The 72,089-nt window shown below is 40.5% G+C and overlaps 4 protein-coding genes and 2 pseudogenes across 4 annotated transcripts; 3 read left to right on the top strand and 3 right to left on the bottom strand.

Annotated features, from left to right (window-relative positions):
• Positions 1 to 11,017: 11,017 nt before the first annotated feature.
• LOC126626656 (phosphatidylserine decarboxylase proenzyme 1, mitochondrial) lies at positions 11,018 to 15,784 on the bottom strand. Its single transcript, XM_050296033.1, has 12 exons — positions 15,512 to 15,784; positions 15,159 to 15,247; positions 14,569 to 14,622; positions 14,363 to 14,428; positions 14,100 to 14,160; positions 13,832 to 13,941; positions 13,468 to 13,721; positions 13,266 to 13,372; positions 12,902 to 12,969; positions 12,308 to 12,385; positions 11,797 to 11,919; positions 11,018 to 11,451 (listed from the first exon to the last, which is right to left on the bottom strand). The coding sequence occupies exons 1-12, from the start codon at positions 15,666 to 15,668 to the stop codon at positions 11,290 to 11,292; spliced, it is 1,329 nt and encodes a 442-aa protein (XP_050151990.1). The 5' UTR covers positions 15,669 to 15,784; the 3' UTR covers positions 11,018 to 11,289.
• An 8,731-nt stretch (positions 15,785 to 24,515) lies between these two features.
• On the top strand, positions 24,516 to 25,434 carry LOC126625427 (uncharacterized; annotated as a pseudogene).
• Positions 25,435 to 42,528: 17,094 nt separating this feature from the next.
• On the top strand, positions 42,529 to 43,585 carry LOC126626660 (3-isopropylmalate dehydratase small subunit 1-like). The gene has a single exon (XM_050296035.1). The coding sequence runs from the start codon at positions 42,664 to 42,666 to the stop codon at positions 43,420 to 43,422; it is 759 nt and encodes a 252-aa protein (XP_050151992.1). The 5' UTR covers positions 42,529 to 42,663; the 3' UTR covers positions 43,423 to 43,585.
• Positions 43,586 to 44,262: 677 nt separating this feature from the next.
• On the bottom strand, positions 44,263 to 46,451 carry LOC126626661 (60S ribosomal protein L15-1). Its single transcript, XM_050296036.1, has 4 exons — positions 46,289 to 46,451; positions 45,645 to 45,811; positions 44,838 to 45,035; positions 44,263 to 44,721 (listed from the first exon to the last, which is right to left on the bottom strand). The coding sequence occupies exons 1-4, from the start codon at positions 46,290 to 46,292 to the stop codon at positions 44,476 to 44,478; spliced, it is 615 nt and encodes a 204-aa protein (XP_050151993.1). The 5' UTR covers positions 46,293 to 46,451; the 3' UTR covers positions 44,263 to 44,475.
• A 2,048-nt stretch (positions 46,452 to 48,499) lies between these two features.
• On the bottom strand, positions 48,500 to 55,265 carry LOC126626654 (E3 ubiquitin ligase PARAQUAT TOLERANCE 3-like). The gene is made up of 15 exons (XM_050296030.1): positions 54,295 to 55,265; positions 53,729 to 53,825; positions 53,421 to 53,502; positions 53,150 to 53,316; positions 52,986 to 53,059; positions 52,794 to 52,865; positions 52,535 to 52,691; positions 52,296 to 52,444; positions 51,920 to 52,087; positions 51,538 to 51,837; positions 51,312 to 51,353; positions 50,938 to 51,184; positions 50,537 to 50,689; positions 50,361 to 50,439; positions 48,500 to 49,536 (listed from the first exon to the last, which is right to left on the bottom strand). The coding sequence occupies exons 1-15, from the start codon at positions 54,458 to 54,460 to the stop codon at positions 48,763 to 48,765; spliced, it is 2,727 nt and encodes a 908-aa protein (XP_050151987.1). The 5' UTR covers positions 54,461 to 55,265; the 3' UTR covers positions 48,500 to 48,762.
• A 636-nt stretch (positions 55,266 to 55,901) lies between these two features.
• On the top strand, positions 55,902 to 56,833 carry LOC126625426 (cyclin-dependent kinase F-4-like; annotated as a pseudogene).
• The last annotated feature ends 15,256 nt before the right edge of the window (positions 56,834 to 72,089 follow it).

Genomic DNA, 72,089 nt, shown 5'->3' with positions numbered 1-72,089 from the left:
ATCTGAAAATTTGGGGATGATCCTGAGGTTCTGTAGGTCACTGTGGTATATTCATATACCCATTTTGACCTATGTATGACAAGTTATTAGCTAGTTTTGCCTGTGTGCTTTAAAATAATATTTTTATAGTTAATTCGCATATAGGTGAGACTTATCCTGAGGATGAGCGTATCCAAGGGTGACTCAGGGGCTATGACCCTTTGACTTATCAGTGAGTGGGCTTTTGATTTTCAATATATATTATATACTTGATATTTTCCCAGAAATATGTGTTTAAATAATATTATGCCATAAATGCCATGCATATAAGTTTATAATTCATACATGATTTGGTATGTAGTACTTTATATATATATATATATATATATATATGTGTGTGTGTGTGTGTGTGTGTGTGTGTGTGTGTGTGTGTGTGGTGTTGTGGATGCTCAGGTAAGCTCAGGTAAGTTGTGTTTGGTTATGTGAATAATCAATGATGCGATATGTGATTGAATAATGTTGAGCTCATAAAACTGCACTTAGGGTGATTGTGATTTAGCCATAGATATGGCACAGGCCTATTTATTATGTCACCTCCCGCACCATATGCTCATATTGGATTCAATTTAGGTGCACAGTCTTGTCGTACAAACCTTATTTATGGTTCTGACTCGTAGGTGACTAGCGATTTATCGCCCAGCTATTATGTGAGAATAGTATTGAGCATGATTGTATTACACCCATTATTGTCGTATAGACCTTTTTGTTTGGTTCTGACACATAGTAGTGACTTCGGCTAGAGTAACTTTTGAGCTATGGATTCAGCTGTACAGACTACCATCCGGCTCACATGTTATATTTCTATGAAATTATTGTTACCTGAATTGCTTACTTTATTATATCTTGGCATGGCATATATACGAATATGATGATGTGAAGCATGAATTGAATTGATATGACTTCATATATATTTATGTATATGCTTATATCTTAATTCTGGGAAAAATTATACATGTTTTACAGTGAGGGGTTAGATATGTTGATAAATGAAATGGTTTTGTAAAACATTTGTTTTTGCCCACTCACATTTTCCGTTGGTGGCTTGAAGGCGTTGGCAGTTCTGACCTACCTAAATAATAGTAGGACATTCCTGGTACTGTATAACTAGTACTTGTCCTACTGGATTGCACCTAGACTTATTATGCTCTGATTAGGAGTGTTTACTTTTGTAACTAACTCCTATCACTTCATGTTTAGTAGTGCACTCTAATAATTCGGTTTTTAATTATTCGTATATTTTCTATCTCTATTGCTTCCATACTGTGCACATGGCTACGTCACTCTCACGTGATGGCCAGCATGCCTTGATCTCGGTCGGGGTGTGTCATTTTTAATACTATATCTATTATTTTGGTTTTGAAGAATTTACCCATGTTTTGGTATATTAACTTTTTTGGTTAATTTTGATGAATGTACCCATGTTTGTATATATATACATGTGTGTGTGTGTGTAATATATTGGAGATTATAATTTATCTTTTAATATTTTCATTCTTATAAATCATGAGTTTTATTTAAAATCTCATTAATATAAACCACTACAAAATTCAATTTTTAATTTAAAAATTATAATAACCTATATAGGAATATATTATTACAATAATTTCATGGACTTCAATACAAAATTGAAAATAAACAAGATTAGAGTAAAAAAAAACAATAATAAATAGGGACCGCATCCAAAGTTTTCCTTTATTATTATTACTTTTTTTTTTTTACAACCATGATAATATACATTTTTTTAAGAAGGGTATGATATTTCATTCATTGATAAAAGGGCTGTCATGTCAACGATATGATAATACATTTTCTTTTCATCCTCATGTACCAAGGGATACGCATGTGTGCGGATGAATTGAGTTGCATCTTTCCACGGGGAATTCTTTTGCACCTGTACACTTGTTACCAATCACATTTATTACATGGTGATCAGTAAAAGAATCGTATGCAAATGGAAACATTAATTTCTCCTTCAAATATAAGACTTAATCATAACAATGGTATTTGAATTTTAGCACCCAACGAATAGAATATACATATGGACTTATCCTTATATTCTTTAAATATTCGATTCTTTTAAAGGGCATACATCCAACAGTAGCAATATTCAAGGTGTCCTCAAAACTAATATCTTTCTGTATATACGCATAAGCCCGTCCTTTGGATTCTTTAAATCTTCCAAGTAACTATGATAAGTAGTTAGAGCAGTCTTCTAGATTGAATATGGGCATCAGTGAAAGGCCAAGACTAGAAACAATTTCTGATTGCTTTTCAGTTCAATATGTATTACGTGATAGTTTTGTTACTCTCCTCTAAATTTATGATTAACAATTTATGATTACTTTTTCATGAAAGCTATTTCGACAAAGAGGGACCGCAACCACGAACTGAAGTTTCTCCTTGATGGAGCTAGAGAGTGGCTATAACTAGAAACAATAAGGAGAAAAAAGAAGGGAAGATTACATGTGTAAGAAGTTAGCTCGCATCTAATACTACGAACATTCATACTTAATTTCAAAGTCCTTGTGTACACTTCCCCTCCAAGCTTCACTTCCCAGTTTCCGAAGCAAACAAATGAATTGATCATGTGGATGCAAATTTCCGCCGTCTCTTTCTTTGACGAAAATGCACTTGCAAAATAAAAGTACCTAAGAGTAAGGCCAAAAGTCTCATGTGCCCACGATGAATGCTGGGGGGTGCTTTGGCCGAAGAATCTCTAATGGAATTCCGAAAAGAATGTATTTAGGAGTTTGTGGGTTGCAAATGGCTTAGCATTTTAGTGAGATGAGAGGGGTACTTATAGGAGGGTAGCCAACTCTTTTGGTGGAGAGTGGCCGGCCATATATGGTGGACTTGGGTGAATTATTGCAGGATATCATGTGAACTAATATCTTGCAATTATCATGGTATTTATTCCCAAATTAAAGAAATTTTGGAGGTTACCTTATTCAATAAAATCAATGAGGGAGTGATGAGGGGAATTTGAATAAATTCCATGAAGATCACCTTTGACTCTTCTTTAATTAAGCCATTATTATCCGCTGCATGCCTGTGGGAATTTCGGTGTGCCTCGAGGGTAATCTCGTCTTTTTAACCCCAAAAGTCCACGTGTCGCATCCATGATTTTTTGGATTATATTTTGCTCCACAAATATCCCCACACATGCTGGGCTACTCGCAGGAAAGGGCAATAGGTGTAGAGATCTCCATCTGCTTAGGGAAACATAAGATCATTTCCTTATTTGATGCAGACTCTCACTTTGACTTGGAATTAGATTCTTCTAGGAAAGGGAAATAAATTTCCACCAAAGCCTATTTAAGCCTACCTTAAGTAGGGGATTAAATCAACTTTGGGTAGCAATTATTTATCCCTACAAGAACGAGAGAGAAAGCTAGAGGAGATTTATTCCCCTCCCTTAGCATTCTTCTTTGCTTGCCAGTGTTAAGAATCATCTTCCGCTACTTTCTTTGTCTTCTCCGCACCGCACCAAGGTAAGAAAAAAATAATTTTCTTTCTTCTTTATTTTTCTGGAGCCTCGGGGCTTGATAAAATGGCTCGACAGGGGCTGAGGACGAGATTGGGTAGCCATATGGCTGCTATGTAGGTAGGGCAGCTCTGGGGAGCTAATGCATGGTGGTGCAGCGTAATTGGCTAGCTGGGGCCAAGAATTGGCCCACTTGGGCAGAAAATAATGGTGTGGGGCCGTGCTAGTATGTTAGCTTGCTTAATAGACCTTCATTTGAGAAGAAGTCATTCGGCTACTAAAAAGGCATCAAAGCCTCATTCTTCTGCTGCTATTACTTCTGTGCTGCTTGCTAAGAATGAGGAAAGTGCTTGAGTTTGATTTCTCAACTGCCATAGATTGAGCAATTGATGATGGTACTGCCAAGATTGAAGCTGTTGAAGATGAAGTGTCGGGTGAGCAAATTGTTGAGTACGAAGTGGCTGTTGAAGGCAGGATAGCTACTGGAAAGCCCAAGGTCATCCAAGCTGTTAATTGAGTAGTCTACTCTTTTTAGCTTATGTCGGATTTTGGCAACCTTTGTACGAGTTTATCAATTTCTAGAAATTTAATAAACTGCTTTTTCGCTTTACTTCATCTTTGTTTTTCTTGAAATTTTGCTTGCTTAAAGCATCTTGCAAAACTTTTAGCCATAGAACCGTTGGTTGGGCACAGTGCTTCGAAAAAGGCTGATGATCCCATAAAGTCACTATGGTCATGAGTTTTGGATTCTTAGGCGCCGAGCTGTTGAGTTCACCGTCGGCTACTGCCCCTGACCATTTATTGCTTAGCTGGTCTTCAAGTATTCGATCCTTTGAGTTATGTAGTCTGCATCACAACATGATAAAGATCTGTGGAATATGAAAATCGTTAACTAATCACATCAAAATGAGTAGCTGTGTGGAAATTCATGGGTAGTTTTCCCCTTCCGTTAAAAGGTAGACCAGGTAGATGTCGGAGAATTAGTTTATCCTCTCGTACCAGATGGGGATTCTTGATAGCATCAACAAAGGGAAGACAACCCTCTACACCTTCAATGGGGCACCGATGTGATCTATGGGAATATTAAGGCTAATGGTCCAAGCAAAACCCTATAACTACCTACTGACGTCCCATGTAATGGATTGTCCGACTCCCCACAACGCCATCCTCGATTAGAACTGGTTACATAAGATGAAGGTTGTTCCATCCAGTTACCACAAGTTACTTAGCTATCATGGCTCATGGGAGAGTAAAAGAAATAAAATAAGATCAATCGGTAACGTGTTGATGCACTGTCGAAAGCATGAACATGATCAAGAAAGGAAAACAGAGCTCTAATACCCGCATAGACGAATTAGCATAGTAATCACAATTAGGGGGTTAGCAGACAAGTTATACAGAATTTAACCTGAATCTCAGCCCCAAGATGACAGTACGCTGGAGTCAAAAATGGACAAGGATACACGTGTACATCATCCTCCACCCCGATAGACTGAATCAGAAAGCCAGGATCGGCGCGAAGCTAACCGATCGAGATAAACTACTATTCACCAACTTCTTGCGGGTTAACAAAGACGTATTTGCATGCCCGAAACTGATCTCACTGTGATCTGCCACCATCTCCACCTACACCTAACTGCACACCAGTTATCAAGCGTCAATGGAACTATGAAACAGAACAAAGTAAGATCATAGAGGCCGAGATAGATATGCTCATAAATGCCCATTTCATAATCGAAGTCCACTACCCAGACTAGCTAGAAAATGTAGTTCTGGTGCAAAAGAAGAACGAAAAGTGGAGATATGTGTGGATTTCATAGACTTGAACAAAGGCTACCCTAATGATCCATATCAACTCACATAAATCAACCTCTTGGTAGATTCAACCAGGGGACACGAGCTCCTAAGTTTCATGAACACTCATTCTTGTATAGCCAAATAAAGATGTATGAACCAGATAAGGAAGCAACATCCTTTGTTATTGATCAAGGTACGTACTGTTGTAGAGTTATGCCCTTCAAACTTAAGAAAGATGGGGCAACATACCAACAATCGTCAATCAAATATTTAAATAGAATATCAGAGACACGATGGAATTCTATGTGGACGACATGCTTGTCAAAAGCAAAGAGAAGAAGGACCACATTACACACCTTCAGGAGTCATTTGACCTGCTTCAGAACTACAGCATGAAACTAAATCTAGAAAAATGTACCTTCGGAGTAGCATAAAGCAAATCCTTGGGATACATGGTTACTAAGTGGAAATGAGGCCAACTTTCACCCTCCTAATCCGAGGTTGGCGGAAAAATTAACCATGCACCCAGCGCGCCAATAAAAGTAGAAATAAAAATGAAAAACAAACTTCTATTATAAAATAACTCCAAAATATTTACAAGGTGTACAAAATAAAATAAATCCCTTAATTCCCTTGCCTAACACAACTTCAGCTTGTCTAGCACCTGTCTTGCCAAATAACTCATAAAGGTGAAGGGTGAGCAACAACCATTGGCGCTCAGTGAGTAGAACATAGTGCCATATCACATCATCCCTTCAAGTGCTCATTATATCCTTTATCAAATGTAACTCACCACGTGACCCCTAATGGCCACACTGCTCTAATGTAACCCGTGTGTAGTTTACATTTATCTCTCGAAATAATGCAGCACTGAATTTCTCATGCTCCATGAACATTTCCACATATTCCACGTATCACATATATATTAACTTTGAAAGCATTTCACCAAATCCAACATGCTTGACTTAAAAATAGAGAGATATTTGAAATAGAATAAAATTCCACGATAACTCATGGTTTTATATTTATCAGAAAATAATAACATTTTAGACACATTATAAACACCACTCATCTCGATCGATAATTAGAACCTCGGCAAAACAAGCATACTAACATTCTCCACATAGAACTCGAACCCTAGCTCTTTCTCATTTTCGTCTCTCTTTTTTTGTTTTATTTCTTTTTCTTCCCCAACTTTTCTCTACGTATGCATGCATTGCTGCTATCTCCATTTGTAAAGAATGAAGTGCAGTTGCTACTATTTATAGTAGAATGTGGCGGCTATCCCTATGCTCTGATTGGACCAAATGGACATCACATCTAATAAGTTTGCCTCTTGGATAATCTAAGCCATTATTTGGACAGCTCCTCCTATAAAACTATGAGTCACAAACACATGTTGATTGCATGCAAACTTAATGCCACCTCCAACTTAGCGCATGCAAACTCAAGCTATCACTTACAGAAATCTCCACGTAAGTAGCTTAATGGGAATTAGTTCTCCCACTCACAATTGTGGGATTGTACAAATTTACAAAACAAAGTAACAACCCTACACATATACATATCAAAAATACGAAATCCTTCAATTTATCCTCCTTAAACAAATTTCGTCCTCAAAATTTATTAAACCTTACTCCAAATTTACGAGGACAAACCTAGACTACAAGCTCAAGGGTGTCTAAATTCCTAATCTCTAATACCCTTCAGCACTGTTCTAAAAATTCCCGCCTAGCTCATCTAACATAAAAGTAAAAATCTTTATTTTTACTTTTCTTATAAAATAACCATACGCCCGAAAAATTAACCCTGCGCCCGGCGCACAAATAAAAGTAAAAATAAAAACGAAAAGCAAACTTCCCTTATAAAATAACTTCAAAATCTTTACAGGGTGTACAAAATAAAATAAATCCTTAAATCCCTCGTCTAACATAACTTCAACTTGTCTAGCACCTATCTTGTTAAATAACTCATCTGAAAAATATAAAGGTAAGGGATGAGCAACAACAACCGTTGCTCTGTGAGTTGAATATGTAATACGCAGTCAAACGTGTTGTTTTACCTACACTATAAAATATGATAATAATATAAAATCATCATACACATAGTGTAATATCATATCGTCCCTTCACATGCTCATTATATCCTTCATCAAATGTAACTCACTATGTGACCCTTAATGGTCATTTTGCCCTAATGTTCGCATGTGTAGTTTATACTTATCCCTTGAAATAATGCAACACAGAAGTTCTCATACTCCATCAACATTTCCAAATACTTCACATCACCATATATATTAACCCTAAAAGCATTTCACCAAATCCAACATGCTTGACTTTTAATATTATTAAGGAAGCTTTTTTTATTATTAAGAACATTTTTTTAATTCAAAATCCTCTTGAATTTTGACTCCTTTATTTTTGTCCTTACAATATCAAAAATGCCTTAAAGAATAAGAAAAGTTGTTTAGGTGTTTTAGGATTAAAAAAAAAAGGTTAATAACATTTTACCGCCTTAACTTAGGCCATGTAATAAACTTTTACCTCATCTTTTTAAAAATTGCAATATTATACATCAACTTACGAATTTTTTGCAATGTCATACACCAACCTAAGAATTGTTTGCAATGCTCAACCTTTGTCTCCTTGTCCGTCAATTTATCCGTTAACCGCTAACGTAGCAGGTGCAAGGCTACTCCATATCCAATTGGATTGAGAATCAAAGGACCTCGAGGTTCGTCAAATTACCAGTCTCTGCCTCCCCCGTTGTCCCCTCCCTCTTGTTCCCCAGCGCCAACCTCACGGGCCCTTTCCCCACTGTCTGAAACCCGGAAGGTTCAGTAAATGCCAGCACTTCCTCCGAGGTTCCGAAGCTCAGCAATGGCTTCGACAGGAATCTCAATTTGAATTCTAACAATTCTTTCAGTTCCAATGAGTCCCGACATGAGAATCACGATACTTTCAGTTTGAATTTCAATTCTCGAGGGACAAACGGTGAGGCTACGGTGCAATACACTGCCGTCATGGTTTGAGAACAATGGAAGGGGACTTGAGATTTTAGGTTTGGGAGCGAGGCTGTTTTTTCTTCTCTCTTTGTTTAAAGGCCTTTTGCCACTCTCCTTGAGAGCAACTCCACCCATGGAGCCTTCTCCCTGGCAATCCACTATTGAATCCACCATTTTGAACAGTAACTGCCTTAAATGAATAGTAACTGCCATTAATGAACAGTAATTGCCATTTGCACCTCCACCCTTGGAGCCCTCCCCCCAAGCAATAGGCAATAAAATATTAGTTTTTTTGTTTGTTTAAATAATACAAAATAAAATTATTTGTAATTTCGGATAAGATTTTTTAAATCTTTCTCGTTGCGCCACGTGTCATTTTATAAAAACAAACAATTATTTAGCGATGGATTTCGATAAGATTTTTATCCAATGTCATCGTGCCACGTGTCGTTATTTTTTGAAAATCTATGACGATAGATTTTGATCAGATTTTAACTCGTTCAAAATTGCGCCACGTGTCATTATCCGAAAAGATAATTATTGGAAATCGATTTCGATAAGAATTTTATCCAATGTCATCGTGCCACGTGTCGTTATCTTTTGAGAATCTTTGACGATAGATTTTGATCAGATTTTAACTCGTTCAAAATTGTGCCACGTGTCATTATCCGAAAATATAAAATTATTGGAGATCGATTTCGATAAGATTTTTATCCAATACGATCGTGCCATGTGTCATTATCTTTTCAGAATCTTTGAGGATAGATTTTGATTAGATTTTTAACGAATGACGGCATGCCACGTGGCCTCATCTACAATCCGATCTTTTTCTGAATCGTCCATATAATCCACCATCCATTCTAACAAATCTCACACCAATTTTCTCAACATCTCTATCTCATTATTCATAATTTCTGCTTCTTCTTCACCATCCATCCTTACAATGTCTTCTTCTTCATCAAGGATGATGTGGGAAATCGATCAGCAAGAGGAGGAATTGTTTAACCAATCTGAAGGAATGTTCAACCTTCAGATAGCCGAAAATGAGATGGAAGAGGATGAGGAGCGTAGAAGGAGAGATGATGAAACAAGAATGGCCAGAGTGGTATTTATAGAAAAGTAAAAACAAATTTTTACAATTTTTTTTTAGATTTTTTACAATTTTTTCGGATTTTTTACAATTTTTTTTAAATTTTTATTCAAATAATTAATCTCTGCCGTTGGATTTAAAATTTTTGAATTCCAACACTCCAGATTGTACCACGTGTCACAACGGTAACTTTTCTTAATTTTAAAACTATTTTTTCTTTTTTTTTTAAATTTATAAAGCAGATTAATATCAACCGTTGATCTCAGATCGAACGGTTGATATAAAATCAGCTTTTTTTTTTTTTACCGTTGTAAATCGGACGGTTCTTATTAAAGAACCGTTGGGATCTAACGGCCCATGGGAAGCCACGTGGCTTCCCAACGGTAACTGACGCGCGGGCCATCCCCCTGAAATCATGTCGGGCGACGCGCCCCCACTCGCGAGTGAGGGGCACGCGCCTAACACAAAAAAAATAAAAAAAAAGGTCGGACCCAAGCCCTTGCGTCAACGTGACGTCACACGAGCTCGGGGGCCAGGCCTGTCAACTTTCCACGGGCCTCCGACTCGGGCTCCCACCCTCACTCGGGCCCGTCCCCGCTGGAGCTGCACCCACCGGCCCGAGGGCCCTTTCTCCTCGCCTGTGGCTCGAGCAACCAGCATGGCTGGAGTTGCTCTGAAAAGTTTCTCTCTTCTTGTACTTTTAGGTCTTCTCATCTTGCTTTGTGCTTTGTTGGGTCTCTGATTTTGTTCACATCTGATGCAAATTTAGAGAAAATCCAACGAGTCCAGAAGACAAAAAAAATAAAAACCCAAGCTTTTGGATACAAAAGTGAAGTCGAGTAACTGTTACAATGTCACCACTTAACGACTAGCTTAATAGATTTTCTAACAGAGTTCAAACGTTGCAACACTTGTAAATTGATGTATAACATTGCAAGGTTCAAAAGATAAGGAATAAGTTTGTTATACGATCCAAAGTTGAGTTGGTGAAACGTAACTTGCCCAAAAAAAATAATTGTGAGGGACTTTTATTAGTTTTCCCTTTTGTTTTTTATCTTTAATTTTCACTTTTTGTGTTGAGATATGAAGAACATAAGAAAAACAAATAAAAAATAAAGATTGATAATAAAATCTTAAAAGCTAAAAAACCAAAAACAAAAACGTTATCAGGACGACCCCAAATGTAGCAAGATAACCTTTATCATGAAGAGCAGAATATAAAATACTGGAAAGCAAAGCAAAGCACAAAATAATATACTCAACTTTGCTTCCACCATGTTAAAAGCCGCAACAAATGAAACAACTCTACCAATCCTGGCTTAGTTTTGGCCCTACTGGGGTGGGTGGGTGATTGTGCAACAACCTTATAACCTTGCAGGTTGTACATCATACGGTGCCCCTAAAAGTGTCACGTTCTTACCTTTTCTTTCGACTAATCAACAATTGTCGTCCATGAACATATAAGCTCAGGACCTCCAACAAAATCGAGGCTGAGTGCCACTCAGACTAAATGATAATTGTGTGTAATGTGCTTAGTTATCCTAAGTATTAGAGGGAAGTTAAAAAAAATAAAAAATTCTTACTAAATACAATTTCCTGAGCATTTGACACGAACAAAATGACTCCCTTTAATTATCTAGCTTGGTAGATGCAGAGGCTTCTATAAGCATCCAAGTTTTGGACAACATATACACACAATTGGAACAATTCAAAAGGGTACCTGAAAACTAAACCGGTAAAAGGCAGCATCACATAGAGGAATGATATAATACTTGAATTTCGGGAAGTGAGTGCAATAGCTAACGGATTCTTTTGTTCCTTTTTTTCATTATAAACAGATTGAATGCATCATATAACAGGCTAGCTACGCCGGGCTTACTGATCATACCACCTCCCTAATGCTTCTCCGACGCGGACTCTATCCCCACGTTGCACCAAAAACTTGAACTCTGATGAGGAATCCCGTTTTTCTTGTGATAGTGATATGGGGGCCTGGAAGACAAGCACCACAGTTGATCCCATGTTGAATGCGGCTACCTGAATAGATGGAAGCAGTGGCAGGTAAAATAAAAACCTTGAATGGATGGAGGCACAAAGCATTGACAAATCAAGATAATAAAGGGATCCAAGAACCTAAGAATGATTTCCATCTTTATGCTTGAAACCCACAAGATATAAAACAAAAAAGAGGTTCAAGGCAAAGGGGAATCGTTAGAAGAAAAAAAATTCTGTACCAGATAGGGCAAGAATAACATAAGAAGTGTGAAAAAAGATTTTATCTGATTTTAATATTCCAAACAGTTTTCTTTCATTCTCTTTTATATCTTGGACGTGTAATGAAAGTATAATACTCCTAGAAAATTTTCAAGGTACATCTCTGACCTCATCCCCTTTCTTGAGCATCCTACCAATACCATCAGGCTCGTATAACTGTTCTTCTGGAGGCCCTGAGGGCAGTAACTTCTTTCTGGCCTGGTTTGTCTGAAGTTCTGGTTCAATGGAAAGCTGCCATGTGCAAATTAAGACAAAGTCAATAACAATAGAAAGCTAATCAGTAGAAACTAGTAGTCCAATTTCACCCAGCTCAAATAAGAAAATTACACCTGGCAATCTGGATTTGCTTCACTTGGGGCCAAGGTGCAACTCATGATTTTTATTTTTATTTTTTATTTTAGCTTTTTTAGTTTTTGTTGTCGAAATAGAAGCACTTGTACGCTTCTCAATACTTTGCAACTCCCCATTTCAGTTGCTTTAATAAAAAAGATGCCGGTGACTTGAAAAACCACCCTATGCATTACCCAGCCCTTCTATGCACATTATTTGATTGTGTCATAAACTGATGTTCAGCCTTCTCAGCCAATAACACAAATTATTTTAAGTTTAAATGCCAAACCTCAATCGAACCAATATTTGTTGCTCCAATAGCAGCAAGTGCCATAAATCCTTCTTTCCATAGACCTTCAAGAACAACCTGATGGCATAAGAATTGCAAAGACAAAATTGCATCAATAAAAGAACAAAGGAACCCATATTAATCCTGGAAAGATGGCAACCGAACATAGAACAAAGCATGTTGGCATACTGACAAAGGGAGAACCATGGAGCAATAGGATGATTTGACGGTGGATGAAAAGGCCACATATTTCCAAGGAATGCACGTTTTTTATTTTAATGTATCAAATTCGTTTTATGCTTGCAACATGGCATCCACTTTAGAACCTCATACAGACCTTTATTATGTTGTTATGTTCATCTCCTGCATTTTTGTTAACGGGTTTTTGCATATCTTCTCATTACATTAGTTCTTGCATCCATCATTAACCCCTAATATGTAAAGAAAAAAAAATCAGAATTTACATTCTAGAATAAGTAAGCATCTCTCATAACAACAATGAAATCGATAATACAACAAACAATATCAACATTCGATCTCGCTAATTGTTGTTAAATTCCTGTTATTGTAGACTAATAATAAGTAACACTATACCCGTTCATTTTCAACATAAAGGTTTCTGATTGTTCTTGTAGCACGTTCATTTACAGGAAATAGACGACCTGCAAAGTAAATACCAAAATCACAAAGAGAGCAAATGAAAGAGCTAAATCAATGCCATTAAAAGCCAAACTGATCTTCATGAGAATATAAAATGAAAAGTTAAAAGTGAGCAATCAATTGTGTCTTAGCTTTTGGTTTACTACATACAGAAAATGGCCAATTACATGTTGAGAGAGATAAAGAACTTTTTCAATAGAAGAAAGTAGGCAGAATACTTCACAATCCAAAGATTTGTTAATACAAAGTGACAGGGAATGCGTTCAACATGCCAGGGTCCAACAGCCTTTAAGCTTACCCGAAAAGTGACGGCGGACAAGAACATTCCAATCAGCGGGTGCATGAATACGATGATAGTCTCCAGGCTTCAAGTAAATTACACAGTAAAATAGGCCATTCATAGGACTGCAAAGAATACTTATGTATGTGTTAATCTGCATTGTATTCAACTTGGTACATGATAAATAATAATATTAACAGAAATGCAAGTATTTCATTACCGTTCTGACACAGGGTCCCAAACTTTAGGGGAAGCCAATGAAACTCTCAACCATGACTTTTTATTCTTCTCCCTGGAAGTATTTTCTGGTTCACTACTCTCCTCATGCATATCTCCTTTAGCTATCATAGGAAGAAATGAGTTTGCACCGAGCAGAGAAAAAACAGAATAAGAAAAACCTTTTACTTGTTCAATCATTGCTCCTGCTTCTCTAAGCTCCCCAAATCTTAACACTGTACCATCCACAGGACTAACCTATCATGGTTTCACCACAGAAAAATTCATACAAGTCACGTAATACTATAAACACTTCAGAAAGGAACAGATTGGACAATAAGAAGTCCAAAATGCTGGTTACCAGTTACCAGACATCGTGGGTCGGGGTCAATAGGCCTGGAACCCTCTTTCAAGGTTCGAACAAAGAACTCTCGTAAAGATGCGTATTCATCCAGTGGCAGAGCTGCTTCTTCCAAGTCTTACATGCAAACATACCATATTATCAAATATATATCATTCAATTTTGAAATTCATGCACAAATTTCTACTTTTCTATCAAAAATAATAAGTTACTAGCTATAGTATCAAAAGTATTAAAAAGGTGTGTGACAACAAAAATTTAAGGTAAAATCTTACTTGAATGGAATGCCCGAGCCCACGCTCCATAAACATGCGAGCGGAGAGAGACTGGAATTTCCTAACAAAAATAAATCATAGTGAGTAATACATTTAAAATTCAATCTGATATCACAAGTAAAAATAAGTAACGCAACATAATGAGAGGAAATACAAACCTATTTTCTCTAACAAAGAAGGTGTACAAAATAAATGGAACACATAGGTTTGAAAGGAAAAGATTCGTTAAACATAAGGAATCAAGAAGTGAGAAGATCACTTACCACACTTGTCAATAATCCCCAACATCTGGAAATGGAGCGCAGAGGCAGCAACCTTAAAAATTTAGACTAAGGTTGCCAATTTAAACAAAGTTCACGTCAATGTCAGATATGGAAAAACATTTTTGAAATTAAAACATACAGCTATAGTGAAAGCGTAAAAGTTACAAAAAAAAAAAATCAAGTTAGAATTACAACTGAGACATTACTTTTACATCTGGTTGAAACTCAAGTTCAGCTCCATTCTCTCGTGCCTCCTCGGCCTATCAATCAAGTGGGAAAATATTTAGTCATGAATAATCACCAGAACTCCAAGTAAACTTCATATCGATGATCGGACATGCATGCAAGTGTAATAATCGAGGTCCATTTTTGGAATAGGTAGCACAATGTAAGAAATATATAGAAAGTATTGTACCATAAATTTCAATGTTCAAGTGTTATGCATTAAAATGGTAGATATAGCATGTAGAATTCACCAAAGGGGACAGACAGAAAACAGTAACTGTGTAATTAGACGTTCGAATTCGGATGCTTTGGTCAAATGATTTGATCCTTTTACTCAAAGGACCTTCTCAAGCTACACAATCGTCTGGCATCTGACAAATTATGTCTTTTGTTCAATGGCATACTATCCCACATATCTCATTCATGGTTAATTAGTAAATGGGTTTAGCAAATGCAGCTCGGTTCATGGTTAATTAGTTAATTAGTAAATGCTGCTCGGTTCATTCAATCATTCACAACTTTATTCAACTATTTATTATGGATGAATGGAATGTAATTCACCCACACATACCTTCCGGTCTTCATACATCCGACGACCATGTAGAACACCGAGCATAAGTAATGTAGCCACCGTTGCACCAGGCAACAAAAAAGAATCACCTGCACATAAGTTACATAACAATTAACAAATAAATAGCTCAAAATCCCGTAATCTAAATTCAAAACCGATAGTGCCAATGATCTCGCACAACGATTAGTAACTAATTCAAGAAATCCCAATTCTTTACGTTCTATTTGTTTGTTAGCATAAAAGGAAAGACAAAGTGGAGGGTTAATTCCATCAAATTAAGGTTTCTTCCTTGCTTTTTGCTCAATTTTCTCAGGAACCAAACGGGAATGAAAAGCGGGAAGTGAAACACTGACCTTTAGAACCACCGCCTCCGCCATTGACAAAAGCGCGGGCTTGAGCGGTTTTATGGAGTTTCTTGAGGGATGAGAAGCAGTGACGCTGGTTATGGAGGTAAGCGAGGTGTGAGGAGCCAGAGAACATAGGGATTCCATGTGAAACCCTAAATTCCATCTCTGTAAAATTTGATTCAGATACAGCCTTAAGCCTCAGAGTTGCAGGGACGGTAACGATGACAGGGACAGGGTTTTGGGGTTTTGTATCTTTGGATGCCCGTCTCAACAAAATTTCTATTTACATGTGCATCCCTCTGCATACACCGCAATTATTGGCTATCTTGCGTTAATAATATAATTTTATGTAAAATTAAATGTTTAATGCACGGGAGTGCATGGTGACGGTGTATCTGTGCTATAGAAGTTTTTATGCGGTTTAAGTTTGCTTCTACAGGGCTTAAAAGTGTTTCCAGATGATTAAAAATGCTATGGTTTGAAGAAAAACTTGAAGGGTACGTTTGTTACACTAGATTGTCTCGGACTGGACTAACTTCAAGGACTAAGCTGGACTGACTTAAACTAGACTAAGTTGGACTAGTTTAGTTTGGTGTAGTGTCGGACTAAGTCACAGACTACATTTTTTTTTCCATTTTTAATTCACTTTTGGCTTAAAAATTAAACAAAAATTAATAATTAAAGGGCAGTGAAGTCTGGAAATGAATGGACCCAAGCAAATTTTCTTTCCCCTTCCTTCCTTTACCCTTCCTCATTTCTCTTCTCCATCATTTTCTCTCTATCAAATTATGCATCAATCTCTTACTTTTCTTGTTTAATTAAGAGAATTTGCTGGTTAACCATTCGCCAAGCCTTTAGAGATTCTAAAAAGAAAGGCAAGTCTTCTAGTAACTAGTTAAACCTGCAAATCCCAGAAGAAAAAAAAACCCAGAAACCAGAAAGAAAAAAAACCTAGAACAAAAATTGATTTACTGAGATTGCGAAGCAGTCATGGTGAAGATGACCCAGTTGATGAGGAGGCAAGCCGAAGGCAAAGCCAAAATCAGTAGCTTCAAAGCCACAACCATGGCAATAACAAAGCAGCGAAGGAGAAGAAGATGGCGAAGATGACCCATTGACAAGGTCATCATCGGAGATGAAGAAGTTGACGAGTTCGTCGTCGGAGATGAAGCCGTGCCTGAAGCTTGTGCCATCGAAATTGAGGTCGGGAAGGTGATTCAAGCAGGCCGAAGAAGTTCTTAGCTAATCCAATGGTTTTAGGGGGGACACGATAAGAACGGCTAGTGAGGTTGTTAGTGAAAGCAAGTCTTGGCTAATCCCATTAAAACTAGTCCAGCCAGGAACCAAACACGGGACTGGACTAACTTTTAGTCTAGTCCAATCCAGTGAACTTTAGTGAGGGGAAACAAACACCCCCAAAGTGTTTATGAATGATAGAAGCAATTTTGGTTTTGGGAGAAGCACTTGAATTTTTAATAGACAAATTGACATGTTTATAGGAATATCACTTCTAAGTTCTAACAAAGTAAATTATGAGTACAAGTTCTTCATTTATAAGCAAATGCCTTAAAATATTGATAAATAACAAATATTTCTTACAGAATTAGAAAGCGAAAGAATTTGTTTTGTTAATAAAGCAATTTGTGTTGGAGGACTATGTGGCTACATTGACCGACTGACCTAATTTACATCTTAAGAAAAATGAAAAATTCTCTTTAACTTATTGCATATTACATATTACATATTAATCACATAATTAACAATATTTACAACACCATTCTTCCATTTTCAGTTCTTGACATTATATGGATTCTAAAATAGTGACAAACAATTTATTCTTTTTTTTTTTTTTGTCAAAAGATAGACTTTATTTATAATCTAATCAAAATGTTTACATCCATAGCAAGAATATTAAATAAAAATTCAAGGCCTATCTCATCCCAAACAAATGGACCACCATATTTGGCAGTAAACGAGGCAACCGTGTGAGCAGCCAAGTTGCTTCCCCGCGGCACAAACCCTATTTTGACATCTTCAATATGCTTCACCAAAGAATCAATATCAAACAGAAGACATTCCAAATCAGCATCTACTTCAATCTCCTTGTTAATCATTTGCAATAGCACCTGGGCATCCGATTCAATCTCCACCTTCATAAATCCTTCGTTTTTGCAAAACACAAGTGTTGCACAAATGGCCTCCGCTTCTGCCAAGATTGCCGAATTAAAAGGCCTCTTTCGCCCCTCCTGCTCTCCTTAAACACCTACAAAATCTCGAATCACCCACCCATAACTCCCCAGCCCCGTCTTCGAATTCCATGATCCATCACAATTTACTTTCAAAGTACCAAACTTTTGTTTCCTCCACCCTTCAGTTGCTCCACCATCCTCCCGTGCCCCAATTTCCTTTGAGTTAACCAAAGAATCCCTCACCTCCTTCTCAAATACCCAATGCTCACCCACATGTCTCCTCAGATCATACCATGAGTTATTTGGGATATTTTGATTCCTATATATCCACTCATGTGGTACTTCATTATATGATATATATATAAGAATTATACGATATATATAAGATCCATCTGTATAGATATCATCATCTACATCCAGAAAGCCGTATGCTTTGGAAGAAGCTTGTACAGTTTGGGAAGGGGTTTTGATTGATCAAATCTACTTCAACCGAGATTGCCTCCATTGGATTCCATGTTTTCCCTTGAAACACCACATCATTTCAGCACTTCCAAATTCTCCACAACTCGAAGACCACATCCTAGAGAATTTTTTCCTGCCTTGCCATTCTTTTAATACGTGACAACAAAGCCTCCCAACGTCCCCTAAAGTCTTGTCCCACCAAAGACAACGAATCAATTTGTAATGGGCAGCAAAACCAGAACACTTTACTAAATACACACCGAAAAAAAAAGATGTTCCTATGTTTCCTCCACAGCGCCACACACCGCACACTGACCATCCACATTCATACGTCTTCGAAGCAAGTTCCTTCTTACCGCCAGCAAACCATTGCAACATCTCCACATAAAAAAATTTAGTTTATTAGGAACATGAAGCCCCCAAATTCCTTTCCACAATTGGTCCCCTTCAACCTTCCCACTTGCCACGCCCATACCTCTTCTCCCAAACTCCTTATTCGCTTGCAACTCCATCACCACCTTATACCCCGTTCGAACCATATACCCTCCATGTTTCATATGATGCCAAATAAACCTATCCTTACAACCCAACAAACTCAATGGTATTCCCAAAATTAACTTTGACTCTTCCTCATTAAAAAGCTCATGTACCATCTCCATATTCCACCCACCCAACTCAAAATCAATCAAATCGCTCACCCATTCTGGCATTTTGAGTTTGAAGTCTGAAAGTGTTGGGTATAGGAATCCAAGGATCTTCAATGACTCTGATATTCGTTCCATCCCCCACCCTTCAGCGCAACCCCCTTTCAAGAATTTTTTTTCCCTGAAAAATACCTTTCCAACCTCATGATGATTTACACCTCAACTTTGCATCCAAAAAAGTTGTGTTCGAAAAGTATTTATCTTTAAGTACCCGAGCCAACAGCGAGTCCGAAGCCATCATCAAATGCCACCCAATTTTAGCCAAGAACGCAAGGTTGAAGCATTGTAAGTCCCTAAACCCCAATCCGCCCCTCGCCTTTCTTTTCTTCAATTTTTCCCATGTAATCCAAGGCATTCCAGAATATTTTTTGTTTCCCCTCCACCAGAATCTCGCTATTTCCCGCTCCATCTCTTTGCACGTACTCACCAGAAGCTTAAAACAAGACATCACGTAGTTTGGCATAGCCATTGCAACCGCCTTAATTAACACCTTCTTACCCGCTTACAACAAATATTGCTCCGCCCATCCATTAAACTGTGCATCCATACCCTTACGGACTTCTTCAAATACCGCACACTTGGAATGCCCAAAATCTACTAGCAAACCCAAGTTCTTCCCAAAACCATCCCTATCTTGAATATTAGTTCATTGCCCAATTGTCTTCCTTTGCCGTTTAGAACAATTAGCTCCAAAAAATAAGGAGCATTTCTCCCGATTAATAAATTGTCCGGAACCGTCCGCATAACAATCAAGCACCTCTAGTACTCCCTGGACCTCCAGTACCAAAGCTTGACAAAAAATAGACAAACCCCTTGGGCAACCTGCATACCATGGAGCACCCTAATTTCTTCATTTCGACGTAAAAGTGCCGATAAACCTTCTGCACAAATTAGAAACAAGAACGAAGACATTAGATTTCCTTGCCTAAGACCCCTCTGCTGTTGAATGTATCCGTTTGGCAAACCATTAATCAAAACGCTATAAGTAACAATGGAAATGCATGCCTCAATTCTCTTGCAACATTCTTCACAGAAACCCAGTTTACGAATCATTGCCAACAAAAAACTCCACTCCACCCTATCATACGCCTTCGCCATGTCTAATTTCATAGCCAAATATTGATCTTCACCAGCTGGGTGCATCTTTAAACAATGCAAAATCTCATGAACAACCAGGATATTATCTTGGATTTGCCTCCCCACCACAAATGCGGATTGATTCATACTAATAATTCTCTGCAAAACCACCTTCATTCGGTTTGTGATAATCTTCGCAATGATTTTATATAACACATTACATAAAGAGATCGGTTGGAATTGTGTCATCTTCCTTGGGCACGCAACCTTTGGGATTGGCACTATGTGTGTATGATTGATTTTTTCCAACAATATACCTGAATGCCAGAAACCTGCACCATCAGAATAATCTCACCCCCCACCATCTCCCAATGATCCTGAAAAAAACCACTCGAGAACCCATTTGGACTTGGGGACTTAGAAGCCAGAATTTGAAAAGTTGCACCTTGGACTTATTCATCTGATATAGGCATCATAGCTCTTCATTATCCCCCACACTAACTCTTGGATCAACCCACTCCGTCACCTCATGAACCCATCGTGGGTTACTTGTAATGAATAAGTTAACAAAATATTCCCCTGCCATATCCTTAACCTTAGCCAAGTCCTCCCACCATACCGCATTATCCTCCAAACCTCTAATATGATTACTTCTTCTCCGCTTTACCATTTGAGCATGAAAGAATTTGTTATTTTTATCCCCTTCCTTCAACCATTGAATTCGTGATTTCACCTTCCAATAGAGTTCCTCCTCCTTGACTAATTTTTCAACTCCGTTTATTTTTCTGTAACCTCAGCACCGGCAAAACACTTGGACTTATATGCACTGCGGAGTTCCTTTTTCAAAGTTTCAATCCTTCCCTTCGAATTCCTTCCACGCTGTCTGCACCACTTGCGAATGCCATGTCTTACTTGCTTCAGTTTCTCCACAACTTGGAACGCTCGAGACCCAATGAAATTTCTTTCCCATGATTTTTTAATAATATCCATGCAGCCCACCTCCTTACTCCACCGAAGATCATACATAAATCTATTTCTCCAAAATGCATCCGGTCTTCGGTGTATAAAACAAGCATTGCATGGTCTGATCCTTCTAAAACCTCATGTTAAATTATAGCTTCAGGATACACCCCAAGCCACCCATTGGAAGCCAAGCCTCTACCCAACCATTGTTGGATCAGTCATTCGTCACGTTTATTCCTCCAAGTAAATGGGTATCCCATAAAACCCAAATCCATTAATCTACTCATCGCCACAAACTCTCAAAAATCCCACATACTATTAACCGATCTATAGTTCCCTCAAGTCTTCTCCGAGTCATCCAAAATATCATTGAAATCCTCTATCACCAAGCAATCATCCCCCGCCGCCTCAATACGTTGATGTAATATACGCCGCTGGTCCTTTCATTTTTTATCGTCCTGTTAACCCTAAAAACTACCAAGCCTAAGTGTCGCGCAAGCCGAGTAACTAATGAGCTAACTACGTCCTTCGGTTGATGCGGGGCATGCCAACTCGTCAGTCGAGCTCTGCCGAAGAGTAAAATATGTTGATGTTGCGTTAATCGAGCGGTTGACTTCTTGATCTTATGATTGCGGCCGAGGAATGAACCATCTCGGCCCTCGGGTTCTAGAGTCTGAAGACAAGGCTGCTAGTTCTGCGAAGTTCACAAACTGTTAGTGCCAGATTCAATTACGGTGATTATATTCGTAAGAGTATAAGCACGCCGAATCGACACCAGAGTATAAGGGTATAGATAATCAAAACAGATATATGTCTTGATGATAAACGTGGTTCGGTCGTCAAAACGCCAAACTCTCAAGCCTACCTATGAGTATCCAATCATAAAACAACTCAGCGTTCAATGTAATAAGCCCTAGTAAACTGTAACACCTCACTTCGTCGAAAATGCTGATGAGATGACCTCTGCCAATAAGGATTCAAAAATCCTCCTCAACCAAGACTTGGATAGATAACCAGTTGGCCTCGACACAGTGTTGTTTATCCAAACTGAAGGTGCTTCACTGTCGGTTGATTCTACAACAAAAGTGCTGTTTATCCAAACTGAAGATGTGTCGGCTAGAAAGGAAAATAAAAATCTTAGAGTTGTTAAGAGGTTTCACGAAATCGAGGGTTTGCGCAAGGCAGTTTGTATGTTGAATTAGAGAGGCCTGAATGATGTCCTCCTCCCCATATTTATAGTAGATAACCTGCTTCCGATCGAATCCCAACTATTCTCGGATTAAGACTCTTTTCCTCGATTCCCCCTTATCTCAGCCAGTCCTAATCCTACTAGGACTTTGAACTCAACCTGCTATCAAGCCAGATTCAATCCCAAACTCCAACATCATTATCTTATCGACACTCCTTCTCGTATCAGGATTCGATTACCTATGGATTCCTAATATGACACAACTGGTTTTAGCTTTATGGGCCATAAACCGAATGACCCCCAATAACTCATAAGCATGGCCTCTGGGCCGAGAACAATTTAGTGCTCAGCCTAAACCAATATTTTGGGCCCAAACATTGCCCCCTCACTTCTGAGGTTGTCAACCTACATTCGGTGGTTCGAGCTTTGACCTTGAAGAAGTGAAACCGACTTAAAGACAATCATTGAATCCTATTGAGAAATACCACCATGTGCAGTTATGAGACATGATCCCAAGATCTTGATTCTCCCAACCATCTTGCCACAGGTCGGTCCCCTGGTTAACCTAGCAGCCCTTAATCATGATCCTCGAACACACGACCGTCGAAACTTCTCTCTCACACTAAACCCGCCGCAGCACGTAATCGTGCGCCCTCAAACCGTGAAAACCTCGGTCTTTTCACCTGGATTCTTTGAATATCTTCAATGATTAGCAATTTTCCCGTTCGATTCTATCCTTAATTTTGAAAATCAAACGTTTAGCCTTCCTTCCCAAATGCCTATAAATACCCGAATCATTTTCATTCATACCTTACACCTTCCAAAACCCATGAAACTTTCTTGCCACCTTGCTTTCAAAACTTTCAAAATCCAGAAAACCCCAAGCCTTCATCAATGGTCCCCTTCATCTCAGAGCTTTCCAACGAGTGCAAGGACTTCATAGATTAGAACACCGTCAAGACTTTGCGTTTCAAGAGTAACCTAAACACTACTCACCAAATCCTGGGCCCACTCTTCAAGGACACAGTGCCATCATCCATCATCCATCATCAACCTGTTCAAAAAGCACTGCCTAGCACATTTGCTGCAAGGATTCGACTGGTCAAAGTGGTGCCAGACAAAGCCTCAAGGTCAAAGTGGTCCCAGACTAGGCAGCCTGGGTCATACGAATGGAAAAATTCTTTGGCAAAGAGTGGGAGGCTCTCGGCATCCATGACGACATTAAGCTATCAACCGTGGAGATTACCATGGATAAAGAACTCCTTATGGCAGCTCTAAGCTTCTAGTGCTCGGCCACCAACACCATGGACTTCTATTAGGCCCTATGACCTCCATCATCCTCGACATCTCGGCTATCCTCAGGACTCCTCCTTCTAGCACTCCGATAGACACCACCCTTATTGGATGCCCATCAAACCTCGACCTCAAAGCGATGTTCGACGAACGGGCCGTCGAGACGTTGAGCCAAGAAGGTTAAGAGCCTTCAAAAGAGGAAGTTCAGAAGTTGCATAAGAATTTTCTGAACTACAACACCCTCATCCTCCATTTTACCGGTTGAGGGGAAACGAGTCTGCGAAATGGCGAACATGAGGCCTTCCTATTTTACTGGTACAACAAGTTTATCTGTTGTACCAAGTCGAATAAGTGTTTGGTCGAAAATATGTTGGTGGTGGAAGCCCTGGCCAGTGGTCACTCTCTGGTGCTCAGTCCGACTATCCTTGCCAATCTAATGAGCTGCCTCACTGAGACGACCGTCAATAAGATCGACCTGCACCATAATGGACCTTTCTAGATGTTCCAACTCTGGCTGCAGGTTTATTTATCCACCTTTCGGCCAGAAATCTCCAACCTTCAGTCTACTGCAACACTCGGCCTTCAGTTGGCCTCTTGGCCAGTACTTCCTCACCAAGCTGAAGAAGTCTTCAAACATTTCTTTGGCCCAGACGTCATTTCTGACGATGAATTTTTGGTATGTCGTCATTAGGAATACCCTCACTCCATCAGGCTTCCCATATCAACCTGGAACGAAAGTGAAGACGCTGATTTTCGTTAACATTAGGGGTCATTCATGTTAACTCGTGACCTTCCCTTCGGTTGTGATTCTTGATGAGCAAGTTGGGAAGTCTACTACCCCCACTTTGCTGCTTGATAACTTGGCTACCTCCAAGGTTGCCCGATGCCTCTCCTTACTTCCCGCTCCCTTCTAAGCCAAGGACGCATATCTGGTTCCTCAGAAAAAGAGCGCAGAGACACCGAGAAAGAGTTTCAGGAATGATGTAAGAAATTCCACCTTCGACCAACCGTTCCTGAATCACTTGACACCGATACCTTCGACGACTGGTGGGAATCATATACCCACGACTTCTTTGGCGCTTCGGTCAAGGACATAGTCAACAAAATTTTTAGTGATTGGCCCAGAAAAACTTATGCCCCTCAATCTAAGGAAACGCCCCAAGGTATATGACTATCCTACCTTTATTTTTCGAAACACTTAAATGATTTTACTAATTAGATTTTTCTTTTCTCAGGCAGTCGGGTATTGAAATAGGCAGACGTGATCACCTCGGCGGCGGCCAAAAGATTGGCTCATTCTTCCAAGAAATCCAAAATCGCCGCGTAAAACACGCCGAGCAAACGGCCTCGTCAGGACACTGAGACGGCGGGTGAATCCCCTTATCCCACAAAGCATGTCAAGAAATTGGCGAAGAATGGAGCACGGGAGATTCATGTTATCTCCAGCCACACCATTAGAACGACTGTTCCGAGTGCCTCTCCTTATGCTCTTGTTGTCCAAGCCTCATCGGAGAAACTGCCAACTCTCACTAGCCCGACGCCCTAAGTTCACCCGGCCCCTGAGGTCCCCGAAGTCATGGTCGAACCAATTGTTGTACCGCTGGTCGAGACGTCTGCCGTCTCGGGGCTGACTGTAGCGCCCGTCATGAGGGAGGCAACCTCTCCCGTCAAGAAAAATCTCCCCAAGAATCCAAAATCATCTGCAATCATCATGGAAGAGGTATAATTATGCTGTTGATAACTTCATTTCCTTATTAAATTCAAAATTATTAATCAGCTCTTTTGTTCCAAGACGACGAGAGTGATGAGATTCCGCTAACGAGTCGTCCATGACCAAATGAACCTCCTTCCATCGACCTTTCCCCTGTGGTTAAGGTGGCTGATCAAGCTGATCCTCCCACAGCTAATCATGGAAAACGACCTCTCGTTGAGCCTGAAGCGACGCTAGAAACCTTAGTTCACCCGTAGGATCAAGATCTCGGCATTCCCTTCCAATAAGCGACTTCAGCTTTTGTAAGGCTCGACTACTTTCTCTTGTTAATTTTTCTATAATGAGTCTAAAACAAAAACATATTAAGTGTCAAGTGCCCATTCATTCATTTCACCGAAAATTCCATGCGCCGAGGGGTGTTATCTATATTTCTTAGCCACCTTAATGGCCATCGAACATAGATAGCCTTCATCGGCCACGTGAATTAAGAAGCAATCTAAAATATTGGGCTCAGCCATTAAGCTCTCTTGGTTTAAGCAATGAACCAGGAGACATGGCCGAAGTCTCATCTTGGCAGGTCTAACATAAATTCTCTTTGCTATGTTCTATTATGATTTTCCTTTTGCCTAAATTCTTTCCTATCGAGTACTTCGGGAGCGGTTGGCCCTTCAGCAACTACAACCGAGCCGACCGAATCGACTGCTCTTGTTAGGTTGCAAGAGTTCTTGTCTCTCTCAGCTTCTCAAATTCTCAAATGCCAGGGCCTTAACTCGGTGGGTGCATGTCTGAACAATCTCGCAGTTGATGGTCAATTGAGCACTGAAGCTGTCACCCAAGCGTCTTCTACCTTGGAACGAACCCGAGAATATTTTGGTAATTTCGAGAAAGCTTTTTCAGGCTGAAGATGACTTTAAAACTGCAACAGTCGCTCGAAACACTCTTCGTCTGAAAGTTGAAGTCTTAAAGGTGAAAAATAAGACCCTAGCCGACCTCAACCATCAAATTGCCGAACTCCAACATCGAAGGTCAGCAATTGCTTCCAAGCTTGCAAAATATTTTGAGTCGAGCGGTAAATCTTGCTTATCCGAATACATGGCTAGCGTGAGGTGGTCGAGCAGCTGAAGATGGACAAAAGGAATCAGCAAGTTGAGGTCACGATGGGCGAGGTGCGATGGTTGGAATTGAAAGCCGTTCTTGAATCTCTCATTCCTTCATCACCCTAGAATTATCTGACTGTAACTGAGCCATCCACTTCATTTGTACGCCTTTTATGATTTTAATGAAATGAACTTTTATTCCCGCATTTCCCATACGACTGGATAGTATTTCTTTAAAAACCTCCAGTTGATTGGCAACTTGTGAACTACACCAGTTCGATCCCTAAGACGGTATGCCCCATTGCTGAGAACTTTATGAATAACGAATGGCCCTTCCCAATTCGACGACCACTTACCGAACCTAGGGTCTTTAATTCCTACGGGTAATACGGTTTGCCAAACCAACTCTCCTTCGCCGAACGTTTTCTGTCTGACTCGTTAATTATAAGCTCGTTCGACGATCTTCTTTTGTGCCACTAATAAGTTGTAAGCATCGAGCTGAGCTTCTTCTAAATCTTCTAGCTCTTACCTCATGGCCCAATCGTACTCGGCGCTGAACAAACTACTTTGTTCAATTATTCGTAAAGAGTTTATACTTAGCTCGACTGGCAACATTGCATCGTGTCCGTAAGTCAATGCGTAAGGAGTCGTTCCAGTGGTTGTCCATAGAGAAGTTCGGTAAGCCCATAAAGCTTCATTTATCTTTAAATGCCACACACTCAGCCTTTCTTTTATCATATTTTCAAGAATCCTAATTAGAAACTTATTACTTGCTTCGGCCTGTTCATTCACCTGCGGGTAATACGACGTAGATTGCTCGAGTCAAATATTTAGATTTGTTGTATATTCTTTAAATCTGTTGGATGTAAAGATCATACCGTTGTCTGTTATGATTGTTTCTGGCACACCAAATCTAGTCACAATGTTTTCTTCAACGAAATTACAAACTTCTTTAGACGTCAGCTTGGCATATGACTTGGCTTCGACCCATTTGGTGAAGTAGTCCGTTGTAACGAGTATCCACACATGTTTGGCTGCACCAGAAGATGGTGTGATTTTACCGATAACATCTATGGCCCATCCTCGGAATGGCCATGGTTTGGTGACCAAATGTAATGACTCAGCCAGTACTTTCTGCATAGGCCTATGGATTTGACATTGTACACAACCATTTGCGTACTCAATACAATCTTTCAGAATACTCAGCTAGAAATAGCCGTGTCACCAAAGTAGCCAACGTATTTTTCATCCAGATTGGTAGGCTCCGCAAACTCCTTCGTGTACTTCTGCCCTTGCTTAAGCAACTTCTTGCGGGCCGAGGCACAGCAACAGTTACCCATTCTCACCTTTTCGATACAACTCATTCTGGTATAATACGTAGTTTGTGGCATGAACCCTTGTCCGTCGGTCGTGTTTTTCGTTGGGGTTATCAATATATCGCATAATTGTCCTTCTCAAATAATCCGGTAATGCCTCGACGGCACAAACCTCAATAATGTCCTTCCGTTCTAACAACAAAGGCAAAGACATGACCCGTGTATGGATCATGCTATCGCTTGGAGAACTTGCTGATTAATCAAGGTCGAATGTGCTTGTCGTGACACAGGTATTTCTCAGCCTAATTTGCCCCCATGAGTTGGGTTCCAGATGCTATTTGAGCTAATTCGTCGACGTCAGTGTTATGAACTCGTGAAATATGTTTGAAAGTAACGTCGTCGAAAGATTCGGCCAAATAGCTGGCAACCATATGGTAAGGCGCCAGAGTACAACTCATGCAACGAAAAGTCCCGTTGAGTTGATTAATGACAAGTTCGGAGTCACCAAGAACAAGGACATGAGTTGCCCGTAATTCGTGTAGCATGCCGAGGTCGATAACAAGCACTTCATATTCGGCCTGATTATTCGTACAATCGAAATCAAGCTTGAGAGAAAAATACCACCGATTATGAGTGGGGGATTGAATAACGATCCCAACGCCAGCCGAGACTGAAGTACTGAATACATCAAAGTACATCGTCCAGTAATTATCACGTGTTTGTACCAGGCTGATGGCAACGTCATCACCCCCGAACTCATATGGGGAAGGGTGTTGGGCCAAAAAATTGGCCAAAGCTTGGCGTTTGACAGCTTTCTAGGGCACATATTGCAAGCTAAACTTAGAAAGGGCCATGGTCCACTTGCCAATTCGACCCTTTACGATTGGTTGAGTGAGCATATAACGAATGACATCGGTCTGAGCGATTACCTGAGTGACTGACGGGTGCATGTAATGTCTGAGTTTCTACGCGACGAAAAATAAGGCGAGACAAAGCTTCTCGACAGCGGAGTAATTAATCTCTGGTGGGTTGAGGTTTCAGTTAAGGTAAAAAATGGCTTGTTCGCGCCTAGCGTCATTGTCTTGTGCAAGAAGGCATTTGATGGATTCTTCAGTCGCCGAGATATATAGCTTAAGAGGTCGGCCCTGTCGTGGTGGGATGAGGACGGATGGAGTCGTTAAAGAGACCTTGATCTGCATAAATGCCTCTTGGTGATCGGCACACCATTCGAAGGTGTCAGAGTCCTTAAGTTTCAAAAGTGTGAAGAAGGCTTTCATTTTCCCAGCCAAATTAGTAATAAATCATTAGAGAAAGTTGACCTTGTCGAGCAACGATTGTAACTGTTTCTTAGTCATCGGGGGTGGAGCATTAATAATTGTGCAAGCCTTGTTGTCGTCTATCTCAATACCGCGATGATGTACGAGAAAACCTAAAAAACATTTGGCTGATACGCTGAAGGCACATTTGGCGAGATTCTTCTTAAGCTTGTACCAGCACACGCGCAGGAACCCTTGACGGAGGTCGTCCAAATGTGTCTGCCGACGTGTTAATTTAATTACCACATCGTTGATGTAGACTTCGATGATGGTACCAATTAAATCATGGAAAATAACATTCATAACGCGTTGGTATGTAGCACAGGCATTCTTGAGGCCAAAGGGTATAATGACCCATTCGTATGTGTCGAGTGCCCCGGGGCAACGGAAAGCGGTTTTATGAACATCAATTTTGGCGATGAAAATCTGGTTATAACCAGCATGCCCATCCATAAAGGATAAGATCTAGTGGTGTGTTGCGCATCGATTAACAAATTAGATATCGGTATCGGGTATTCATCTTTGGGAGTTGCCAGATTCAAATTACGAAAATCAATACAGATGCGAAGGGCGCCATTTTTCTTTAACACATGGATGATATTGGCCAACCACTCGACATATCGAGCGGTCAGAATAAACCCGACTTTTAAAAGTCAAACTGGTTCATCTTTTATGCCGAGCTGCACTTCGGTCGAGAATCGACAATGGGGCTGTTGGAAAGGCTTGCAACTAGCTTTGATGCGTAATTCATGTTCAACAAGGGTCCAATCAAGCCCGGCATCTCATGATAACTCCAAGCAAAACAATCTTTAAACTCGTTGGGTAATTTACAGAGTTCAATTTTCATGGGATGGGGTAACAATGTACTAATAAATAATTGTCGAGGGTCATCGGTCGTTCCAATATTTATTTCTTCTAAGGGGTCCTTAACTTGGGGTCGATTGTCTTCGAGTTCGACCGATGCAGCCTGAACTTTATCCAACGATAGTACTAGGCCGTTATCGTCCTCGGCTAAAAATTCGATTAAGTTGATGCCTGATTGTGGATGTTGGGAAATAAGATACTAATGAGCCAGCAGACGTTCCATCATGGATGAAATCGAGGCCCGGCACCCTTCTCTTGTTGCGTCAGTCATCAATGTTGGTAATTAAGTCAACCAAGCCGAGTCTTGCCAAATCCTAGTGGACAATCTCAGCGCCTACCTCAATGGCTTTCTAGACTGAGATCCGAGTCGGCCGTCCATCTTCATTAAAACCCTATAAGGTAATGTAGCCGACGTGATCGTCATAATAGCGGGCCTGAATCATGTTGGTTTCAAATGGCTAATTATCGGCTAGGTAGACTACAACCGATTTGTCGTCCCAAAAAATGAGAACTTGGTATAAGGACGAGGGAATGCAATTTGTTTGATGAATCCAATCCCGACCGAGCAAAGCATTATACTCGATCTTGGAGTCGACAATAAAAAATGTGGACATGTGATTGCGACCTACAATGTTTACCTCTAAAGGGAGCACTCCTTTTGTTTGAGACTTATCACCGATGAAGCTGCTCATGGTTATCCCTGATGGGATGAGTTCGTCGTTAGATCGTCGTAATGCTTTCATGATGGACACGGGCAAGATATTAACTGTCGCCTTGCAGTCGATGAAAATTTTGGAGATTGGGTAACCTTCAATGTGGATCGTGACATACAACGGCTTTAAATGTTAAAGATTAGCCGAGGATAAGCGGGGAAACAACATGGCCAAGGCTGTTTTAAGTTTGTCGTCATTATTTACTTACTCCTCTTCGGTGTTGATGACGAAATTAACTTGTGTTACTTCCTCGGCCACCACATCTCCATCCAAGAAATTTGGCTAGTGTGTAGTTGGCTGAAATTCAGCAGGTAGAACATGGACCATGCTGATTTCCATATTCTCAAGAACTAAAGGGCCCATTGGATCTTGGCCGTCGTCTTCCGGGTTATCAAGGACTGCAACATTTTTCGTTAAAATATCATCGGCCTAATTATCATGTGTCTCAACACGTTCTTGCTCTTGTGCCATGTAACCCGACCTTGTGTCCTTCTGACTGTTGTCGTCGGGCCCACTCGCGTCTGGTGTCTGATTTTGCCCCTACAGTGCCTTACGAGCTCGTTCTTCATAGGCGATCCAGGCGTCCTTTGTGTTTAGGTAGGCGTCCAAACGTGCCACCTGATCTTTCTCATCAGCCGTTAAACCAAATAAGGATACGACCGAGAAGACTTCAAAATGATATCGTAGGTGTTGAAGATCTTCGAGAGAAAAAATGAGCTCAGCTATATCAATGTCCGTGTATGGGTCGACTTCAAAGCCAAGAACCCTAGCCTCTTGTATATGCTGGAATCTAGCTTTCATTACTGGATCAGTGGTTTTTTGGATGATCTGTTCCGCAGCGGGGCAAGTTAGTGCCAGGTCGAGAGCTTCGTGACACACCTTGGGTAATCCGTACAAATCGTTGGCAGAATATTTCTTGTGAAACTCTTTCATGTATTCCAAGGATTCGCCGAGGAATGGGGGTGTAGATTCTGCCGAACTCTTATTAGCGGCTCTTTCAAGGGTAACGGAGAAAGTTAGCCTTTGGCCTTTTTCTTAAACTGCTCGAAGCGAGCTTTTATCTCCCCTGGCCGAATGAAGAGTTTGATGCGCTTCTCGGACTCTTCAATGGTAGTTTCAAAGTCGCGATTGGTTTCCTTCTGCCCTTGCAATTCAGCCATGATTATTGGGGTTGGCCGGTCATCTCCCTCCCTACCGCCTCTTTTGGTTGCCATTTAATGGCCGAAACAGTCTCGGCTATCTGCCATTGAGCCATGCAGTCTATACGTTGACGTCGACGTTTCTGAGATTTGGATAGCGCAGTATACATGCCGATGGGAGAATTGTAATTGTACCAACATTGGTCGCGTGGTTCATACGGCCTGAAGGTTTTTGGATTCGTTGATGAACTTGAGCTGCTGGAATTACGTGAATAATAATCCTCGTTATAAAATGACGCGTCAAAATCAAGACGTCGTCTGACCGAGGTAGGGTCATTCGTCCATTTCTGGGGGCCAAGTCTATCGAACACTTTCTGGCGTTGGCCTTCACTAAGTTCCCTCGGAGGTGCCACCGCGGTCGTAGATGGTTGCCGTGATGTTGGAGTCTAAGTCTGAGGCGGTTTCTCCTTAGGTTCAGTTAATACAACGCGTGCCCTACAATTGCTGCACAAAACTATAGGCCCATCACTTTCTTCTATACTGGAATCTGACATGGATTTGACTAAAGTCGGTCCCGAGAACTTGGTGGGTGGTTCATTGGAATATAGGTCGATCTTGAGTTATGGCTGGGAGTTTTTCTTTAGGACGTGTTGTACTGGGACAAACTCGGCCTTCCCTTTCCCTTTGCTCTTGGGCAAACGGGCGTCTACCATGCCAACTATTGCCGAAGGGAATGGATCAGCATCGACCGTTATTCATTTTTCGGGAAACTTTAGCTTGCCTTTGTCAATCCAATTCTGGATATCATCACAGAAGACGACACAGTTGTTCGTGGCATGCTTAGTCAAGTTATGATACTTGCAATACATCTTCCCTTTAAGCTCTTCGGCCTTGGGAATGTTATGTCCTAGCCGAAGTTTGATAATCTTTGCTAACAACAATTGGTCAAAAATCGCCTTGGCCTTTATGATATCAAAAGTGTAAACTTTTGATGTTTTCATCGTCTCTTCAGTGGTTGAGCGGGTTTTGGCATCCTTGGAATTAATTTGAGCCAATACCTTGCAAACATATGGTTTTTCTATTACTATCTCAGCCTTGTCCATAATGACGTATTAGGAATCTTCGCCTTCGGCCGATTCGTAACTGACCGTGGGATTTTTGTAAATCATTCCTCGGGATGGGGATTTCGAGATCTTTTCTTCTCGGAGCAAATGATCATATTTCTCAACATGTTGGGCTATCATACATATCCCAAAAGTTTCCTCCCAGGAATTTCTTTTTGTACTCCACGTCGAGCCCATTCAGAGCAAGCCTAACAAATTCGACTTCAGGGAGAGGTACTTGGCACCAATTCCTAGCCGATTTAAACCTTGTAAGATAGTCCATCGGTGACTCATCAGATGCTTGAGCCATCCTAGCCAATGAAGAAACTGACATTTCCATCCCCGGCCGATAAAACTGCTCTTGCAACTTCTCGACCAACTCCTCCCAGCTTTGGATAGAATTAGGCGGGAGGTTGATATACCATGTGAATGCTGAACCTGTCAACAAAAAGTTAAATAGCCGTAGTTTATGGAAATCACTATTGACATCTCCGCATTGCGCAGTGAAATGGGCCACATATTCTAATGAGGATAAGGACAATTCTCCAACAAAAAGGCTAAAATCTGGAATCTTGAAACCTTTAGGATATTCGAACTTCTCCACATAAGCTGGATATGGGTGGATGAATTTCGGGAACTTCAGCCCATTTTTCATGGCCGAATCGATCATCTGTTGGACCTTGGTCATATCGACCGATGTTGCTTCCATTCTCTGGTCGGATCCATCTGACCTACTACTTAATCCTCCCATTTTCCCTAAGTCAATCATTTTAGGCCGAGTAGACACTACTTCGGCCTGTAGCTGATAACTTTTAAATGGAAGCTGCCGAGCCTGATCAACAAGTCCTTCTTCGCAGACTTTGCTAACTAATAGTTCAAGCAATTTGGTGTGGGTCTCACCATTGCTTCGTATCACCTTAAGCGAATTGTTCATTTTTTTAAACAACTGTCTATTCAACTTGTCGAGATTGCTTATCAAGTCGTCTTCGAATAAACGACCCAGTTGGAGGGTCAGAGCCTTCACCACCGTCTTCGTCGCAGTCCTCCACTATTTCATCAATGAAAACGGCTACGGTTCGGTTAGGTACTTCTGTGTTTCAAGGCTGGGTACCAAGGCACACTTCTTTTTCTCAATGTGTCACACTTGCAGCCTTAGGGGTCACAGCAACGATAGGATTTTATGTATGTGACAATTCTTGTCCAAGACTCTAAACCGGCAGATCGGTCGCTGATTTTCCCATGGTTGTTTTCTTTTCTTTTTTATTGATCGTGTCTCGATGGTCATGAACTTCGTAGTTTTTGCACTGGGTCCTACTAGGCGTGCCACCCTAAAAACTAACAAGTCTACGTGGCACGCAGGCCGAGTAACTAATGAGCTAACTATATCCTTCAGTTTATGCGGGGCGTGCCAACTAGTTGGCCGAGCTCAGTCGAAGAGTAAAATGTGTTGATGTTGCGTTGATCGCGCGGCTGACTTCTTGATCTTACGATTGCGGCTGAGGAAGGAACCCTCTCGGCCCTCGAGTTCTAGAGCCTAAAGATAAGGCTGCTAGTTCTGCGAAGTTCACAAACCGTTGGCGCCAGATTCGGTCACAATGACTATATTCGTAAGAGTATAAGCACGCCGAATCGACACCAGAGTATAGGGACATAGATACTCAAAACAGATATATGTCTTGATGGTAAACGTGGTTGACTGTCAGAATGCCGAACTCTAAAGCCTACTTGTGAGTATCCAATCATAAAACAACTCGGCATTCAATGTGCCAAGCCCTAGTAAACTGTGACACCTTACTTCGTCGAGAAAGCTGATGAGATGACCTCTGCCAATAAGGATTTGAAAATCCTCCTCAACCGAGACTTAGATAAATAACCAGTCGACTTTAACGCAATGTTGTTTATCCAAACTGAAAGTGATTCACGGTCGGCTGATTCTACTACAACAGTGTCGTTCATCCAAACTGAAGATGTTCGCCGGTTGCCTTCACAATGCTGTTTATCCAAACTGAAGATGTGTCGGCTAGAAAGGAAAATAAAAATCTCAGAGTTGTTGAAAGGTTTCGCGAAAGCAAGGGTTTGAGCAGGGCAGTTTGTGTGTTGAATTGGAGAGGCCTGAATGATGTCCTCTTCCCTCTATTTATAGTAGCTAACCTGCTTCTGATCGAATCCCAACCATTCTCGGATTAGGACTCTTTTCCTTGATCCCCCATTATCTCTACTAGTCCTAATCCTACTAGGACTTTGAACTCAACCCGATATCAAGTCGGATTCAATCCCAAACTCCAACATTCTTATCTTATCTAAACTCATTCTCGTATCATGATTCGACTACCCATGGATTCCTAATAGGACATGGCCGGCCTTGGCTTTGTGGGCCATAAACCGGATGACCCCCAATGACTTCTAAGCACAGCCTCTGGGCTGAGAACAATTTAGTGCTCAAGCCCAAACCAATATTTTGGGCCCAAACACGTCCGTACTAGCATAAACTGCAAAGAATCTCCATTTCTTCACCTTATCATCATGGATGCCCACCTCAATAAAGAAATCCGAATATTTCACTAATAACACCTGATTATAGTCTTTCCAAAATATGCACAATCTTCCTCCAATACCCTTTGGCTCTACTGCATGCATATAATCCAAACCAATCCTCCATTTCAAGTAGGCATAGCGAGGACTCCTATCTCTCGTCTCCAGAAGTACCACTATGTTAGTGGTATGAAGCCTATTTTGCTCCAGAAGATCGTCAACTGTCAGGTCACCCCCAATTCCTTGACAATTCCAGCATATAATTCTCATGGTGCCTTGGGAGACCCCTCTAGGCTGGTCTCCTCCGCCTCATTATACAAAGTCACATTTTGTGAGCGCACTCGTCTTTCCTCCACTTCTGTTATTCCCACTACCCCTATCTCGCATTCTATCTCCGTGTTCATCCATTTTTTCCTTTTCATTTCCTTCGAAATGGCTTCATTAATTGGAGTCAAATCAAATGGATCTAAATCTTGTTCATTATCTTGCCCAAATCCCTCATTCCGTAACATAGTCTTATCCATTCCAGGCACTACAATGTTTAAGTCAATCGCCTCACCACTTTCTTGTGATACACAGACCGTCTTACCTCCATCTTCCTCCTCAGCATGCACCTTTAAGATTACATTCTCCACACCTTCTGCAACTACACCCCCTGGGCCAATCAAACCCGCATCAAAAGTCGCCTCCTAAGCTCGACGCTCATTCTCTTCCCTCTCCCTCTATAATCGGAGTTTCTCAACAAGAGAACCACAACAATATGTTCCCTCACCCACCTTACTCATTGGTTTACTCGGTGAAACCGCCGTATCCTCGAGCTCTCCCTCCCCTACTAAAACCTGCCCATCCACATCATTACCCTGCCATTCTTCCCGAGTATCAGAACATTCTCGCACATTCCCAGAGTCCATCTCATCCTCCCCTCCATAACACTATTTTCCATCTCTCCGCCCAATGCCGCTAAATCTTCCTCTTTCTGTATTTCCACACACCCCATTAGATCCTAATGAACTGTATCTTCAAGTAGCCACATCCATAGGCTTGCCTTTAAGATCAATTACAGCATCCAAATTTTTAAAAGCATAAAACTCATCCCTACGACCATGGTTCCCTCCTTCATTCACACCCATATGTTTGTCCCCACACACCCGCATTGCATGGCCCAATAATCCACATATTAGGCAATACCTCGGAAGACATTCATACTTAAACTCCACCCGCACTCTCCCATCATCTAGAAAATTCACGAACGTCCCACGCATCAATGGCTCCCTCACATTGAAACGCATCTTAACTCTCAGGAACCTCCCAATGCAGTCCCTACTAGAAGATTTATCCACTCTCATTACAGTTCCCATACATCCACAAATCGCTAACGCCACCCCTTCCGTCATGCACAACGGGGGAACGTTGTGGAACTGCACCCAAAACATCCCTAACGATAAGGAATCCCAACGATGATTTCCCCTTGCCGTACAGTCCGCAATCATGACCAGATCACTCTTAAACGTCCATGGAATATCAATCTCCAACACTCGATGCAAATCTTGCTTCCCCATAAATCTTGCCGAAAACCTTCAATCACCGAGTTCTCTAATAGAGACACCCTTCCTTCCTCTCCATAACGAAGTAAAACAATCAATGAAGGCATCTTTATTCACCCTCTTGTCTGTTAAGACTTCCACCAACAAGCAGTGGTGGAACTCCAACAAAGCCTCATCGACTTCCCTTCGGCCAACAGTAACCCCATCCCTTTCCTTCTCTGACAGGGAGAGTTTAGCACCAAACCTCATTCCCAAGTCAGCAAAATCTTCCCCCTCTGAACACTTCTCCATGTTATGCCATTCTCAAAGTCTTACCCTTCCTAAGCCAACCACACTCCACCAAAATCCTAGTCTTCCCCTAGTACAAACACAACTCCTTAACACTGCGTAACAAACACTTACTCCCTCACGACTAAGCCGAAGCCTATGTCAGATCACACTAGCGCTACAAAATACTTGACAAATCATTGAGATCACACTCAAGATCATCAAAAACCTTGGTCACCGACGTTCGTTGCAACCCAAACCCTAGATCTCCTGTTCGTGGCAGGTAATTTCCGTCGGGGATGTTTCCTAGCCGACGAGCACACAGCTCCCCTGGAGGTTGGCGCCGGTTGAGGGCTGCTGTCGGGCTTCTGCTTCGCTGTCGGGCAAGTCTCGTCGGGCAAGACTCTTCGGGCAAGGCTGAAAGAGAAGGACATCGTTAACTTTGAGAGGTGCCTTTGTGGGGCCTTAGGTGTAGGCCTTGAGGCTCACAATCAAGGTTAACATTTAGGTGCTCAGGCGTGCCACTGCCATCTTTAGCATGGCAGATGTAAAATGGTTGTCGTGCTTTGGTTGTATATATATATGTATCCAAGAAACCGTGTTAGTTATAACAGGTGCCTTTGTGGGGCCTTAGGTGTAGGCCTTGAGGCTTCCCATAAATAACTAAACCAGTGCTTGAACGCATCATATTTGTTCTCGTGGTTGTAGGAGCTTTCTAACTACTATACTTCTGATTACCCGAATCTAGGAAGTAGAATGAACACAAATAGGTGTCTTTGTGGCGCCTTAGGTATAGGCCTTGAGGCTTCCTATCAGAGTTCATTCTTATACTTAGACTCTTTAGATCGCCGAATGGAATGAATCCAAATGGATGCCTTTGTGGGGCCTTAGGTGTAGGCCTTGAGGCTTCCCATTAGAATCCATTCCATACCCAAGCGTTCTATGGTAATCATGATCTAATAGAAAGAAAACTAGAAGGTAGGTTGATTACTTGCGCCCCAAGTAACTTCGGACTTCTCGTTTATCAAGGATTGTCGTGGATGGGTTAAGTCCACATAAAGTTCTTTTTTATGCCTTGAGGCCAATGACTTTTAACTGATCAGATTTACATGCCCGAGGGCTTAGGACTTGGATCTAGTTTGAACACTGACAATATATTCAAATCGGATTCAAGTGCTGAGAAAGCTTTTTAATAGTCATGTTGCTAGAAATAACTTGCATATAACTGGAAGTATACAACATATTGAAAAGACAAGACTAAAGCAAAGAAGGTCGGGCAAGGTTAAACCTTATCGGGTAAGGTTGCTCATCTTGCAGGTTCCTATCTTTGTAATTTTGTCAAAGGTCTGGAAGCTTTAGAGGGGTAGAGAGAGAGAGATTACAAAAGATGAATCGATACTACAGCAAGGTTTAACAAGGTAGCAGAGCTATTACAAAAGGTTGAAGAGAGGGTTATCCCGAAAGGGATGGAGGTTTATCCCGAAAGGGATGAAGGCTGACTACAGCTTTGTTTTGAAGGTAAATCAGGCTTTGAGCAGAGTTTGTGCTTGCATTTGTTTGTTTGATTGAGTGTCCTTAATCCTTGATTTTCTTTCTTCTTATATAGACAACTCGGCTGGACCTTTGGTAGCAGCAGCTTTGCCCGAATGCGGTTTGAGGGTGATGACTCATCAGCTATTTTACATGTAATGCCACCATAAAGTACTTTATTGGCTGTGTAACTGATCAGTCTACACCACTTGGCCTTTGGGTAGGTAAGCAAGTGGTCTTCATGAACTGCACCAAGTCAGAAAAGGCCTGCTCCTGCCTTCTGGGCTTTGACTGGGCTTCGGCTATCTTCCCTTTCGGGCCTCCTTTTGGGCCAACTCCTTTCTTGAGCCCAAAGTTCAAGTTTTGATCCAAACATCTTCTCCTTTCGAGGAACCCAATCTCTAATCCCTAGAATTTGGATTCGGTGCATGAAACAAATCTCTAATCCCTAGAATTTGGGGGAAACACTGTATATGGTATGAAGCCGACCTGAAAATATTGCAGATATCACGGAGAGCCAATTTTATAATATTTTTGTCATTCCCATAATCAAGGGGTCTATCTTTAATGAGTTTATTTGCTCTTTTTTTGGCTCTTTGTCTGATTTAGTATCTATTTACAGACATTTCATTTCATACAAAATGAAAATACCAAACCAAACCAACAAAATCCAAGGCAGTACGAAAGATGTTTGGGAGAAGAAGTTCAGTTTGAGCAGTCATTGGAATTGGGGCTCTGTGCTTGTTTTTACAGAGTGAACAAGTCCATGGAGCTGAATACATAGTGGGAGATAAACAACTTAAAAGAATTTTTTATTTTTTTGTTTCCAGTTTTAATTTTATGTTATTTTTCGTTGTGCATTCCTCATTTACCTTGTATGTTTTCTTCTACCACAAAAAAACGAAATAGTTATCGAACGAGTTCTTAATTTTCTCGCCAAACTTGATGAAATACATACATCTACTAGCTATACATTTTAATTATTATTTTCATACTATTTCTTAATTAGTTTTGTTTTTTCATTCTACAGTTTTCAAATATGGCAACCCATTGTTCCGTGTGGCGGGTGTGGACGGAGAAGGGTACGAAAGATGCAAATCAAAAGAACATCTTATGAAATTGTATGACACTTGGAATGATCGTGTGGTGTTATGGATTACTGTGGATAAGGAATGAGAATTGCAGTTAAGGCTGGCTGAGGGATTTATTTGTTACCAATGTTGTTTTTTTAATACTTCATTTTACAATTAGTATTAAAGAATTTTGATGAACAAAAGGTTCAAGATATAAAATGTGATTCATTTCGTTTTTATATCACACTTTATTTTAGGGTGTTAGATTGAGGATATGTGTGCAATGAAATATAAAGTAAATAAAATACAATATTTACGAGTTCGGGAAGTGTACCTACGTCCTCGAGGCAATAATAGAAGTGCAAAATAACTCTCACTATTTCTTGCGTTCTCTCTAGCCCTGGTATAACTAATTGATGTTTTTCTTCGGCATCCCGTTCTGTCTTTCTTCCCTCTTCTCTTGCCATGTTTTTTCCTTTCTTGGTTGGATGATTGTTTAATAGGTAAAGCGTCTTTCAACCTAACAAACCTACCAAGACACTTTCTATGACAATTTTGTAAAGGTAGGGTCATCCACTCAACCAAATAATAGATGGAAGACACGTGGTCATCCATATTTACAACACTCCACCTTTGATGGTCACATATTTTTTATTGACTATCTCTTTAGAACTTCTCCAACAATAACTTAAGAGATGAAAAATCTTCGATTGACTGTCTCCTTAGAACTTCTTCAATAATTACTCATGAGATGAATGGATGGTCTAAAGGAAACAAAAATATATTTTGCTCATATGGCCAATGTAGCATATTCTAAGATGCTCCCCCTAATTTTAATAAACCTGGATTAACTAGCTTGTCATCGTGCAAATGCATGTCGATGCAATTCTTGAACTTCTGAAGTGAAAACTTTGGAGATATGTATTTCGGAGAGATATGAAGATATAACAACAAATGTTTGCTTCATTGATTGTGGTAGGATCAATCTATTTCTATATGTAAATGCAAATCCTTTTTGTGAGCTATTTGTATGCAGGCTAGAGAGAGATTCAGATTTTTCTTACCCAATAAAACCATGGCTAATAGTGAGTTCTTTGGAATAGAACAAACACTTGTCTATAATTTCCCAGAAATAACAAATGATCAACTTCATTTCATTCCAATACCTACATGTTGGTATTGTGCTTCCCAAGAAATGTAATATCTTATTCAATGTATTTTGCTAAATACATGACGGCACATACTTCACTTAGATATGGTATTTCCTGACCAAGTATCAATTATCAAATCGCTCATGAGTCATGAGGATGAATAATACTTCTTAGTGACTGAATATTGGTTAATCATTTGAGTGTTCAACTCATGATCTTCAATCCATATGGTTCTTTAATACCATAATCATTTGAGCCTCAATCTAATATCAACTCTTGCAAGACATTTAGTTTGTTGCAACAATATTATAATGAAAATACTCACGAACGCAATTTATACCATCTATTGGTATTAAGTACACAATTTGTGTTTTACCCTTCCAGGACTTGCTTCAAGCAATTTGAATCCTTTAGAAATTTTCTACACTTCATGACACATTCTCCTTTGCAATTTATACAGAGTAATTTGCTTGTATACTTGAGGGAATTACTTATGGAGATATGCTTCGGGCATTTTAGAAACCTTTATATAATATATAATTCTCGATTGAAATGAATAAGTTTCACAATGGGAAATCATGTGTTACGAATGCATTGCAATTTCAAGTTTCAACTAGGAACATTGTGTCATATCATGCAAGTGGACTTCACTATATTATAATGCCCATATGTAACCTTCTGGGTTCAACATCATTAGGCGACTTGTAACCTTTTGAGTTTAGCCAAGGCTTAGCTCAACACCTCACTACTCATCGTATTTGGTTTGGTATTGCTACCGCATATGACTTCGAGAGTGTGATGTTATTACTGAGGGACGTCTTTATCAGAATATTTTTGCTTCTCATTTCAGGCAATTGGCAATAATTTTTCTATGGACTTCTGGAAATCTGTTACATGTAGCTTGGCAAGAAAATTTTGAGGCATGGGTACATGATCTTTTACATGTAAGACCTATTGCTCATGCAATTTGGGATCCTCATTTTGGTCAACCGATTGTAGAAGCCTTTACTCGTGGGGGTGCTCTTTAGGAGCTCTACATTGTCTCTTCTAAGACAATCATCTCTTATTAGATGAATTGTTTGAAGAATTTGGATCATAACCTCCTCTAGAGCGTTATAAAGCTTAGATTTTTAGTCCCCACTTCTGGGGAGTTGAATTATTGCGACCTATACGCTTATCATGCTTCAAGTATGAGGCATATTAAAATTGTTATGTCCAAGTCCATGGATTGTCCGTTTGGAACTTGAATCTATATGGCAATTGTCACGCCTTGAGTATGCGATAGTTTAGTAGTGTCAAGTTCATGGATTGTTTTACGAGACATCAATCCATCGGGAGTCCCTGTTCAATTAGGGCCCTATGCAATGGCTCCTATTGCTCTCTCTTAAAGCCGCATTGTTTAAAGATGCAGCTAACAAAAGCAAAGATAAATATAAAAAAAGGAAAACTAAAAAAAAACTTTAATTTTAATGAAAAAAGTCAACAAAAAAAAGTGTAGTGAATAGTAAAAGGGTAAAAATGTGGTTTTTCGTTAAAAGTGAACAGTACCAGGAGTGTTTCGTTAAAACTCCATATAAAAAATAGTTGCCAAATTGTATCTCTCTCCTCATAATGATATAAAAAAATTAAAAATATATTATTTAATCATGATTATATTAATACACACATATCAAGCTTTAAAAATGATGATGGGCACACACAATAATTTATAACAACGAACAAAAATGCACCCAATTCAACAAGGCATGGCAAGAAAGATTAAAAAGAGTGAGCAATTCAACTCCCAATTTGCCTCTTCCCCACATCAAACGACAACATCTTTAGTGTCGTTCAGCCACCCTTTACTACTTAAAAGTTGAAACAGACAAAAGCCCTTTCGTTTCCTCGTGTCCTTCCTCTGTTTTGAGCAAACTTCCAACGACACAATGGCCGGCGCCGCCACTCTCTCTCTGTCTCCAAACCCTAGCTTCACCACCTCCTCCTCCCACAAACCCTCTCTGTCTACACCTAACTTTCTCAAATTCCCAACCCTATCCCCCATCCCCATCAAACCCCTCACCCACGCCCCCCAATCCCAAATCCCAATCTCACGCGCCACCTTCACCACACGCGCAGCCGCCTCCCCAACCCCATCCACCACATTCCACGGCCTCTGCTACGTCGTCAGCGACAACATAGACACCGACCAGATCATCCCCGCCGAGTACCTAACCCTGGTCCCCTCCAACCCCTCCGAGTACGAGAAGCTCGGGTCTTACGCGCTCTGCGGCCTCCCCGGCTCCTACTCAACGCGCTTCGTGGATCCGGGAGAGACCAGGTCGAAGTACTCGATCATAATCGGGGGCGCCAACTTCGGGTGCGGGTCGTCGCGGGAGCACGCGCCGGTGGCGCTGGGAGCGGCGGGAGTGGCGGCGGTGGTAGCGGAGTCGTACGCGCGGATCTTCTTCAGGAACTCGGTGGCGACGGGGGAGGTGTACCCGCTGGAATCGGAGGGTAGGGTTTGCGAGGAGTGCAAGACGGGGGATGTGGTGAGCATTGAGTTGAGCGAGAGCCGTCTGATCAATCACACGACGGGGAAGGAGTACACGTTGAAGCCGATCGGGGACGCGGGCCCCGTGATTAGGGCTGGTGGGATCTTTGCTTATGCGAGGGAGGCTGGGATGATTCCTACTTTGACTTGTTAGATTTTATGTGTGACTTTGAAAATGTAGGGTTTTTAATTATCTGAGTAATTTGTAATTTGTAATTTGGGTTTTCTTTTTGTATGGTGATTAAGGTTAATGGTGGCTTGGCTGGTGTATTATGAATTTATGATCTTGAATAATAAATTAAGAATTGAGTTTATAACAGCGATCTGATATTCATTTCATTTTTAACCTTTGTTTTCAATTTTTGAAAAATGGTGTTCGGTAAACATTTAAAAACATCTTATTATTACAGTTTTAGATGAAAAAAAAATTAAAAACGTGAAGCAGCAAAAATGAGCTTATTCTCACAGCACAGCAAAATCAGCTTTTTTTTTTCAAAACACAGCAACATCAAACCAGCCCTAAATACTGATATCGGCGCTTTATTTTCTTTAATTTACTGTGCGCAAAACGTAAATCTCAGAATACAGAGCACCGGACCTCTAAATCTTAGGAATTTACATAGAACAAGTTCACCGACATCCATTATATTGAAAAACTTGCAAACATCATTATTTTATTTGTACAGGAACGCAACAGTGAACCAAATCTTTTGAATTGCTCTCCTCAATCTGGCATGTGTTGCAATAAGAAGATTCTGATGCAAACTGGTGGATAACTTGGATTAATCCAGCGCTATTGATCCAAGCATCAGTCTAATGCCAGTTCGAACATAACTTCCAAGTAAATGAACATTCAAACAAAGTATGTGTTTCTTATCCTCCTTTCGAGTTCGAAAGCCAAATAATAGAAATCAAGCTCGTACGGTAAACGCATCTCGCTAGAGCTTTCACCGAATCAATCGATATTTAACTCATATCACCCGACATGAAAATATTTACCAAAACAACTACTACTTTAAACACATCAAAGGAGTCCGGCACATTAAATAAGGGAAATACTGTCCCAAAAGACTTTCAAATAAACCGTAAAATCATTCAAATTAAACACGATTGAAGTCTTCGACTGCCAAAATTTCAAACGCATAACATATATCGTCTTCCTGAAGGTACGCACATAACAACCAAGCATAAGGCAACATGACCGAAATCAACGGTAACGACGGAGTGAAAGGGTGGTGTTTCTCTTCCAGGTTGCTCTGCGAGAAGGTCGGTTCTTGTGGTACAGATGTCCCTTTCCACGAAGACCCCTGTATTTCTTTCCAGCAGAAGTAAGACCACGAAGCTCTCTGTGCTTGTGAACAGGGTTGCAAAGCCAGTTGATTCTTGGGTCATTCCTGATAGCATTGTGAGCAACATCAACCAAGATAACCTCAAAGTACTTGTAGGTCGAATCCTGCATCCACATATTGCAGAGAAATTGTAAGCAAGACTCCGCAAAATCAAACTAACACCAAGCCCCAATCTAACTAACTCAAGTACATGAGTAAAAGTTGAAACTGAATCACAAACCTCATTGAGCCAGTATGAGTTGAGAACCCTGAGGCCTCCCAACTTGCGCCCTGCACGCTCCTCAGCAACAGACCTCTTGCTACGCTGGAACTTGAGTTGTGTCACACCCTGGTTTGTGGGCTTTCCATATACAATACCCTTGGAAACAGGCCTCTTGCGACCACCACGCCTCACACGGACACGGTAAACAACATAACCCTGAAACAAGTTTTACTAGAACCATCAGCCAAATCACTTAATTACATCAAACATGGATGGGGACCAGCAAACCAAAGGTGCATTCCAACAGATAACAAATTAATGTTTATAAATTAAAAGACAAAGGAAACAAAATCCAAGACAGACTACAATAGCTCAATATATTGAATCGAGGCAAAAAAGCAAGAGCCATAAATAGAACTCGCTCAGTGGAAGATCAATTATTTGGTTTAGTATAGCCAGTCCCAGGAAGCATTCGATGATTGAAAAAACAGCTTTTATAGGCAAAATGCTTAGGCATCAGAATGCTGCTTAACCAGTGGATACTCTGAATTAAATTAACTGATGCACAACAAAGGCAAAGCAATGTACTAGAGACAGCATGCATGCTCAATAAACACTGACATGAATCATTAAGCAATGGTGTAAACCGAAACTGAAAGATGACTAAATATGCATCAGATAAGACAGAAACCTTCCAGACACAGCCATTATAATCATTTCAAAGAGTCAAATATCAACATACATTATGCATCAGATAAATGCCTATTTACTTAGACATAGACGTAGAAAATTTAATTTGACAACGGCTAATGAAATTATCACTACCTGCTTGGCCTTGTAACCCAAACGACGTGCCTTATCAGGGCGTGTGGGTCTTGTGACTCGGACAATCGAGGGATGTTGGCGATACTCCCAGCAGCGGACCCTCTGGAGGAACCTCATCACATCGGACTGCTTCTTCCTCCATATCTCGGACACGTACTTGTAGGCTCCTAAATGTCCCCAAAACGAAACAACATGTTATACAACTGAATTTGACAGAAATCATTAAACCACCATTAATCATGTAATAATCAAACTTGTGAATTCATTTAAACCGTGAAAATGTGGCGCATTTCCTACAAGATGACCGTCAAGCAAAAACCAAACCCAGTTCACGATAACTTGTAAATTTGCAAAATTAGGCATCCGTTTACTTATAAACTATCAGTAAAAGTGAAATTATTACTAACATATAAGCTCAGTACTAAGATTTAACAACAAAACAGACCCTAAACACAATGCTCCAAAAAGATTTAAAGAAAATTACAACGTTAATATATTGGCAAATATGAGTATTTCATAACCAATCGCATGGAAAACAGATTCACCCTTAGTTTCAATGTCTATATAACCAAGCATGAATCTGCGTACGAAAACGGAGATGAATCTAGAGAGAGAGAGAGAGAGAGAGAGAGAGAGAGGAGTACCCATGGTCGGATCAGAAATGAGCTACGACGCGCAGGGCTCGGCGGACGGGGCTAGGGTTTTTCCAAACAGAGAGTGAGGTTTTGCGGTGAAAACTAGGCTTTATAGTGCTGGAAAGGATCGGGATTTCCAATCTGAGCCGTCCATTGTTTTTCTGAAACCCTAGAATGTCTTCAGAAATACGATGTGTCGTAGCTTGCTAAACGACATCATGTTTCTCGGTTTTTCACCGGATTTTCTTTATTTTAATGTGGCCCAGCAACTCAAGGGCTTTTCCTCTATTGGACTTTTGAAAGTGCTTTTAGAGATGCTTTTGGTAAACATATTTCCGGAATCAATCCAGATTACAAATGCTTTTGAAATCCAAAAACATTTCATCTTTGGATTCCTTTCATCTAAATCTTCCCGCAACACATTTCTTCTTCTTCTTTCTTCCTGTGATTTTGTTTCTTCTTCAATTCTTCTTTCTTCTCTGCAATTCTGCTTCTTCGTCGTTTTTCTTCTTTCTTCTTTGCGGTTCTGCTTCTTCAATATTTTTTCTCTACGGTTTTGCTTTGTCAATTTTGACTACAATCCGGACATCGCCATTGACTCTTCTGCCATTCGCGCCTTTCTCAACCATCTCGTTGTCTCGAGACGGAGGAACCCAAGGTCATCACAGCTTCTTCTCATTCCGATGCCGTTAAGGTTGTCTGATAATTTTTCAAACAGCTTAAGCTTAAAGCTCGTTTATATATACTTTTAAAATGACTGAAAGTGCTTTTAGAGAAAATACTTTTTGGTTTCAAAGGCACTTAATGTGCTTTCTACAATAAGCACCAGTTATAGTGATTCTTCTCGAAAACACTTTAAGTGATTTTCCAAAGTTTACTTGCATTTTTACTAAGGATTGGTTCCAAAAACATTTTCACCCAAAGTATTTTTAGTCATTTTAAAAGCACATCCAAACGAGCTCTTAATTTTCGGTTAAATGGACTTAAACAACGCAATTAAGACACTAACAAAACTAACACGACTAAAGAAGCAAAACTAAAGTGAACAAAAGTCTCACAAACAACAATAGCCTACATCATTAAGATTAAACATGAACTCAACTCCATGATAAAGAATAGTATGTAGACGTTCCCCTCTCTTAGTTTTGTGTGTTCACTATGCTTTTTGTTGTTGTAATTAGAAAATGGCCATGGTTCATACACTCTCCTTTTGTATTTCTTCCTTTCCTTGTTTGTTTCTCTCCCTTCATTCATTGTTTATATATTCAATTATGTAGCTACAAATCGGAAGAAAACAAAATTATGTAGCTATAAACAAAAGAAATAGTACAAGGGGATAAGAGACTGAAAATCATTTCCTTAAGTGTATGTTTTATCTAGCGTTTTGTTGTCCGATATTCCTAGTTGGCCATTTGTTGTACTCATTTCAATTTTTATTTTTCTAACAACAATAGTGTTATAGGCATTGCTAACGCAAGGTTGGCGAGCACCTATTCAAAAAGTAGCTTTTGACCTCTTGAGGCAAGTTAGCAAACTGACAACTTTGTAACACGAAGCCCTATGGACAAACTTACTCAGATGTCAACTCCAAGTCACGTGTTTGGCCATTAGCAATAGAAGAAGTCTATGAAGACATAAAGGTTGTCAGAGCAAGCATTTGGGTAGGCGGTTCCTCAACTACATAAGACTAAGGGAAGTACTCGGTACATGTTGCCTGAGAAAACCTTGCGCCTAGTTCTGAGAAAGTGCCACTCCATCTCATCTCTCTGTGTTGACTAAATGAAGAGAAGTCATCAGCGAGTTAAGTTTACGTGTTAAGATTTTTATGCTAGAGCAGTGGAATACTGGAGAACCTAGGGATTTTGGGACCCATTGAAGGCCTATTTAAGGGAGGCACAAGAGGACAAAAGGAGGACGATATAACCGAGCAACTCATCTTGTAACCTATACCTAATATAAACAGAGCACTACAGCCGACATAGCCCAATTTTTAAGGGTGCACTTAAACTTTGTTGTCAATTTCATATAGTCTTTATCCCGAGCCCACCAAAGGCCAACCATATTTGTCTTCGTTGACCTCCAAATTTTGAGTATTAACAGGCACAAACTACTTTTATCACCAAAATGACTCCTCAAATGGTGTTAGTTGTTTTAATCAAATGAGTTTGAAGGTTCACATTAATCATAAAATAAAATAGCAAAAACCAAGAGGCAATCAGGAACATCAAGACTGAGTATTTTTATTTATATTTGTAATTTTTGGGTTTTAAGATACGCAAAAAACATGGGATATGAAATATCAAGCATCAACCAAAAAACGAAAACATACATTCGGCCCCCGAAACAACTCCCGATTGGGCTTCTTTACAAATACAGTACTACACCCAGCGCCTCAAAAGGCCCAACACCAACATATTAAGTGAGTGGGGCCGAACGATGTCGTTCTCGGAGAAAGAAAACTTCGGCGTTACCCAAAATGCTATCTATCTCTGCCTGCGATCCCGATCCCGATCCCTGCCTCCTCTCGAGTGCCCGGAGGGCTCTTCCTGCTCGGCGGCCTGCGGCGGTGACGCCTCGTACCTCGACGGCTTCCTCTTGAAGTGCCGATCGTCGTCGCTCGACTCGTACTCCATGGAAGCAGCACTGATCATAGTCTTTCTGCTTCCAGTTCCGCTGCTCGCAGCCTTGGCCGTCGACGACGACTTGTACTCGTCGTAGAACCCATTCGCCAAGGACGACGACGACGACTCCTTGTGATGGTGATGCGCCGACGGTTTGGTATCCTCCGCCGCCGGAGAAGGAGCGGTGGCAGAAGCAGTGGAGGAAGAAGAGGCCTTCCGCTTCTTGCTCACTTCTCCCTCGGGAAAGCTTATGCGAGAGAACACGCTTGCCTTGTGCTTCCGCTCCGCCGCGGCCGCCGCTTCTGCCGCAGCAGCTGATGCTGCAGAGGAGGCAGGTTTCGCCGATGCTGTCGTTTGGGCGGAAGGTTTGGCCGAGGAGGACTCAGAACGGTGTCGTTTCTGGCGGTGATGATCCTCTTCATGGTCGTGCTCCCTCTCGCGTTCTCGATCTCGGTCCCGCTCGCGTTCCTTGTCGTGGTGGTGCTGCTCGGATTTTCTCTTTGGAGGACGGGGAGGCGGCTGTGGCTCAAGGTCACGTGGGTCACGTGAGGGCCTGCGTTCTGGAGATTGCTTCTCGCGTCGGTGACGGCGGTGCTGATTAGGATAGTCTGGGCTTGGTGATCGGGCCAACGACTTCTGCACCAACAAATAAGAATGAACCCAATAAGTCCACCATTGTAGTAATTTCCAACAAAATTTACCAAACCGTTCCCATTTTACGTCCCTTTTTATGGGTGGTGGGGGTAATTATTTCAGGTCCATCAAATTGCATTGCCCGATTAAAATTTGGAGGATTTTATCTGACTTTCGTTAAACACGGCACTCTACATAAGACAAAGATGGGTTGTCAAGAACGCAAGGGAGGTAGAATGGGCAATTGGTCAAATCTAGAATGGAAATGAGTTTTTGGGGGTTTGGGAGGAGGAGAAGCATTACTAACTTTACAAAATTTTAATAAAAAGTGACAACCAAGGGGTTTTCGGAAGTGATCGAATTTTCCACCAACAATTTCCAGAAACGTTTTCGGTACTCCCGAATCAATGATCCTGCCAAAAATAATTTGGAAGTAACGGCATTCACAAGGCCGTAGGGTAACCCAGACCATAACAGAACTCCAAATTGACCGTTTCGCGGTCACCGTGACAAAAGGCCAAACGAGAATATGTTCCCTCCATTTCATCTCCCCATGACCAAATGGAGCACGCATTACCAAGAAAACAAATAATATAATGACGTAAAATTTAAAATTAAGAACCAAAGAAAAATAATTAAATGATAGGAAAACGAAAACCGGGTTAATAAAACATCCTAGACTCTTTGATCTTAATTGCAGCCACAATTGGTTTTTTATTGCCAACTTGGTGTCTGCTTGCCAAAATGCTGATAAAAACCATACGCAGCTGCTGCAACACACAACAAATGATAACGAGAGAGGAAAATTGGCACGATAAAAGACGTACAGATTTGGATTTCATTGGAGGACCATCGCCGCCGCTGCTAACTTCCCTTCTGTATTCCCCGTCTTTGGAGAACTCCCGGCTGAAAAAAAAAAGATGAAACTCGATTAATTATTCAACCACGCTAAAATAGATATGGCGGAAACGCAACCAATTTCAATTTGAAATTCAATCTTTACCTTTGACCCTGTCTTTCATTTTCACGCTTCCTTCTCAAATCAGCTTTCCGAGCCTCAAATTCTTCTTTGCTCATGATGGGGAGTCCATTCATCCCATTCATCCCATTCATCCCATTCATCCCATTCATGCCCATACCAAAGTCCGCAGGATCCCTGTATGAAGTTGAAGATTCAAAACGAAATAAGGTTGTAGGGTCGAAAGGAAGGCAGGAAAACATTGAATTGCAACTTGCAACCATAAAATGACACTTCAGGCAATGGTTCCACCTACAAACCTAAAATATTGTGTAAAGGCTCCAAAAGAAAAAACATTAACTTGCATATCCAATTTGAATAAAAGAATTCATAACACAAACACACCAACATATCACACCAGTTCACTATGAAATTCATGAGCATACCTCTGAGGCGGAACCATGGACATCATATAACCTTGAGCACCAAATGGGTCCTGTGGACCAAGACCCCCAAATGGCATGTCAATGGGACCATAACCCATATATGGCATCGGACCACCATATGATGTCATATATCCTTCCATGCCCATGCCAGGTTGCATGCCATTCCAGTACGGATTATAAGCAGCGGGGCCCATAGGCATCATATAGTTTTCGGCTGCAAGATCTTGAGGGTTTCTCCATTGCATGTCTGCGTTGAAAGTAATCGTGTTATAAAATCTATTAAATCATGTATATAATTCAAATTTATAATTACTGCAGATAACTTGAATAGAAACCTCTATGTTTACAAAAACAAAATAAGAGAAAAGGCATACCATTCACAGGCACACGAATTTTCTTCTTTTTCCTTTTCTTTCCTGCAACGGAGATACAATGAAGAAAAATAAAAATAAGAGATCACTACAGATTTCTTTTCAAGAAAAAATAATTTACTCAACACATCTATCCTACACCTGCATGTCAAAAAAATAAGGTAACACAGAACTTGCTTATGCACAAGGATAGAACCAGAGAACAATAATACCCAGACCACTACATTACCTGCATCCCCAGAAGCCATCCTTTGCTGCACTTCTTCCTCAACCAGTGGAATACTACCTTGTGATGCTGGTTCCTTCACACTCATTGACTCACGCGTGGCTTCAGATGCATCAGCTACTATTGTAGTTCTCACTCTTTCTAAAATCTGCTGCTGGGGAAGAACAGGCTTTACGTCATCTTCGGATTCAGGAAACTTTGGAGGTTCTTCATTCTGAGGTAACTGCCTTTCATCTCCTTTTGATGCAGCAGATACTGTAGGGGAAGGAATCTTGGGTTGTGGACAGCGAGCAGACTCCATATCTGAATGTTACAAATCATGAGTGTAATTATAAAAATGTTCTAGTCTAAATAGAAATATAAGGTAAGCCACTGAAAAACAAACCTTGAACTTGGAAAGTACTCCCAGCATTGTCAGCACTACTGTTACCACCAGACTCCAAGATGCGATTGATTGTATCTCTCAGTGTCTTATTTGGCAGTAGATCGTCTGCCAGTGTATTTGTAGCCCCACAGACACACACTGACTTGGACATAATGTAGTTCCTGATACCTGATTAACATATGAGCCATTGTAAACAAAGAAAATTGATATGGTAAATCATACTGGTACGACAATTCAGGATACACAATAAGATATCAACAGGCCTCATCAAATTACCCAGATGAGGGTAAACCACAAAAGATCCCAAGAGATAAAAGTTGAAATTCTTCCCTTAGAAGTTCAAAATTTATACAATTAAATTTACATCATAACTTACACTTATCACAAAAGCTATTAAAGCAACACTTGCTCGTTAGCACAGCATCCTTCATCACTTCTTTGCACAACGGGCAGTGTAGCTCGGGGGGTAGATCACCAACAGAACGCGTAGATGGTAAACCTTCAATCTCTTTCTCAAAAGCAGCCCTATTTCCATATCAAAGATAATCGTAAGTTTTTTATGAAAAAAAAAATGGAAAATACGTCTATAAAATTTGTAACAGCAGATCAGCTTACTCATTTGGCCTCAATACAGCTTTATCACCACTTGGCAACTTATATGAGCCATCCGGGTTTGCCATCAGCATGGACTTAGGAATTCCAGTGGGTGGCTTCACTCTTTTAACGTCAAAATTTGGATCACCATTCGTAGGGCAGTGCTGAATATAATGCCCTGAACACACATACAAATGCCAAATATCAGAATTTTCCTCATCTAATCACTTATCACAAAACATCTGTTATCTTCTAAAAGGAGAAGGAAACTTGAACATACCAGGCACCTTACACCTATGACAAATATAGCCCTGTGGAGGTGTTTTCCTCTCAAAGCCCCCTACTCCTCGACCTCAATCAAAGAAAATTGATATCAGTTTCATTATGAAAAATTGACAGAGAAAGAGGCAGAAATTCAATCAGCACTGATATGTTACGAAAAATAAAAATTATATAATCTAAAGAGACTCACCAATACCACGTCCATTCATCATTCTTCCACCCCTGCCAAAACCTCTACCAGGACCAAAACCATCAGGACCTTGGCTGCAAAAACACAAAGATCATCCAACATTAGTGACCAGAAACCTTTCATTATCATATCACAGTACACTAATGCAACTGAAAGCATCTTACTGTTGCCATGCCAAGGCTGGAGTGTCAATTAAAGCCTTAATCTTGCTATCTTCATCAGCTTTATCAGTTGGCTGCGCATCCGGAGCCTGATAACTTGTCTGCACTGTCATCACTTCAGGAATTTCATACAAATCATCCCCATAATCATCCCAATCTGGATCACCAGGCTGCAAAGCCATAATAAACAAAAGATCACTAAAACGTCTGGGACAAAGCAAAGCATAAGCACACAGTTAAAACCAAAGATGATCAAGTGGCTATTAAAACTTACATATTTCGTGGCAGATGATTCAGCCGCCAGAAAGCTAGTCCTTTCTGGTTCAGTGTACTCCACCTTATCTTCCATCTTTCGCCTACAACAAAAGAAATAAAAATAGCCTAACTTAACCAACCCTTGAAATCTGCCCTAGGGGTCATAAGAAACACAATCACCCTATCCAAGCACATGGCATAACTCCAATGAAGATGCAAAACAGGGACTACCCATGTCACAGATTCATTAAACACAAGAACATCTAAATTGATTATGGATTTTGCAACATAACTAAAGACAAGAAGTTAAAGGATCTGAGATAGTACTCTGAATCAGTAACAATAGGCATTGGAGGCCTTCCAGGTACACGGCGAATTAAAACTGACGTATTTTTTGGAATCAACATTGCTTCATCAAGATACTCTGAAATTACAAAACATAGCTCGTAAAGACTATAAAATATTGTAATGATATAATCCATGAAAGCAAGGATAAAAGCTACCAAAATTTGAATCCCGACATCACAACCCACAATTCCTAGGAAGTTTCTAGTCAGATTAACCATTCCTAAAGTACCCAGATTTCAACCTCACACAACCTGTCCCCACTCAGATTGACTCAATTCACCATAGAGAATGTGGTGGTCGAACTTTTCTCATTCAATGACAAAAGTAAACCACCATACAAAGTCACTCTATCTTGAATTTCAAGGCAACCCCTAATCTTAATTATTCGAGAAAAACCCCAAAAGACAATTTTACAAATCCCCAAAACCATAGACCGACGATTTCACCACTCAATCAGACAAACACACTCTCATACAACATGTTAGTACACATATCTGTGATTAATTTCAACATGTTGAGAAGGTAATAACTAAATCAGAACCAACCTTCATTGGTCTGGGCATTGGTGACGACGAGGTCGTAATCAGTACCCCGCCCTAAGTGCTTGGATTCATATATTTTTTCTTTCAAAATACCAACTGCGATGAACGGGCCGTCCATAGGAATAGAATCATAATCTTTTGCACTCTTAAATTTATAATACACCGCCATGGTAAATATCTTTTTTTCTTTTCCTTCCAAAATATGAAATATGTATAACACCACAAACAAGAACAAACAATCTCCCTGAAGAGAACGATAATCAAAGGCCGATAAAACTATACGGCCTTATATTCAAGGCCAAGAAAAAACTACTATCAAATCAAACAGTACAAAAAGTTCAAGCTCATTTTTTTTTCTTCAATTATTCTACTGAGATCGAACAATCAAACCACCGCAAATGGAGAGACAGATTGACAGCTTTTCCGAAGCTTCTTCGCCGCCGCCAACCACAGCACCGATGTCGAACAGATGCGATGCTCGGAATTAAATTAGGCTCCTCCACCTTCCGTCCGCCGCCGACCCAATCCTCCTCCGCCAACCGCCGCAATCAGAATCGAATTTCACAGATCTCGGTGAAATTAAAGAAAGCCCTCTCTCTGCGCTTATCAATGCAAAGCGTTCGAATTTCAGGAAGAGTCTGAGAGAATCCGAAAACCTTGGTTGAAAACTCGATCGGATCGGATGATTTGATTCGTCGATTGATTGATTGGATTGTCGCTTCGAAATCGCCGATTGATTGGGTTGCACGAACTCCAAGAAAGCTTCTGACACACCGAAATCGAGAAAATCAGATTCCGTCGGAGAGAATTCCCCGTGAAATTGTGAAAGTGGCAGCGATCTACAGGCCCTAGGGCGAGTTTTGTAGGCTGATGATCATGACGAACCGCCGGACTGCTAGGGTTTGCTTTTGGGAAATTTCATAGCGCCACAGAGACCACGAGAGACAGACGAGAGCAATTGAAGTGGTAAGGGGGTTGGGTTTTTGTTATCTTCTGTCTCTCCTTTTCCGTTGCGGATAATCCTTGTGGGCCCAACGGCCCATCGGACCGTTGACAGCTGTTGGCCCAGGTAAAAAACGGATTTTATAAAATCGTGACCGTTGGAAAATCCGTGTGCCCAAAGTAAAACCGGGTTGTGTGAATTGACGAAAAAGCCCCTTTCCTTTTCCTACTGCTGTGAGGAGAGTAGTCAAGATTGCTTGCGTTCCACGAAACCAATTGAACGAGTGAGTGTTGCTTCCAGCCCTTCCTCATTCCATCAGGAAATAATGAAATTAATCAATCAATAAATTAAATTGGAACCCTAATTTCCCAATTCTCATACCACAATTAGAAACTTGCCCCTCTCTCTCTCTCTCTCTCTCTCTCTCTCTCTCTCTCTCTCGTTTTCTCAAAAGCTCTCAACTTTCGTGTCTGCTGTTCTCAGAGATCAAAACCGTCATCACTGATCATACATTCGAGGAGGGGTTTGCCTCATAGATTGTAAGTAGTTCTCTCAATTGGGTTCACGCCAAACTCGTTTTTCATCTTCGAAAAGGCGAAAACGCTCTGAATTTTGTCACAGATTTCTTTGGCTTTTGAGGTTCAGTTCCTTAAGAGCTACGACCTGATCATGGGTTCTTGAGGAACTAGGCAGTGGATCTTTCGGGACTGTATTTAAGGCGCAGCACAAACCGACGGGTAAAATTGTTGCAGTCAAGTATCTGAGGGAGAGATTCAGTTCCATTGAGTAGTGTCTAACACTACCGGAAGTTCGGTCCCTTTCCAAGCTCAAGCATCCCAACCTTGTCCAGTTGAAGGGTATCTTCACCAAATGCGATTCTGCATTCCTTGTCTTCTAGTATATGCAGAGCAGTCTCCTTGATCACATGGTCAAAAGGCAAACCAAATTCACCGAGGATGAAGTTTGAAGCATCTGCTTTCAGATGTTTCATGGCCTGGATTATATGCACAAAAACGGCTATTTCCACGGTGATTTGAAGACCGCTAACGTCTTGTTTAACGATGGTTCCCGTGTCGTCAAGATTGCAGATTTGGGTTCTGCTATGGAGATCGATTCACCCCCCCCCCCCATACAGACTACGTCACCACTCGCCCTTATCGAGCTCCTGAGGTGTTGCTTCAGTCAGGCCTCTACGGTCCTAAGGTCGATATGTGGGCAATGGGCGCCATCATGGCAGAGCTGTTTTCATTCCGGACTCTGTTTCCCGGTCAAAGTGCTGATGATCAGATGTTAAAGATTTGCAGCGTCATTGGCAGTCCAACTTGGGATACACGGCCAGAGGGACATATTCTTGCCCAAAACTTGAACTATGAGTTTCCACAACTTCGCAGTGTTGGTCTATCTGCGATGGTTCCTTCCGCAAGCAGATCTGCCGTCCAGCTGATTTCTTCCCTTTGTTCTTGGGACCCTTCCGCAAGGCCTACTGCTGCTGAAGCACTCAAGCATCCCTTCTTCGTTGGCAACCACAAGATTCCACGCGCCATCCCTTTGAGACAAAGCAATATTCGGCTTGCGTCCAATTCTCTTATTTTCGTGTAGATTTGACACGACTAATGGTAGTTAATTGCTATCGATTCATTAGCTTTCAAAAGCTACAGATTTTATTTCAACGACTAGTTTATTTGAATGTTCAAAGTTAGAATGGCAGCAAGCCAAGTGCAAGTAATGTATGTATTATACAATTTTTGTAAGCTCTCATTAATCTGCAATAAATAGCTACCAATTCATTTCAATGAGTCATATTGGTGTGTTGAGATTTATCACAAAATGCCTCGTAACAGTGTCACCTACATTGTCCTCCAAGTAATATTTTAGGAACTGCACCTATACGGTGTGGAAGTTTATCATAAAAGCCTCGGTGTAATTGAGAAGTAGAACCACGCAATATAAAACAACAATAAATATAGAGTGGAACTACATGCAAACATAAGGAAAGAGTTTTTCTTTACATGGGATGATCAAAAGTGAAAACCAGCTACACCACATACACATAGGAGGAACTCTTTAGTCCAAACGCTTTTATATTTCATGTGGTCTGGTCATTCGCACCCAAAAGAACGGGGGTAGGGCGTTTTGTCATGTGGTCTGGTCATTCGCACCCAAGAATTTGTCCATGTAATGCAGTAATTTGTAAGGAGGGGGTATTAATTAATAAATGCAGACACACTGCTAGGAAGGTTCAACGCCCTCCTCAACTGATATAATAACTTCATCCAAAAATGCCTGCAGCAACTGCATCAGGGAGGAGATTCTCCTTCTATTTCATTTATTTCCTCCGCGACTTTCCTTCTCTTTTTTCCTTTTTGTTCATACTCAAACTCCGGATCTAATTCCCTCTTTACGGTGTTTTTCTCTGGACTTGTCAAATACGGTTGCTTCGGTTCGGACATACCTCAAGTTTATGTCTTGCGTTCTGGTGCACCGACTCCCTTGATTGAACTGATCATTTGGTTCCTGAATTTCCTTGATCATCTCCATTTTGTCTTTCTTTAGGTTTTTCAACTCTTCTCTTTCTGTTCAAGAGTTCCTTCCAGCTTTTTCACCAACTTTTTGTTAGAAATTATATATTATAATATGAAATATTGTAATATATAATTTTAATAATTGAATGAAAAATAGTGTTAACCAATTTCTTAGAAAGGTTATGTTGTTTAGGTGTATTCCCTTGATAAGTGATGTATACTTATAGATGAAAAGTTACATCTCTTTAATAAGTAGAAACTGGATTCTATATAAACCCATGAAACCATTGGTATAAAAAATAGAAAATTAGAGTTAATTTTTACTCTTGAGAAATAGGGTTCCCCACTTTGTTTCTCAAATGATTCATGTGTCAAATTCCGAGTCGTGTCTTGAGAGTACGGAATATATAAAATTCGCCAGAGTCCGAAGATTGAAGTGCTTTGACTTCGGATTATAGATTGTTGAATCCTAGGAGATAGACGCCTATCGAACTATAAGCACAAGAGTAGGGGCGAAATTCTATCTTTAAGAAATTGCATTTATGCAAGCCTCAATCTTCAAGTTTGTCAGTTTTTCTAATTTTATCTCTAATTGTTTATATTAATCTCATACATAATTGATGTTGTGATTTTCTTTATGAATACTTTCATTGAAATTCGTTTATTATTTTCATATTTTCTAATATTGCTCCAACAATCTAAAGATAGAAGTTTTTTTTATCCAAGTTTGCAATAATTGGAAAATATGGTTGTGAGAATTAAATTGAGATATTGAAGCATGAAGATATATTGCAAAATTGTCGCTAATCGCATAATTAGGCATGATGAAAATGCCATGATGTAATATTATTTGTATGCTTTTATGCTTAAAGACCCTCATATAATTTGAGTTATCTTTGTGTCAAATGGTTACCGTTGGTGATGACAATCAGTTACCGTTGTAATGCCAATCGGTTATGTTTGCAAATTTATGGATGAACCGATATGACTGCTGGTTGACACCGCATAGACACATGCATATCCTTACAAGTAAGATTTTACTTATGTGAGGCATATCATGGAGATCCTTCTAAAAAACCATGTTTGACGTTGACTCTTTGTAGAAGAGAATTGTTGGTTACCAAGTGCAATTTTATAGTTTAAAAATTTGTATCATCTACAAGTGCAGAACGACCATTGTTGTAGACTGGGTTTCAATTGGATGCTAGATGTGGTTCTGCCAACTCATAGCAGTTCTTGGAAAGTTCCTTTTGCAGAAAGGAATTGCACCTATATAATTGATGCAGTATTACATTGGTTCAGAGAATCCATTTATTTAAAATGGAAGATTGAGTGGCTTCATGATCCAAACAAATCATGTCTTGATAGGGAAGATGCAAACTGCGGCATCATTGAAAATTATTGAAGCCAGGATTAGGCTTAAGTGCTTAAATCCCTAGCTTAATTTTGGTCGATCGGTTTCTGCATATCATTGGGAATATCCTTTTTGCCCATGTAAGGTGGTGAAAGGAAAAATAAAAATAAAATGGAAAGATGAATCTGCCATGCGAGATCCAAACTTCTAAGGAAAGGCATGTCATGTGAACTGTGTCTGCGTTTGGTAGTGAATATAACCTCTCCGATCAGTCACCACCAACCTTGAAGTTGAAGCTTTTGAGAAAAGCATATGTACGTGGGTTGGTGGGTGCTCATCTATGAATAAGGTATTTTTGATACACTGAAGATATTGCTGTCACGAAATCCTATATTTGGTTTTGCGCAGAGATGAACTCATTTTAGACAAAGCCCGGAGAAAGAAGTGAGATGAGCAAATGAACAGGATTGCCAAACTGATATGTTTCTTATGGAATAAAGTCCATATTTAAATTTTAGTTCTGGGTTTCTTCAACATTTGAGTTTATCAATTAATTGGACATGAGGGAATAAAGGATTTCCTTTAATTATCACCAAGAAGGTGTCTTTTCGCTTACACCAATGAGTTAAAGTGTGGGGTCTTTCATAAAAGGAATGACTAGACATGGAAATAATGCTTATTCAGTAAGCATACATAATTGAATTAGACAAGATGATGCTTATTAAGTAAGCATATAAATCGAATGTACATAGCCATTGGGTTGTGTTATTCGTAGTTAAGAGCATCCATATGTACTAGATGAATTCAATAATACTAACTAATTGAATCTTTGACAATGTGAAGGCAAAGTACATAGGTGGAAATACATGCATTTAAATAACGAAATCCTCAAATGAAAGTACATTCCAATCCGGATAGGAAGCATATTGGCTTCAAAATGTTGTAGGGGATAATCTTATGCATGTATTATGATGGTTTGCGAATAAGGCAAAGAACAAATTAGAAGGAGTAATTTGCATGTAAGAGAGATAATATTCTCTTATTATGAATGAGTTTTAAGGTGTGAAGAGGTTAGAGACCTTCTTTCAAATACCTTAAATGTGGGGGAAGTCTATTTCCTAGCAAATTTCATAGTAATTAAGTCCTAATAAAATTTTGAGGACTTGACATTTCAAACAATGTCAAACAACTACTCTCATATGAAATACAATTTCATAAGATGGATTGTGCACACCATTAAAGATAGTCAACCTAGTAGTGGATCCAAATATTAAAGGTTTGACTAAAGAGTAAGTTGATCATCATCGAGGGGAATGAGGCTAAAGCCAACATAACTAATGAATCAGCCGGACGGAAACCTAACTTAGTTGATTGGAGATCCCATGGTCTAAGTTCAATAGGCAAACTAGTTGGGCATGATTCAAAGAAGTTAACACATTATATACCTCATTCCTATGATGGAAGAAGTGTGTTGTCTGTAGAAGTTTTAGGATGTATATTTATACTTAATGACAGTGATATCTTATAAATAAGAGGAATAGAGCAGACTATTCTTAATCAGTGGTCACCTATGTGAGAGTAGAAATGAGTCGCTTCTATGAGAATGAGATGGCTAAATTCTCTAAAGCTCTCATGAATCTGGGATTTATTTAGGACCAAAATGAACACAACCGTATGAACCGTAATATATTAGGATTAGTGATGTGTGTTGCTTATTGTCTCGGTTTACTGTTGCGGTGAACAGTTCAAGATCTTCTACATCCACTGCGTCACCAAGTAAACCCGATAAGTATTCACTAGGGTAGGTTTAAGTCCAAAAGACACCTCTCCCGATGCATCTCTTGTCCGCCTGTACTCTCAAATTCTTCCTAATTTTTCATTCATGTGGGGGATTGTTAGAAATTATATATTATAATATGAAATATTGTAATATATAATTTTAATAATTGAATGAAAAATAGTGTTAACCAATTTCTTAGAAAGGTTATGTTGTTTAGGTGTATTCCCTTGATAAGTGATGTATACTTATAGATGAAAAGTTACATCTCTTTAATAAGTAGAAATTGGATTCTATATAAACCCATGAAACCATTGGTATAAAAGATAGAAAATTAGAGTTAATTTTTACTCTTGAGAAATAGGGTTTCCCCACTTTGTTTCTCAAATGATTCGTGTGTCAAATTCCGAGTCGTGTCTTGAGAGTACGGAATATATAAAATTCGCTAGAGTCCGAAGATTGAAGTGCTTTGACTTCGGATTATAGATTGTTGAATCCTGGGAGATAGACGCCTATCGAACTACAAGCACAAGAGTAGGGGCGAAATTCTATCTTTAAGACATTGCATTTATGCAAGCCTTAATCTCCAAGTTTGTCAATTTTTCAAACTTTATCTCTAATTGTTTATATTAATCTCATACATAATTGATGTTGTGATTTTCTTTATGAATACTTTCATTGAAATTCTTTTATTATTTTCATATTTTCTAATATTGCTCCAACACTTTTCACAGATTCAAGCAACGATTTCTGTTCATGAATTAAGAACTCATAGTCCTCTTTTAGCTTTCTCTCCTCCTTTTTCTTCTTTTAGTTTCCGACATTTCAGTTAGCCTTCCAACATTTCAGTATGTATCATCAAATACGTTTTCCCCTTCTTCTCAATCTTTTTGTCAACATACTTAAGCAAGTTCGTCTTTTGATGAGCCCACTGTGTCACCAAATACATTTTCCCCTTCTTGATCTTTTCGTCCATCTACTTCAGCTTGTTAAGTGTACACTGATTACAACTCCACCGAACATGTATTATGTAAATGCTAATAAACTACAAACTTTACCACCAATGTCCGCGACGTCTATTTGGTTCATTTTCGAGCGTAGTTCCTGCAAGTTCCATTTTATGAGAGCTGGTTTCTGTCCCTCCCTTCCATTTGTTACAAAAACACCTAAAAAGACTTTTTTTTCTGCAAGTCATCTCGAGGCTTTCAAACGCATCCAAGCAATTGGTATGGTATCCGATTGATAAAAACCAGGTTTAGCTTTTGTGTTTTTTTTTTCAAAAACCTGGGCAATACAAGGTAAATTTATTGATATGAAAAAAAAAAAAGTTACACCTAGTCGGGGGACATAAACCCTACCTTCATAAAGTAGGAAAAAACAAAAACAAGAAAAAAAAAACAGAGGGGGACATACACCTTACCCCTCCTGAAAAATAGAATACAGGAAAAAAGATGGGGACATAAACCTTACCTCCCTTGAAAAAGAAAATACAAGAAAAAGACGGGTGGATAAAGGACCAAACCCTTCTAAAATAAAACCTAAAATCTAGGAACCTGTAAGACAAGTTGTAAAACAAAAAAGGAAAATCCAAAAAGATTAGGTAAAAAAGAAAATCACACATTAAGAAGGGGAGACAAACCTGTAGGCCAACATGCCCAAGAAATCTGAACGCAAAAAAAAAAATCTTTATAAGAGGATCTGCGTGCCAAACAAGTGAAGACGAGAGAAACTCTAAATTGGCTAATTTGTTAGTAACTTCCTTTCTTTCTCGAAATGTATGAGAGCAACAAATACAATTTTTCCAACGTGTCTGGAGCGACCAAGGAGGAGAAAAAGAACTAGAAGCAAAACAAGATATCACGCTAAAAGAGTAGTCACTTTCAAGCCATAAATTTTTCCAACCCCGATCGTGAGCTAACTCCATCGCAAGGATGACAGCATGAGGCTCCACATAGAAAGAAGTACAATGCCCCAAGCTTAGGAAAAACCACCAAGAAAATAACTTGCAAAATCTTGGAAAAGCCCACCTCAAGCTGCGGGAATAGGATTACCTTTAACAAGGCCATTAGTATTCACTTTGACCCAAGAAAATGGAAGGAGATGCCGAAGAACATGGGCTATATAAGGAGCTTTATAGGACCCAGTTGAGATTCCAAGAGAGACTAAAAGTTGCTTATCCAAAATACTACTGTTTGGGCCTAAAATAATACCATTGGGCTGAGCATAGGTTTAGGTTCGGTCCAAAGCTTTTCCGAAAATACTGTGGGCCGGCCAGGGGTTATGGGCTACCTAGTCACGGCGGTCGAGTCTTATTGCAAGAAGGATTAATCTGGATAAGAGCGAATGGGTCAAGTCCTGGCATGATAAGGAGTCTCAATGGGATAAGGATACTAAGATTTGAGAAGTAAAGATGGCCGGATAAGGAGTTTGGTTCAGAGTCCTAGTGACGGTAGGATTAATCGAGGCCTGGTTGGATTAGGATAAAGAATCTTAATTCGAGTATAGTTCTGATATGGCCAAGAGGAGATTGACTCCTATAAATACAAAGCGGCAAACAACGAAAAAGCCCCTCCAATTCAACACATAAACTGCCCTGTATAAACTTTCGCTCTATGCGAAACCTCTCAACAACCTTGAGATTTTTATTTTCTTTTTCGCCGACATATCTTCAGTTTGGATAAACAGCACTGTAAAGGTAACCGGTGAACATCTTCAGTTTGGATAAACAACATTGTCGCCGTAGAATCAGCTGACCACGAAGCACCTTTAATTTGGATAAAAAGCACTGTGTCAAGGCCGACTGGTTATCTATCCAAGTCTCGGTCGAGAAGAGTTTTTGAATCCTTATTGGTAAAGGTCATCTCATGAACCTTTTCGGCAAAGTGAGGTGTTACGAATTGCCAGACTCGGTGCGTTGAACGCTGAGCTATTTTATGATTGGATACTCGCAAGTTGGATTTAGAGTTCGGTATTCTGACGGCCGAACCATATTTACGATTCGGTCCATATAGTCAGTGAAGTGAGGTGTTACGAATCGCCAGACTCGGTGCGTTAAACGCCGAGTTATTTTATGATTGGATACTCACAAGTTGGATTTAGAGTTCGACATTCTGACGGCCGAACCACATTTACGATTTGGTCCATATAGTCTGGTGTCGATTCAGCGTGCTTATACTCTTACAAATATAATCACCATGACCAAATCTGACGCCGACGATTTGTGAACTTCGTAGAACTAGCAGCCTTGTCTTCAGGCTCTAGAACTCGAAGGTCGAGATATGTTCCTTCCTTAGTCGCAATCGTAGGATCAATAAGTCAGCAGCGCACCCAACGCAACATCAACATATTTTACTCCTCGATCGAGCTCGGTCGACGAGTTGGCACGCCCCGCATCAACCGAATGACGTAGTTAGCTCACTAGTTACTCTGCCTGCGCGCCACGTGGGCTTGGTAATTTTTAGGGTCAGGGACCCAGTGCTAAAACTACGAAGTTCATGACCATTGAAACACGGTCAGTAAAAAAGAAAACAGGAATGGGTAAATCAACGACTAACCTTCCATCTACAGCCCAAAACCCTGATCATGATGGCTTGTCACAAGCACAAAACCCTCTTTGCTGCCGCTACACTTGAAGCCACAAGTGCAACACGCAGAGAAAAAGAAGTCAGCCTCGGCAAACAGGCTTGGGATGCAGAGGTCATCACTAGAACAACAAAGGGAATCTTTGTCGAATGAATAGTGGAAGATTGTGATGAGGATGGTGGCGAGGGTTTTGATCTGCCAACTAGATCTTTTCTTCGAAGAAGACTTGAGGAGCAATCTCAGAATTTCAGTCGAGAAATGAAAAGCACCCTTGAGGTAATATGCTGTAGTGGTAAGTCACACAACAAATTGCTTGAACTATTGGTTATTAAAGTTTATGAAGGCCGACCCGTTGATCGTCCCCGACAACCTTTATTTAAAAGTAATCTGTTATTAGCGATACAGGCCGAGACATGATCTGCTCGGCTCAGAGCGAACAACTTGGAAAAAAAAAGAGGATCAAGCAGTAGATCAGACAGATCCGACCAGAGAGAAGAAACGACATTTGTCGATATAATCGAGGTACAAAGAATGATCGATTTGGCCTTAAAAAAAGGGTCGAAGTTCCCGAAATTCATCCATCTATACCCAGCTTATGTAGAAAAGTTCAAATATCCTAAAGGCTTTAAGATCCCAGATTTCAGCCTTTTTGCTGGAGAATTGTCCCTGTCTTCGTTAGAACATGTGGCCCGATTCACTGTGCAATGCAGAGATGTCAATATTGACTTCTATAAACTGCGATTATTCAACTTTTCATTGATAGGCTCGGTATTCGCATGGTACATCAACTTTCCACCTAATTTTATCCAAAGTTGGGAGGAACTGGTCGAGAAATTCCATGAGCAATTATATCGGCCATGGATGGAAATGTCAGTTTCTTCATTGGCTAGAATGGCTCAAGCGTCTGATGAGTCACCAATAGATTACCTTACAAGGTTTAAATCGGCCAGGAATTGGTGTTGAGTCCCTCTACCCGAAGTCGAATTTGTTAGACTTGCTTTGATTGGGCTAGACGTGGAGTAGAAAAAGAAATTCCTGGGGGCAAACTTCCGAGATATGTATGAACTGGCCTAACATGTTGAGCAATATGATTATTTGCTCTGAGAGGAAAAGATCTCGAAGTCCCCATCCCGGGGAATGATTTATAAAAATCCCATAGTAAGCTATGCATCGGCCAAAGGCGAGGATCCTCAATATGTCAGTGTGGACGCGACCGAGATAATGTTAGATAAACCGTACGTTTGCAAGACATTGGCTCATATTAACTCCAAGGATGCTAAAACCCGCTTGGTTGCTGAAGAGATGGTTAAAACATCAAAAGTTTACACTTTCGATATCACCAAGGCCGATACAATCTTCCTGAGCCACGCGAACAACATTAGTATGGTTACAATTCTCCTACTGGCATGTATACTGCATTATCCAAATCTCAAAAACGTCGACGCCAATTGATAGACTGCATGGCTCGACGACAGGCATCACAAGCTACTTCAGCTATCAAATGGCAGCCGAAAGAAGCAGCAGGCAGTGGAAATGATCAACAAACCCCAACAATCATGGCCGAATTACTTCAAAGGAAAAAGGCAATTGATCGCAACTTTGAAACCACCATTGAAGAATCTGGAAAGCGCATTAAACTCCTAATTCAGCTAGGGGAGATGAAAGCTCGTTTTGAGCATTTTAGACAAGAAGCCGAAATCAAGCTTCCCCCATTACCCCAGTAAGAGTCGTTAATAAGTGTCCGACGAAATTTACATCCTCCATTCCTTGAAAAATCATTGGAGTACATACGAGAATTTCACAAGACACATTCTGCCAATGACTTATACGGCCTACCCAAGACGTTGCAAGAAGCGCTTGACCTGGCACTCACTTGCCCTGATGCTGAACAGATTATTCAGAAAACTACCAACCCAGCAATGAAGGCCAGGTTCCAGCACATACGAGAAGCTCGGGTCTTCGGCTTCAAGGTCGACCCATATATTGACATAGACACTGCTGAGCTACATTTCTCTTTCGAAGACCTTTAGTACTTACGACATCATTTCGAAGTATTCTCAGCCGTATCTATTTTCGGCCTTACAGCCGATGAGAAGGATCATGTGGTGTGTTTGGATGCCTACCTAGACACAATGGATGCTCAAATCACCTGTGAAGAACGAGCCCGCAAAGCACTGCAAAGATAAAACCAAGCCCCAGCAACGACTGAGCTCGAAGATGACAGCCAGAATGAAACAGGTTCAATTGACACACCATAAGAGCAGGTACCCGATGAGGCAAGAAAAGACCAGGTCGAGGAAGCCTCAAAGCATGATACCGTACTCGATAACTCAGCAGACAACGACCAAAACCCGATAGGCCCTTCAGTCCTCAACAATATAGAAATCAGCATGGTCCATGTCCTACCGGCTGAATTTCAACCAACTACACCTCAACCAAATTCCTTGGATGAGGATGTGGTTGCTGAGGAAGCAACACAAGTTGATTTCCTCTCTACCGAAGATGATAAGCAAACGAGTGAAACCGACAAACTTAAAGCAGCTCTAGCCATATTGTTTCCCCGTTCTTCTTCGATTAATCTTCAACATTTGAAGTTGTTGTATGTCACAGCTCACATCGAAGGTTATCCAATCTCCAAAATCTTCATCAATTGTGGGGCTACGGTCAATATCATGTCAGTATCCGTCATGAAGGCACTACGATTGTCCAACAAAAAACTCATCTCATCAGGAATAACTATGAGCAGCTTCGTCGATAACAAGTCTCAAACCAAAGGAATGCTTCCTTTGAAGGTAAGAGTGGTAGGTCCCAATCACATGACCGCATCCTTTATCATTGACTCTAAGACGGAGTACAATGCATTACTAGGTCGGGATTGGATCCATCAAACAAATTGCATTCCCTCTTCACTATATCAGGTTCCCATTTTTTGGGATGGTAAATCCGTTGTGGTGCATCCGGCCGATAATCAACCTTTTGAAGCCAATATGATTCAAGCACGGTATTACGATGATCATGTCGACTACATTACCCTACAAGGTTTGAACGAGGAAGGACGACCAACTAGAATTTTGGTACAAAAAGCAATCAAGGTAAGCACCGAGACTGTCCATTAAGATTCGACGAGGCTTGGATTGGCTGATCTGATCGTAGATACTGATGTTTGAAGACCTCCAGGACAGACGACAGGCTGCAGTTTCATCTACCATGGAACGACTGCTGGCCCATTGGTATGTTATCTCCAAACAACCAAGTTCGGGCACTTAGTCGAATTTTTGGACGAATAAGACAAGGCTCAGTACTTTCACTCGATAAAGTTCAAGCTGCACCAGCTGAGCTTGAGGATAGTCAACCTCAAGTTAAAGATCCCTTAGAGGAAATCAACGTTGGAACTGCCGAAACCCCACGACCTTTGTTCATTAGTGCGTTATTACCCCAACATGTAAAAATCAAACTTTGTAACTTGCTCAAAGAATTTAAGGATTATTTTGCTTGGAGTTACCATGAGATGCCTGGTGTAGATTGCACACTAGTCAAACATGAATTGCGCATCAAACCTGGGTGTAAACAATTCCGCCAACCACCTCGACAATTCTCAACCGAAGTACAACTCGACATAAAAGATGAACTCGTTCAACTTTTAAAAGCTGGGTCTATTCAGACAACTCAATATGTCGAATGGCTGGCAAACATCGTCCCCATTTTAAAGAAAAGTGGTGCCCTGCGCATCTGTATTGATTTTTGAAATTTTAAACTTGGCAACTCCTAAAGACGAGTATCCAATGCTAATTCAAATTTGTTAATCGCCGCAGCGGCAAACCACGAGATCTTATCCTTTATGGATGGACATGTTGGTTATAACCGAATTTTCATCGCCGAGGCCGATGTTCATAAAATCACTTTTCGTTGCCCGGGGGCACTCGGCACATACAAATGGGTTGTCATGCCATTCGACTTCAAGAACGTCGACACCATATATCAACGAGCCATGAATACTATTTTCCATGATTTGATTGGTACCATCATCGAAGTTTACATCGACAATGTTGTAATCAAATCAGAACATCGGCAGACACATCTAGATGACCTCCATCAGGCTTTCCTACGTATGTGCCAGCACAACCTTAAGATGAATCTCATCAAATGTGTTATCTGCGTATCAACCAACAATTTTTTAGGATTCCTTATACATCATCGTGGTATTGAGGTAGACGAAAATAAGGTTCGAGCAATCATCAATGCTCCACCCTCGACGACTAAGAAACAACTACAATCATTGCTTGGCAAGATTAACTTTCTTTGACGATTCATTGCCAATTCGGCAGGGAAAATGAAAGCCTTCTCCACACTCTTGAAACTTAAGGATTTTGACACCTTCGAATGACGTGCAGAACACCAGGAGGCATTCACGCAGATCAAGGTCTCCCTCACAACTCCACCCGTCCTGGTTCCACCATGACGTGGTAGACCTCTTAAGCTGTACATCTCAGCGGCCGAAGAATCCATCGGATGCCTTCTCGCACAAGACAATGATGTTAGGTAAGAACAAGCCATTTTTTATCTTAGCTGAAATCTTAACCCACAAGAAATTAATTATTCCATCATCGAGAAGCTTTGCCTCGCCTTATTTTTCACTGCATCAAAACTTAGACATTATATGCTCTCATCGGTCACTTAGGTCATCGCCCAGACCAATGTTATTCGTTACATGCTAACTCGACCGACAGTAAATGGCCGAATCGGCAAGTGAACAATGGCACTGTCCGAATTTAGTTTGCAATATGTGCCCTAAAAAGCTGTCAAAGGCCAAACGTTGGTTGATTTCTTGGATCAACATCCCTCGTCGTACGAGTTTGGGGGCAATGACGTTGAAATCGGCATGGTGGACACATTTGATAATTACTGGACAATGTATTTTGATGGCTCTAGTACTTCAGTCTCGGCTGGCTTTGGGATCGTTATTCAATCCCCAAATCATAGCAGCTGGTATTTTTCTCTCAAGCTCAATTTTGATTGTACGAATAATCAGGCTGAATACGAAGCCATTGTCATCGATCTCGGTGTCTTACACGATTTGCAGGCCACTCTTGTCCTTATTCTCGGTGATTCCGAACTTGTGATTAATTAACTTAATGGGACCTTTCATTGCATGAGTTATACTCTAACACCCTATCACATGGTTGCTAGCTATTTTACCAAATCTTTTGACGACATTACTTTCAAACACATTTCACAAGTTCACAACACCGACGTTGATGAATTAGCTCAAATAGCCTTCGGAGCATAACCCATGGGGGGCAAACTAGGCCGAGAAATACCTGTGTCACCACGAGCATACTCTGCCTTGGTTAATCAGCAAGTTCTCCAACGGGATTGCGTGATTCGTACACGAGTCATGTCTTTACCATCGTTGTTAGTGCAGAAGAACCTTATAGAGGTTTGTGCTGTCGATGCATTACCAGATGATTGGAGAAGGACGATTATGCGATATCTCGATAACCCTGGTGAAAAACATGACTGACGGACAAGGGTCCATTCCACAAACTACATATCATACCAGAATGAGTTGTATCGAAAATGTGAGGATGGGCTATTGTTGTTATGCCTCGGCCTACAAGAAGCTGTTTAAACAATGGCAGAAGTACATGAAGAAATTTGCGGGGCTCATCAATCTGGACGAAAGATGCGCTGGCTGCTTCGACGACATAATTATTTCTGGCCGAGCATTCTGAATGATTGTATCGAGTACGCAAAGGGATGTGTGCAGTGTCAAATTCATGGGCCTATACAGAGGGTTCCAGCCGAGTCACTTCATTTCGTCACCAAACCATGGTCGTTCAAAGGATGGGCCATGGATGTAATTGGCAAAATTGCATCATCTTCCGAGATAGAAAAACATGCGTGGATATTTGTTGCAATGAATTACTTCACCAAATGGGTCGAAGCCAAGTCATATGCTGAGTTAATGTCTAAAGAAGTTTGTAATTTTGTAGAAGAAAACATTGTGAAGATTCGGCATACCAGAAACAATCATAACAAATAATGGTACGATCTTTACATCTGGCAGGTTTCAGGAGTACACGGCAAATCTAAAAATTCGACTCAAGCAGTCTACGCCGTATTATCCGCAGACGAATGGACAAGGCAAAGCAAGTAATAAGGTTTTAATCGGTATTCTCGAGAAAATGGTAAAAGAAAGACCTGGTATATGGCATTTAAAGTTAAACGAAGCATTGTGGGCTTACTGAACTTCACTTCGATCGGCAACCGGAACGACTCCATAAGCATTAACCTATGGTCACGACGTTATATTACCAGTCGAGCTAAGTATAAACTCATTGCGAGTGATTGAACAAAGTAGCTTGTTCAGTGTCGAGTACAGTTAGGCCATGCGGTAAGAGTTAGAAGATTTGGAAGAAAATCGACTTAACGCTTATAATTTATTGATGGCATAGAAAACGATTGCTGAGTGAGCTTATAATCAGCGAGTCAGACAAAAAACATTTGGAGAGAATGAGTTATTTGGCAAACTGTGCTGCCTGTAGGAATTAAAGACCCCAGGTTCGGTAAATGGTCGTCGAATTGGGAATGACCGTTCATCGTTCACAAAGTTCTCGGCAATGGGGCATACCACCTCAAAGATCGAACTGGTTTAATTCACAAGTTACCAATCAATGGAAAATTTCTAAAGAAATACTATCCAGTCACTTAGGAGATGTGAGAATAAAAGATCATTTCATTAATTTTGCAAAGAAACGTACAAGCGAAGTTGCAAATAATTCTTAGGCCAAAACCCTAAGGGGTCAGAAGAAGGAAGGCTTCAAGAGCAGCCTTCAGTTCCAACCACCTTACTTCACCTATGGTGACTTTGGCTTGCCTCATCCTTCGATTAAGCTGAAGATGCTGGATTTGCCTTGCGCCAGCTGCGAAATCCGTTAATTGAGCCTTATTTGCTTCAAAATTCTGTTCGAGGTCTGAAGCAACGGCTAACCTTTGTAGTTGAAGATTGGTGATTCGACATTACAGCTCGGTGATTTGATGATCAAAGTCGGCCAACTGCATTTTCTTTGCTTTAATGGCTTCAACCTTTGGCCGACTGGCTTCATGAGCGGTCTTGGCAGCCTTTAGGTCATTATCAGTCTGGAGAGCCTGTTCAAAAGTAATAAAAATTGCTGAGTCTGCTCCAGGATATTGGAAAGGTGGACGACATTCTCGGTACTCAGTAGACCATCATCGGCAAGAGCGTTCAGGCACCCTCCTACAGAGTCGAGGCCTTTGCATTGAAGGATTTGTGAAGCAGAGAGAGATATGAGTTCGTGTAACTTGGTGAGGGCATTGGATTCAGCCTCGGTTGTCGAAGAAGGCTCGATTTACATAGTAGATTATCCGGCTACTCTAGCAGTATTCGAAAGGAGAACGTCGAGCTCGACTTCCTAAAAAGGCTGCATATGAAAAGAAAATTGTAAAGAATATAATAGAGAGAATTTGCTTTAGATCTGCCGGGAGGAGACTTCGGCCAGGTTCTTTGGTTCATTGCTCGAACCTAGAAAGCTTAATGGATGAGCACAGTATTTAAGACTGCTTCTCAACTCACGCGGCCGATGAAGGTTATCTACGTTC

Source organism: Malus sylvestris, chromosome 6 (assembly GCF_916048215.2).
Source record: "Malus sylvestris chromosome 6, drMalSylv7.2, whole genome shotgun sequence".
Lineage (NCBI taxonomy): Eukaryota > Viridiplantae > Streptophyta > Magnoliopsida > Rosales > Rosaceae > Malus > Malus sylvestris.
This window is presented reverse-complemented; position numbering and strand designations above follow the sequence as displayed.

Coding starts and splice junctions, on each gene's coding strand:
- LOC126626656 (XM_050296033.1), bottom strand. CDS start 15,668: ATGGAATTTAGGGTTTCACATGGAATCCCTATGTTCTCTGGCTCCTCA. Junction 13,722..13,831: donor ACCCCGACCCACGATGTCTG/GTAACTGGTAAC, acceptor AAACCATGATAG/GTTAGTCCTGTGGATGGTAC. Junction 13,373..13,467: donor TGGGACCCTGTGTCAGAACG/GTAATGAAATAC, acceptor TATTCTTTGCAG/TCCTATGAATGGCCTATTTT.
- LOC126626660 (XM_050296035.1), top strand. CDS start 42,664: ATGGCCGGCGCCGCCACTCTCTCTCTGTCTCCAAACCCTAGCTTCACC.
- LOC126626661 (XM_050296036.1), bottom strand. Junction 45,036..45,644: donor TGGGTTACAAGGCCAAGCAG/GTAGTGATAATT, acceptor AACTTGTTTCAG/GGTTATGTTGTTTACCGTGT. Junction 44,722..44,837: donor ACTCATACTGGCTCAATGAG/GTTTGTGATTCA, acceptor ATGTGGATGCAG/GATTCGACCTACAAGTACTT.
- LOC126626654 (XM_050296030.1), bottom strand. CDS start 54,460: ATGGCGGTGTATTATAAATTTAAGAGTGCAAAAGATTATGATTCTATT. Junction 52,866..52,985: donor GATGAATGGACGTGGTATTG/GTGAGTCTCTTT, acceptor TCTTTGATTGAG/GTCGAGGAGTAGGGGGCTTT. Junction 52,445..52,534: donor GCTGTATTGAGGCCAAATGA/GTAAGCTGATCT, acceptor ATATGGAAATAG/GGCTGCTTTTGAGAAAGAGA.